Source organism: Wyeomyia smithii, chromosome 2, assembly GCF_029784165.1.
Source record: "Wyeomyia smithii strain HCP4-BCI-WySm-NY-G18 chromosome 2, ASM2978416v1, whole genome shotgun sequence".
In the NCBI taxonomy this organism is placed as follows: Eukaryota; Metazoa; Arthropoda; class Insecta; order Diptera; family Culicidae; genus Wyeomyia; species Wyeomyia smithii.
This window is the reverse complement of record NC_073695.1, coordinates 149,936,420-150,008,508: the sequence shown is the minus strand read 5'-3', so window position 1 is coordinate 150,008,508 and position 72,089 is coordinate 149,936,420. Positions and strand designations below refer to the sequence as shown.

At 38.3% G+C, this 72,089-nt stretch overlaps 2 protein-coding genes and 1 long non-coding RNA gene across 5 annotated transcripts; all 3 read right to left on the bottom strand.

Annotated features, from left to right (window-relative positions):
• Positions 1-19,086: 19,086 nt before the first annotated feature.
• LOC129720067 (uncharacterized protein K02A2.6-like) lies at positions 19,087-24,390 on the bottom strand. Its single transcript, XM_055671477.1, has 4 exons — positions 24,136-24,390; positions 23,029-24,007; positions 19,252-19,539; positions 19,087-19,202 (listed from the first exon to the last, which is right to left on the bottom strand). Exons 1-4 carry the CDS (start codon positions 24,388-24,390, stop codon positions 19,087-19,089), a joined length of 1,638 nt encoding a protein of 545 aa, XP_055527452.1.
• Positions 24,391-24,395: 5 nt separating this feature from the next.
• Positions 24,396-26,226, bottom strand: LOC129720066 (uncharacterized protein K02A2.6-like). The gene is made up of 2 exons (XM_055671476.1): positions 25,436-26,226; positions 24,396-25,392 (listed from the first exon to the last, which is right to left on the bottom strand). The coding sequence occupies exons 1-2, from the start codon at positions 26,224-26,226 to the stop codon at positions 24,396-24,398; spliced, it is 1,788 nt and encodes a 595-aa protein (XP_055527451.1).
• Positions 26,227-35,010: 8,784 nt separating this feature from the next.
• Positions 35,011-52,157, bottom strand: LOC129720755 (uncharacterized). Of its 3 annotated transcripts, XR_008727274.1 has the most exons (4): positions 52,043-52,157; positions 50,978-51,958; positions 35,582-35,645; positions 35,011-35,468 (listed from the first exon to the last, which is right to left on the bottom strand). It is a non-coding gene; the product is annotated as an uncharacterized LOC129720755 (long non-coding RNA). The 3 variants fall into 3 exon arrangements; XR_008727273.1 differs by having other exon boundaries at positions 50,161-52,156; XR_008727272.1 differs by having other exon boundaries at positions 50,978-52,156.
• Between the last annotated feature and the right edge of the window lie 19,932 nt (positions 52,158-72,089).

Sequence of the window (72,089 nt, the reverse complement as noted above, 5' to 3'; positions counted from 1 at the left end):
CTATACCGAACATTTAAAATATAACATTCACACACACATACATACAAATAACATTAAATTCTTTAAAATACATGATGCGATTTTGTTTTTGATCGTGGTATATTTGTACTCATATACTGCGTATGAATATTAAGATTGTTTATGTAAACTTTAGTCAGTAGATTTTAAATAACTTATAATTAAATGTTGTTCCTTATACATTAATTCGCATGAGTGAAAATGAAATTATTTAACGCAGTTGATATTACTGATCGTTTCTGAGAGGCATCCAATGAATGGGCAAATACCAATCAATATGGGTTTTTGAAACCTGGATTATACCCAGTGGCCAGAATCCGACCTCAAACCCAATTTTTAAACCAGATGATGCCTGATTGCCTGATAATCGTAAAATCATAAAATCCATCATAAAATTGCCGAGCTGCCTGATCTGGATATTTCGATGGCGACAGTTCCCGATCAACAGCCTAAAGTGACCAAATATCATCCAATACGATTTGGGGAAGCGGTATGATACCCTGAGGCTAGAAATCATCATCAAACGCCATTTTAAATTACTAGACAGTAGCTTCCGGTTTCTCGAAACCAGTCTAAAAGGGACAAACATTACGCAATGTAAGTTTTTCAGTACTCGGGATGATGCTCAGAGGCCAGGAATCAACTTTATACTTCATTTTGACTGCGACTTCCGGTTTCTGGAAAACATCCTTCAATTGCCAAACATAATCCAACAAAGGTATATCCACTCTTTGAATTTTAGAAAATTGATGTTGTATTTGAAGGAATAATTGGAGCATAGTATTTGAAATTTGACGTAATATTTGTACTGAGTAAATTGTTTTTCTTTCATAATAACTCTTAATTTCGAACTTTGATCAAAGTAGCTGGTTTTAAACAGCCTTTGGGTTTTGATTCTTTTTAAGTTTGAGGAACAACCTGTTCGTTTGACACCTGTTTTCTTTAAATAAGTCGTGTAATCTTTGAGAGAACAGATTTTCAATATTTTTACAATTTAACACATAATGGTAACAAAAGTTCGATTACACTGGTCAACACAATTGGGGCCCCGAAGGTCAAACTAAGAAAAGATGAAAAATTATAGCTTTTCTTGTGATTTTTTTTCTTTCTAGGGCAACTATTGTAAGCTTTAGAGCAGCATTTATTTTCGATTTTGTCAACCAGTGTTATAATCAAATGAAATTCGCTATGTGCACGGTACGATGCTGCCATCTAGATTAGTTTGGTCGATTAGTGAAAAAACATAAACAAACCCAGAAATCATATGGGTTTTTATTCTCGCAAAGCAATTTGATTATAAAAAGTGTGTTTCGTGAAAAATCTTCAGTGAAGTGATGATAATTAGGAATAATGCTAATAAAAACCAGCATTTACATTATCTTTTAACGGTCGGGTCGATAAGCATTGTAAGAAAATTTCGCGATTTAATGAGTTTGTCTTTCCGAGAGGTTAGTAAGGACGTTTTGTTGGAAAGATTTTCAGTTCAAAAATGAAAAGATTCGAGAAAATTACATAAATGTGATGTGTCAGCTGAACTCAGGATATTTCTCTTAAATACTTTTATATGAAAGTATTTTAATATAATTTGGAAGATGAACGCTGCTGATGAAAACTGCTGCAGCAGAGATTGCCTATTTGAACAATCGAGTAGCCGAACGGTATGCTGTGTACCAGGATGTAAACAGCGTTATGGACGGGGAGTCTCCTTTCATTTAATGCCTCAGAAAAAGTTAGATCGGTCACGTTGGAATTTATGTTATTATCACGTTGGAATTTATGTTAGTAATTTTATTTTATGTTATTATTTAGTTTGCAGTTCTCACTTCAGTATCGAAAATTTCATACATCCTGGTATGTAACTCGCTATCAAATAATGTTGAATAGTCAATTAACGTTAAAATTATCAATTCAAACTATAGATATCAACCGCCGTACTGAAAGGATGATCCTGAAACCGTCCGCTGTGCCAGACATTAATCTACCGTTACCGCCGCAAAACCCAAGGAAAAAAAAACTAGCGGAAGATCGCGCTACCCGTGCTAAGAAGCGCGCATCACAGAAAGCTGACTCCGAAGCTGAAACTTCCGGTGAAATTTCTACGACGAAAATTGAACATGAGAGCTTATCCTCTCAAGAAAAAAAAAAGAATAAAGTGTGCAAGTAGACACAATGGATATGGACAGATTGTTCCTTGGTCGACGTCGTGAGATGTCTGTTCGATTCAAAACCGATAGGGAATTGAGCTCTTGGACTGGTTTGAGCTCTTTTGCTATGTTGGAAGCCATAAAAATGCAGTTGAAACGTTGAAATGCCGTGAAAAAAGTTCCCATTCCACGGTGACATTGGAAGAGTGCATACTGATCTTGTTTGTTAAGATTAAAACAAATTTGTCAATTGCTTGCATGAGTGAACTTTTTAATCTGACGTACCGGACCGTTTCTATCATATTTCTCTGCAGCAGCTTGCAGGAAGCATACGGGGTGAGTAAACTTTGATCGACGATTACTCGAAATAATGTTTTTGGCGCTTGATTCGGTCTGGTCGCACGCCGACCATTTTATCGAACGATTAGATGGCTTAGAGTCATTTGTGAACCGCTGATACCGTGGCCTAGACAAAACCAAATAAAAGCCAACATGCCTCATTACTTCCGTCCATAATATGAAGATGTGTCAGCTGTTTTGGATTGCACAGAAATTGCGATTAAAAAATCCAGTTGCTTGCACTGCCGAATAAATTCGTATTCGCATTAAAAAAGTCATGTGACTGTGGAGTTTTTGATTGCTGTAACACCAGGAGTGACTGTTTCCTTTGTCAGTCGAGGCTATGCAGGAAACTGTTCCGACAAACCGGTAGTTATCGAAGAAGGATTGTTGGACAAGTTTTTACCGGGCGAAGCAATCATGACGGACAAAGGATTTCTTATTGATAACGAATGTAAGGAAAAAGGACTGAAACTTGTTAGACCACCGTTTCTCCACACTCCACAATTGAGCCACGTGGATGCCAAGGAAAACTTTTTTTTTTATTCTCGCTTATTTTTCGTCGGTCTAGTTCCGCCACTGTTGTGGCCAATCACCGACGCCCAGGGAGGCGACTCCACACCCAGGACCCTAACTCACGACCCGTTTATTAACGGACCGGCGCCAACGGCTTTACTTCCTCATGCGATGGAAGGCGTGATCCCAGAGATTTTTCGCCTCAGAAAATCTCCCAGTGTCGGCTAGGATTGAATCTAGACCAGTTGGGTTGGTTGTGAGTGGATCACGCCACCTTACAACCATCGACACCTATGTCGGCGGTGGGATTCGAACCCAGGCGTCGAGCGTGGTTGGCGGAGACGTTACCAACCACACTAGGCCCCCGCTCAAGGAAAACTTATCTTTAGCAGCAACAGTAGTCCACGTTGAGCGAGCAGTTCAACGTATAAAACTGTTTCGTTTTTCTCAAGAGAAAATTGATACACGTTTCTTCCTCGTTCTTGATGATTTCTGTAAGTAACCCAATTTTGTCTAATCACAGGGCATATATCAAGATGGCTTGACAAGATATTTTTTTTAAATTCTTTTATCACCAATATTTAGTGATTAATTTGTGAGTTCGAAATCCAATTTGTGGTAATTTGTGGTTAAGTGGTTTCCGAAAGTTTTCAAAAATCTGAGTCAAGCCATCTTTAAACATGATTTTTCTTCAAATGAATCGTACAACGATGATATATACATCAATCGAAAGCTTTCAATTTGTGGTTCACGAAAATGTACTTTTTGTAGGTATATTTCATAGTAAAATATTGAAAAACAATCATTTTAATGTTTCGACATTGTTTATCTCCTGTTGTTCACACCGACCGTCAGTGGCGCTGGCAGATGATAGTACTGATCTCTACCAACCGTAGCGCTGACTGACATCGTGGTACCACTGACATCGTGGTACCACTGACATTGCGGTACCACTGACAACACTGAAACAGCAAAACATGACAAAAGGTGACGGTAGAGCCGGTAGAGATAATTTTTTATTGTGATAATTTTGAAAACACCATTCACATGGTAATATACGTAATATATCTTCATGATGAAATGTAAGTACTGCACAGTATACTTTTTATTGAAATGGTCGTAAAAAATCATGGTTTTTTAATTCCGTTGCAGTTGTTTCATCCATTCGAAAGCTGCTTGGCGAACAGCTACTGTTCAAGGATTTTCCTGTTGTTAACGTTACTATTCCCGTAGTGAAGTATTACGTTGTATGTTCGCTGTTTGTGGAAGTTAAGAAAATGAAAATTTAAGTGAAAATTGGAACTGAAATGCAGCTAGCAGTTCGATCTGAAAGCGCGATTCAAACAATAACCAGTAGCAGCGCTGATGGAACAGCACAGGCTAGCAACTTACAAAAAATGTTTCGGAAAGTGCAGCAATGAAAAGCGGGCTCTGGAAATTTGGCTTTGCGATCTGCCAACCCAACATTAATATAAGTGACGAGTGGAGTAAAGTTTATAGAAAGCCAAGTGTTTTTAGGTTTAGTTGGCAATGTAATAATTTGCAAGACAGTAAAAAGCATAACACATAACAGTGCAATAAAATTACTCGATTGTGGTTAGCAGAACGAATTAGGAACGACAGTTGCAGGTAGTGCAGCAATCTTTCTATGTTTTAGGTGTCGAATAGCTGGCCGTAGTAGTGAAAACGCTAGGCAGTTTGCCTCAAAATATGTTGTATCACTTTTCAATTGAGGATTGTTATAATATAGTAGTTATCACCCCATTACTTTTAAACATTTCATATTTATGTTCAAGAAACATCACTGACCCTCGAACAATATTATTTTCGTTATTTTTTTTCTTAATTTTTTATACACTGGATGGGATGATTGTCTTGCTATAGGCGTGTAAGTGGATCGTCAGGTATTTGTTGATAATCAGTCGAATTAAATCAGAGCGGTGGCTAACGCATACACCCACGAAATGGTTTTCAACATGATTCATGCTACAATTCACAATTAAATCGTAGTATCTGGCGATGTCAAAATCTACTTTCCCATTTGTCAATATCTCTACTATTTGTCTAACTATTCGGCAAATCGTGTGTATACCTTCACTAGCATTGCCAACAATAGAGTCGCAAACTAGAATCTCTAGACATTTTCCGCATTTCATGCTCTTTACGACAATCTTTTGAACACGCAACGCTTTCTGTCTCATAACAGCAATTGCAATTGTTCTATAACCACGTTGTGGTGTTGACAAGTATCTCTGTTTATTTTCCATATTGTGAGTATGGGGTGGTACAATAATATTTAAATGACATAGGGTGTCTCTAATACAACATCTTCCCTTTTCCGAAAAGCCTTAAATTTCCGTACATTAATTGTTAGGAAAAGTTTTAAATTAACTAATCCAAAAACCTTGAAGGTTCAATAATTTCTCGTTTTGGTCGACCCGAGGACGACGGAACAATATTCTCTACGTCTTTTGAGTTTCGCCTTGACCGAGCTGTTGGTGTTGTCGGTGAGTCTCTTTCCTCGTAACTGAGATCGGACACTTCTGTGCCCAAAGACGAATGCTGCTTCTGGTACCCCGGTACTGGCTGGTCCATCACGTTGGTTGCTCCATAGTCATGTCGTTCGAACACATATTTCTCCGAATTTGCTGCTGCTTTGTTACCCATATTGCTTCTCGTGAATGACGCTTTGTTTACTTGCTGCTGCTGTTCTTGGTGTAGCTTCTCTTCTCGTTCTTGATTTAGCCGACGCTGCCTTTGCAACTCTACTTGCTCGTCTAACTGCACTTGTCTGCCTGGCTTCACGTGTACTGCACTCCTGCGATAAACTGCACCATCCTTCGTTTGCACTTCATATGATTGGTCCTCAAGTCGCCGTAGTAATACTGCTTTCTCCCAGGTAGATTGAAGGTCCGGCCTACGTTGTACCAGTACATCAGATCCAACACTCAAATTTGGCAACTTTTTTGCGTTTTTATCGTAGCTGACTTTGGTGACCGCTCTCTTGTGCCTAATATTTTCCTCCACCTGTGGCGCTTTCGGTGGCTTTAAGCGATTAGTAATGACCGGCACTACACTGCGAGTATTTCTTGAATATAATTTTTGGTTCGGGCTGGATCCTATCGCATTCGGCGTGTTGCGATGCTGTTGTAGAGCTCTCCAAAAATCAGTTCCATTTTTTGCACATTCCCTGTACAGCTGTTTCATGGATTTTATTGCAGATTCCGACTTACCATTTCCTTGGGCATGGTACGGAGACGAAGTCACGTGAACAAAATCCCATTTACGTGCAAAACTAGTTCATTCGTTGTTATCAAACTGTGGTCCGTTGTCTGTGACCACCACTTCAGGACTTCCATGTCGTGCGAAATTGCGTTTGCAAGCGGTTACGATGGTTCTCGTTTTTCCATCATTTAAAAAGTCTATTTCAACGAAGTCCGAGTAGCTGTCCGCTGTGACCATCAGTGTCAACTTTTTGTCACCTGTTTTATTTCGCCGAGGTCGATATTGACTCGCTGAAATGGATATGAAGATGACCCCTTGACAAGTTGACAAATCGCTTTTCATTGTCCAGTATGCATACATTTCATCATCCAAATCAGTTTTACTTTCCGGCCATCCTTCGATGAGCAGCTGCATCAGTTTACTTAATGTCAAATCTTTTCTGGTTTCCGTAGCAATTTCACCGAAACGTTCGTCCGATATGTTGATGAATTCGACCGTATTGATACCTGCGATCTCTCGAAATGCTGTCTCTACTTTTTCTCCTTGCAATCTATCTAGGCCTGTACCTGCTGTTGCTGTGCGAGAAAGCAAATCTGCTATGTGCATATCACTGCCCTTCCTGTAGCGCAGAAGAATGTCATATCGCTGTAACGTCATTCGCATTTTCTGTAGACGGAGTGGTGCATCTGTTATTGGTTTTTTAAAAATATCTTCCAAAGGCTTATGGTCTGATTCTACTACTACCGACCTACCTGCAACGTATTGGTCGAATCTCTTGCACGCGAATACGATGGCTAAGCATTCACGTTCAATAGGAGCATAGTTGCTTTCTGTTTTATTGAGTGTGCGAGAAGCGTAAGCTACCGGTCGCCCCTCTTGAAGAAGAACACATCCAACGCCGAACATGCTCGCATCACATTGTGTCACTAGTGACTCTGCTGGATCGTAATAGCGCAATATTGGTGCTTCTGTAGCCAACTGCTTAATAAGCCGAATGGAATCTGCTGCTTTCCGGTCCCAGACGTATTCTACCGCGTCGCGCGTAAGCTTTCGAAGTGGTGCACTTACTTCAGCCAGTCTAGGCAAAAATCGTCCCTGATATGTGACAAGTCCCAAAAATGTCAGGAGTTCTTTCTTGTTCTTTGGAGGTTGAATATCCAGAACAGCTGAAATTTTGCTAGGATCCGGTTGGACTCCCTTGTCCGTTAAAATATGTCCAAAAAACGGTACTGATGTTAACGCCACTTTTGCTTTTGCTCGATTCAGTTTTAGCCCTCTATCCCTGCATCTTTGAAGAACGTCCTGTATATTTCGATTGTGGTCAAGCATTGCCTCTTCCATCGTGTCTTCACATCCGAATACCACTACATCATCAGCTAAGCAGCGTACTCCTCGAAGACCAGAAATAATCTGCTGTTGAGCCTTTTGAAAAACTTCGGGCGCGCATGAGATTCCAAATGGCATTCGTTTCCAACGATATACACCCATAGGTGCCCAAAAAGCTGTCAAATCCGAGCTATGCTCGTCTAGTTCTAAATGCCAGAAACCGTTCTTGGCGTCGAGTACGGTGAAAATCTTCGCGTTAGCGAATTCCGGAAGGAGTTCTTCTATGGTAGGGGTTTGATGGTTAACACGTTTCACTGCTCAGTTTAGCTCTGCCGGATCCAAACACAATCTCAGCTTGTCACCCCTCTTCACTAACACTAGATTGCTCAGCCACTCCATGTGCCTGTTTACTGGCTCGACTATTCCTCTTTTTGACGTAGAATTACGTCTTACGGCAACATACACAGGGGACCAGTTTCATTACAGGGATCCAATTTCAAAAACCAAAAACATCGGGAGCGTCACAAAAATTGTCCATTTTCAACCGTTTTAAGCTCAGTCTGTTTGCAACCGATTTTCGTCATTTTTGCAGTAATCGATTGGAAAATCAACCAAGCACCCGTCCAAATGCAGAAAGTTGTAATCTGATTGTTCGAACGATTGTACTACTGAAAATTGTCAAGCCTTGTCAAAACGAAAATGTCGACCTCTGATTGGTCGCACAATGCTTCCTTCCCTAACAAGGTCGACAGAATATGCCTAGTTGACTAAGAATGCGCGCTTTGTGTTTTATGTATAATTCATTCCATGATTGTGCCGATACCACACGGACGTTGGTTGCTGATCGTGAAGAAGAAAGAAAAGCCGGGTTTCAATTTCTGGCTGATCGCGCTGGGCGCGTTGATACTTAAGTTGATACGTGCGAAAAAAATCTTTGTCAGAGCGGATATCGCGCGCTATCTGGACCATGAAGCATTTATGCGATAATTGAATGAAATTTGCAACTGCAGCAACCAGTCTTTTTCAAGGCTACTAAATATATTTGGAAGAGCATAATGAATGGTTATTACTAAATTGCAACTTTGATTGCAGTTTGATGCTGCTGCAATTGCGCAGCAGTGTGATGTATATTGATTCATTAACACTGTGCATCACAAGCGGTATATGCGAAACAAATCCGATTCCAAACAGAAAAGTTCAGCAAGTTCTGCTCACGGCGCTGAGTCCGTTTTAGAAAATTCATAACACTACATTAACAAATATGCAACGTCTTGAAGAAGACGATTGTTGCTTGACATCACAGCATGATTGCGACCCTTATATCCGATACGAGAACGGGAACATCTTCTTCCTTCAAGCCGTGCACCACACGGTACATGTTATATTGTTGCCTTTATAAGGCAACAATAGGTTGACAAGGTTGCTCGCCAGCGCAGAGGACAGCTATGCTCAAAACGACGTGCGGAGATTCTATAGAACTGTCAACAGAGTCAGAAGCAGGAATTTCCCGGTGCCGGTCATGTGTAATGACAAGGACGGCAACCTGCTTACTGATAAACCGACGGTTGCAGCCAGGTGGAAGGAGCATTTTCAGGCGCTATTGAACGGTGAGGAGCCGGATGAGCAGAGCAGGAACAGAATGACGATTATGAGTGACGAACAAGCTGTGGAGCCACCAACACAGGAGGAGGTGAAAAAGGCGATTAGTGAGCTGAAAAACGGCAAGGCCGCTGGGAAGGACGGTATCCCGGCCGAACTTCTAAAAGCGGGAAGCGAGCGGCTGTACTATGCGATCCACCAGATAATACTAAGGATCTGGATAGATGAACAAATGCCGAACGACTGGTTGGAAGGCCTCATATGCCCTATCTATAAGAAGGACCATCGATTGGATTGTGGCAACTATCGAGGGATAACGTTGCTCAACTCCGCATATAAAGTGCTCTCCCGTATCATGTTCTTCAGATTGAGACCGTTAACGGAATCCTTTGTTGGCGAATACCAGGCTGGTTTTCGACAAGGGCGTTCCACGACGGATCAAATCTTCACCATGCGACAGATCCTCGATAAGTTCCGGGAGTACAACTTACCGACTCACCATCTGTTTGTGGACTTCAGGGCGGCATACGACTCAGTGAAAAGAAACGAGCTGTGGCAGATCATGCTGGAACACGGTTTCCCTACGAAACTGATAAAGCTGAGTCGTATGACACTGGAGGGATCAAAATCATGCGTGCGGATAGCTGGCGAGACATCAGCCGCGTAAGGCATCATCGGTATCAACCGTAAGGCCGTGGAGGAGGCCTTCGTACCTTCTAAGAGAGAAGCAGCGAGATTGGGACTTGTCATTAACTCTGCCAAAACGAAGTACATGGTAGCTGGCAGAGAGCGTGGGAGTCCCCGTGGTGTTGGTGCTGAGGTGGAGATAGATGGGGAACGATTTGAAGTGGTTGACGAATTCGTTTATCTTGGTACGCTTGTGACATGTGACAACGATATGAGCCGTGAAGTGAAACGACGAGTTGCAGCTGCGAACAGGGCTTTCTACGGTCTGCGTAACCAGCTAAGGTCCCGTAGTTTGCAAACTCGCACAAAACTAGCGCTGTATAGGACGCTGATACTCCCGGTGGCCCTTTACGGACATGAAGCATGGACGCTGAAGGAAGCTGATCGACGAGTGCTCGGAGTTTTTGAGCGTAAAGTTCTGCGATCGATACTTGGCGGTAAACTGGAAGATGTAGTGTGGCGCAGACGCATGAATCACGAGTTGTACCAGGTATACAAACATGCTGATATAGTGAAGGTAATACAGCTGGGCAGGCTTCAGTGGGTTGGACATGTAGCCAGGATGCCTGACGAGAGAGCCGCCAAAACTATCTTCAGTAGAGAACCAGGAAGAGGCCGTCGACTCCGTGGTAGGCCTCGCACGCGATGGATGTGCGCGGTGGAAGAAGATGCACGATCTGCTGGTGTACGGGGAGACTGGAGAACGGCTGCCCAAGACAGAAGAAGCTGGACATCTCTTGACAAGAGGAATGTAACAATTTACTTGGAGCAGCAAACGTACGGCGGTCTGAACGTTGCGGCAGGTGTAATAGTAGAACGTTTGTTGTAATCCTCCAACCGGGAAGAAACCGAAAATGTTTCTCCTTACAACGAGGTTTGACCTGTTGTGACAAATTTCCTGGCTCCTTTGTCGCTTGTCTCTGGTGCCATCTCAATGATGACACATTTGTTGGCAGGTACACAGTTGACGATGAAATAATGCACTTTCACGCTCTAATTTCGCTTATATACCGTCAAACTGTGAGCAGCGTAGCCCATCCTCTTTTTTACGAACGTAGTAGAATGATATAACTGGAAATATTTTTTTCAGTTATCCCATTCCACAACGTGCGTAAAAAATCTTTGTCAGAGCGGATATCGCGCGCTATCTGGACCAGTGCTGTTAAAAGTCATTTTTTCCAGCAAAATTCTTCGAAAATTACAGCCAATCATTGTCAATTTTCACTTCCAATGATCGCAGCACTCTTTCAGATACACTAGATTTTCGTCCTAGTAACGTGCTATTTTATTCAGATGAAATAGATCGCGCGCATCGTTCACGGTTACGGAATAAAATTTGACGACAAATCCAACCAAATGATCTTCACTTCAAAGCGAAAAAGAAAAACAAACAGTCCACTCAACCAAAATAAACCTCACCGAAACACTTTTTCACTGACACTGACCGATGCCTTGACAATCTTCGTTAACTGATAAACTGATTTTGATTGCTTCCATCGCATGAAATATAATGAGGTGTTTTGACAGTTTACTTCCATGCAAAAAGCGGGAAGGGAGAACTTTGAAAGGATTGTAAAAAAATAACGTTTATGGATGCTTTTTTTCACTTTCACTCAAGAGTGTCAACAAATATCAACCCTGATCTGGACCATGAAGCATTTATGCGATAAATGAATGAAATTTGCAACTGCAGCAACCAGTCTTTTTCAAGGCTGTTAAATATATTTGGAAGAGCATAATGAATGGTTATTACTAAATTGCAACTTTGATTGCAGTTTGATGCTGCTGCAATTGCGCAGCAGTGTGATGTATATTACGATTCATTAACACTGTGCATCACAAGCGGTACATGCGAAACAAATCCGTAAATGTCAATTTACTGAGTTTCCATCATTACAAACCAGTCACTTCTTACAGCATCTCGATCATACTCATGGTTCATAACAATTTACAGAAGGGGCATCTTTGCCGATTGAGGATTCCGGCCTTTCTCTGGTTAAACTTCGTCTTCTTACAGCATCATGAAATACAAACAATCTTCATATTCATATACTTGACCAAGGATTCCGACGATACCTTCGGAAAATTAAAATTCTTTCTGCTTTGTTTATTTTAAACATTTAACAAGGCTGAAATTATTAACTGTTACTGCACAGTTCAATTGTCTGGAAAGTACAACTAATATCAAACATTTATGAATTGATTATACGATTTTTTTATGTTTCTTTCAACAGAGTCGACTTGAGCACATCGATTAGTACGTTTTCGACGTAGAATTATGTCTTACGGCAACATATATAGGGGTACAAATTGTAAAACCGAAAGCATCGAGAGCGTCACGAATATTGCCCACTTTCAAAAGTTATGAACTCAGCTAGTTTCCAACGGATTCCGTTTATTTTTAAAGCAAGAATTATATACGAAACAAATACGGAAAAATATATCGCTTCACACCATTAAAATGATTAACCCTAATCGAGTGTATTTCCAAAGCTATTGCAAAAATTTATTGCCCTAAGACAGGCTTTCGTAATTCTACGTTAACCTTGCGGTTAAGTACATTGACTCTAGCACCTGTATCCACTTGTATATCCAATGGTTTTGTCGCTCCAGTACTATCCACTATTTTCAGTTGCACCATAATCTTGCCTGCATCCATCATGTTGTCGTCGTCAATCTTCGCAATGTCGACAAACTTGCATTCCTCCTCGTCATCCGAGCTTTCCGTATTTTCAGTATTATCTGCTATTTGCCTGACATTCCTTGTTCTGGATTTCATCTTCGCAGTCTTCCCTCGACAAACTCGTCTGAAGTGATTAAACTTCCCACATTCATGACACTTCTTGCCAAATGCTGGACACTTGTTTTTGTCTTTCTGGTGCTTTGTTCCACAATATTTACAGTTGTTCATCATTCTCTTGGTAGTTGTCAACTTAAAAGTATCCTTCGGAGGTTCACTCCCTGCTGTCATACGTTCATATTTCTTGGCAAACTCTTCAATTTGCTGATGCTCTTTGATTTTCTTCACCATATCATCTACCGAAATATCACCGGCTTTAAGTAACTCCTTTCTAACCTGGTGGTCTCGAACTCCCGCAACCAGGCGATCTTTTAGCAATTCCCCCTGCTGATCTGCTGCGTATCCACTGGCCAACGCTTTATTTTTCAACCGTTTCACGAACTCTTCCACTGTTTCTTGTTTATTCTGACACATAGTGTTGAATTCTGCTCTCTCCATACGCTTGTCCCGCTGTGGAACCAAGTGCTGCTCTATCCGTGTCAAGATTGTATCCGGTATGGCCCGTTCCGCTGCCGTCAGCTGCAATTCCTCTACCAGCATAACAGCCTCTACTCCAATTATTGCCATCAACGTAGCAATTTGTTGTGCGGCCGATTTACTCGAAAGGTCTGTCGCTACTGTATAGTAGTTCCACTGTAGCCTGAATATTTTAATAGCTTCGCTATCTTCTTCCAACTTCAGCGGAGCTGGAACCGGAATGTTCGCCATTTTGTCGCAAAATTTTCCAATTATTCCGCACATTTACACTGATTCTTCACGCGATAACTTAACCACTGTCCGCCGAACTTTGTCCCGGCCGCGCATAAAGATAATTCTGTAGGTATTGTATTTAAAAATGCCCACTTATGACTCCATGTTCTATAACCACGTTGTGGTGTTGACAAGTATCTCTGTTTATTTTCCATATTGTGAGTATGGGGTGGTACAATAATATTTAAATGACATAGGGTGTTTCTAATACAACAGCAATAGTATCATCGACAATATTATACAGTAAGGAAGGGTCTAATAATTTTTCCTTGATGGCACAATTCAAATCTTTGTCTGGAACACTGCTGGCAAGACTAAATTTCGGAATCTTCGAATCTAGGTTTGAATTACTCGTTCGCAACGCTAGAATGTGAGTGTCGTCAAGAACAGTACAGTTCATTTTCGACGATCCTATAACACTGATATTAGTAAGCAGTTTTTTAAACGCAGCTTTGAATTGAACAACATTTGGGTTATTGTTCGATTCACCCATGGCTCTTATAGCAGCAAAATATGTTTCTACATGATCTTGTGAAAAACGGTAGGTAGGTATGAATTCCAGGAGACCCTTCTTTTCTACATATTCCAGATATAACTCGCAGAAGCTTTGGATGTTGACAACCATTCCCAAAAATCCTGTTTTGTAAATGAAGTTGTATACCGATTCTCCATTGGTCAAACGACGCTAGTTCGAACTCATCGAAATTTCCCTTGCACCATGGTTTCTTAAACCCGCTTTCGGAGGCATCCTTGCTGTTGATCAAATCGAAGAGATCATTAACTAGGGATATGAATTCAATCGTTGGACCTACTCCTGCAAATCTATCATCATTGCGCATGAGCTCTAGTGCGTCCGCTATAGATTGGCTTAAAACTTGCACCGCTAAAAGAACCTTCATCTTCTGACTTGAAAAGTTTATATGATCGTACGATAACTTTTTCACGATAGCTTTCCCAGTGGCACACTGGATCTCGAAGAGTTCTTTTAAATATTTCCACTTTACCACAACTTTAATAGTTTGGAGCGATTCCTGTGAGGCAAAATGGTTGCGTGTAAGCTTTAGCATGTGGCAAGCGTCCATGATGACGTATACAGTAACTGTTTGCTAACTGGGTGCTGTTTAACTGGGCTGCTTTTTAACTGGGCGTTTGCTAACTGGGCTATATCCCAGTTAAAAAGCAGATGAACGTTAAAAATCAGCGTTTGGCATATTGCTGTCAAAACGAGATAGGGGCACATGAATATAGTCACTGTATACTTTACTAGTCTGGCGGACTGGATTTCGGGAACCAGTGTGAACTGTCAAAACGGGAACCAGTCGATAGTGCGTCGATTTTCGCATTTGAAGTATTGTAATCGTGCCGTAAAAAGATACAGTATAAATTAGACTCAATAATTGGACTTTTTGTGACAATTGCTATTTTTTTGAGAATACTTATTGTGATTAATTAATGATATCACAATAATGTTAAATTTATACATGTGAGAAAATCACAAGGAATATTTTCTTTCGTCGCATCAATAACGTGTTCTTTTTATAATTAATTGTTTATTGATAACATTATATTGCCATAGGTTTGCTGTCCTGTCGCTTTTCACGCTGTACTATTGTACGGGAAATGCTCAATCGAAACAAAATGATTTTTTTTATAATTTTCTCTTTCAACGAATAAATGAATTATCAGGTAACTCGCAAAATTTTAGCCATTTTCCTCTAATCTCCGCATTCTTTGGAAACCGGAGTAAACTTGTTTTTTTGTCCTTCGCCAATTGCACTTCATTTTCACATCAAATGTTTACTTTCAAAGAAGTCATTTGCAACATGAATTATATCCAGTGGTGTCAGGATTTTAATGTGAAAAAATGGGTTGCCAGTTGCATGGTTCCCCACTCCGCCAGACTAGTAAAATACAGTGACTATACACATGAATAGTGAATTGAGATTGATTTTTTCAGTTCAATGGATTTTGGTTGTCATCACACATGCGATACACTAGATATTTATCTATTCGTTTCCAGGTCAAATAAATGTTTTATGAAAAGAATATGTTTCCAGGCAACGGTTAGTGCATATGAAGCACACGCAAGGCTAATAATTTATTTTTTCTCATTTTCTTTCCATCAATCAGGATTTTTAGTGAATTTGTTCAAAACATTTTCCAATTTTCGCTGAGAGTTTTACCTAGCGCCATTACATTGAAATCCCCCTCGATATTTGACGACATTTGAAATGTCAGCCCACTTAGCGAGCGACATTCGTTAACTGGGCTAAGCCCTCAGCCCAGTTAGCGAACGAACAGTGTATTATCGATAAGCATCGATAAGTTTCCCATCACTAGTCCTACCGAGCACTGTCTCAACCTGCGGTCAACGTTAGTTAGAACACTCGGCCCGATGATGAGGGTAAAAACTCTGCTCTTAGCTAGCGAAAGCGACCATCGCTTGCCTAAAAAATTCGTCCTTGGCCAGGGAGACTACGGTCTAAAAAGTTTTCGAAAAATTGGGCTCTATAAAGTTCTATCCGTTCACATTAATATCACACGTTTGTTCCGGGGAAGAATTGCGAGCTTGTTTACTCCAACCACACTGGTAGGGTACTGTTCGGGGGCTTCCAATCATTCACACTGAATATTTCGAGCTTTTGACATCCCTATACCGAGTAACAGTGAATGACAATGAACTCATGTCCTGGGCTCAAATTAATTTGTGCCCGCTGTCAGCAGTAAGATAAAGATGTATGAAAAGAAGCGGTGATATGCTATCTCGTTTACACATATGTTGAGATGTTAGCCCTTGAAACACGGCACGATGCCAAAGGGGTGGAATATTTGAAATCAGTGCCAAAATGCAATTCTCAGTAGTAGAAAGTAGTGGTTCGGATCAGCGTCGGCGATAATCTTCATGCGTTCCTTTAGAGAATCCGGATCGGCAGGATTGACAGTGGCTGGTTACCATATGCTGCAGTCCGGGCTGGTGTACAGTCTGAAGTTGCGAGCTAACTGAAAATGCGACTGCTTTATACACTGCTGTCTTACAAATTCTGCTAATTCATTCCTTCCAATGCTAGGGATCCAATGAGAAGGCAATTCTTTTCAATTTAACTTTTTTGAGCCACGTTCTCTGTTATCTTATCAGCTTCAGGTGATCACCGTAATTTGTTGGATAAAAAAGCGACGAAAACATATGGCTCACTTCTGAATATTTTTTGTACGGTAAACAAAACTTGAAAGGCTTGATTTTTCCGGGGGTATGACATTCAATGAATATCCTGTATCCAATATTTTAATGCAACATGGCGTCATCTGTTTACTAAGCAAGTTGTGTTTGTCAACATTGAGAAAAATTATTACAAGTTTAAAATGCGTTGCTTCATTTCAACGCATTTTAAATAAAAATGCGTTGCTTCATTTCAAGGTGGTCCCCGTGGTTCTGTGGTTAGCGATGTCGGTCGGCTAGCTCTCCCACACGGTTGTGATATCGGGTTCGATTCCCGATCAGGTCGAGGATCTTTTCGAGCGGGAAATTTTCTCGACTTAGCACTGGGGCACGGTGTATCGTTGTACTTATCCTACACATGCAAAATGTGCCAAAAACAATATCGATAACGAATTCTCTCAACTAATCTAGTTGATCGAGACCGCTATTAGCCCCCCAGGCTAGCGTGCGATATTGTTTTTTGCTTCATTTCAAATTGTTTAAGTGATTTACATAGATCTGTACTACATGGAGGTGTTTCGGCACACCGGTATGATTATAAAACCTATAGCGTTTTTTAAATACATTATCAAATATCTGATATTTTTAACAGATTCCCACGAGATGCAAATGAATTTCGTACGTGGTGCGACGTTATTTCTTCTTTTTCTCCAGGTTTTGAAGAAATCAAGCGAGAAAATGCACGAATCTGCGCCTTACATTTTTCACCATGGGATTACCAGCTTGTGAACAGTAAGCGCATGTTGAAGCTTGATTCGGTGCCTAGCATTTTCCAAGTGAAAAACGACAGCGATATAAATACCAAACGGATTCCGTTCGTTCAACTTCAGAATATGGACTCCGTGCGAGAAACTCCTTTGCGTATTCAAAGCCCCATTGATTTATCCAGTTCTGGCGGTCGTACGAAGTCTCATGACAGAAGTCCCCTTTCCCCCGATTCGATTCCTTTGATGCAGAATAGTAGCACTGGCGCCGAGGTTATTGACGCCGTAGAATTATATCCAGTGTCCTCCAATGCACCTACAGATAAGTCTAAACGGAAAGAAATCAACATGCTGAACGGAATTCTGGCTCTCCTTTATAAATTTAACGCCCCACGGAATCAAGGGACGGTGGATGACTAGAACTCTAGCCACAAAAACCTCCGTATCTCATTAGAGTAAATAACGCTAACTAAAAGTTAAGAATAGTTTTATTCAAGTTCATAATATAATTAAGTTATCATAGTGTTAAATTAGTATACTAATGTACTTTGAAACCTTTGAACTTTATCCATGCGAAGTTTAATGAGTATTTCTCTTCTTCTTGGAAATGATGAGTTTAATGCAATAGTTTTAGAATTAGTTGCAATAGTTTTAAAATTCCTAATAAACATAGAGTATTGTTTTGTATAGATTTTTTCAAATTTTTATTTTCTATCAATTTCTAAAAGCATACGCCACACAGAACATCAAGCTCAGATTACTTCACAGCATAATGCAATACGAGCACTTCCAAAATTGCAAAAGCAATTGAAGAAAAGCCGAACGAGATGTAATCGACTCTAAATGAAAAATTTCCAGCTCAGACAGAAGATAAAAAGTTTTGAGCAATTAGTTAATGAATTGAAGCAACGTAATCTTCTTTCTACAAATGGTCAATTGGTTTTAGATGTAAGCATATGAATAATAAGATAACATTGGATTGATTAGATTATTAACATTAATTTACCGTTAATATAGAATTTAAGAAATACTGATGAGCTTAAAAACGAGCTTCAACGTGGCTCGAAGAACACCGTATATTCGGAGGCGATGAGGAATTTCGCGACTACGCTACATTTCTATAGTGCTAAGGCATACCGATTTATCAGAAAAACCTTCAAAAATAACCTGCCAAGCGAGGCTATCGATGGGGAACCTGGTGTGACAGGAGAATCTCTTACAATATGTTGTGTTTTCAGTTAAATAAACACTACATTTACTGTAACAAAATATCCTTTATTTGGTTTGCTCTTATGTAGTTCGCATCTCATTGGAAACTAACTCGTGTTCGAGTCCAACGCACTGGTGTCAGTGTTGCTATCTCCCAAGAATTAATGAACAGGGTTGCTACAGCTACAGGGGTGGTAGTATCTCCCCCTTCAAGACTAACAATGTAATCCTCCAGGTGCTTTGGAAGATGACGGGTTCTGGTTGGTCTAGAATTATGTACTTCTGCTGGCTGTAATGTTTGGCTGCACTCTGCTAAGTCAGCTTCTGCTTCGTAGAACTCATCACTAACAGAACTGTCACTTTGATGGTCAATCGTCTGCTGTATTGTTGGTTGCTTAAGTTGAAACTCATCCACCAAAATTTCCAATGGGGTTGGCGTTGATAACGGTTTAACAGTTTCATTGAATCTAGGTCGAAGTTAGTTTACGTGTGAACGAATCAGTTTTCTCCTACCCGATTGGTTATCGAGGAGAATGTTGTAAATTACTCCACCTATGGCTTCAACAACAGTTCCTGGTATCCAATTCCATTTCTCTGCGTTGGAGTAGAGTTTCGCGTATGCCGCGCATCCAGCGGTATATTTAGAAACATGTTTTTCGGATGTACTTCTGAACACAGGTGGTCGCAGGAGATCGAGAGTTGTTCGCATAGACCTACCCAGCATTTCTTCCGCAGTAGACTTGCCAGCCAGTGTTGCACTGGATGTGGAACGGTATACCTGTAGGAACGTTTGAAGAGCTTCTACTGATGGAACTCCTTCTCCTTCTACGATTTTGAGTAGCAACCGCTTCATCGTGTCCACGAACCTCTCTGCCTGCCCATTTGATTGCGGGTGATACGGCGCAGTGCGAATGTGGATAATGCCGTTTTGATCACACCATTTTTTGAACTCACTGCTGCAAAATTGCGTTCCGTTGTCGGTGATAATGGTTTCTGGCAGACTTCCTGTGCACGTGCTTTTTTCTCAAGCGACGAGAGAAATCTTTCTCTCGCTCGTAGAATTTCCATGTATGTGCGACGAGACGAGACAACGTCACATGCGATTTGCAGGTTGGTCTTTCGCTTCTCTTTCGGTTCGGATTGCGATGCGCAAGCGATGTTTCGTCGCACTACGAATTGAGCGAGACGCCTGTACTGTACATACATGATACAGCTCGTGCGCCAGAGCTCATGAGACTTTCTCGTGTACCAGGCTCAAAGTAATACTTATTTTGTTCTGTTCTGTTAGGGAAAGTCAATTTTATTCGATTTAATGGAACTTTGCACTCGTGTTTGACTTGGCAAACTGTGTATTTTTTTAAACTTTTTGGGCCAGAGTGAATTGTTAATGAACTCTAGATCTTGATTAGCAAAAAATAAAGTTAAATAGTAAATTTTTTTCAAAGCAACCCACAGTGGTCTAAAATCGAAAAACCGTGATCGTTTTAGATTCGACTGTGCAATATTGATTGTATGTACCCAGTGTCTTCAGCAAGTTTATTCCATATAACAAGGCCTTTCTTTTGGTATTTTCGGTTGTTTTATCAATCCCCCTAGAAGTTAGATATAAAAACTATTTTTTCTAATTTTCAAAGTACCAGATTGCTTTCTTCAGCAAAGTTGTAGGAAAATATATAAGAAAAAAAATTGCTGTACACTGTAATCTTCTAACTGTACGTCTGATATGACAAAGTAGAGTTTTACGAGGAACACTCCTCAAAATTAATTTTTCGGTCATAACTTTTTCTGTAATCGTCGAAACAATTTAAAATGTTCTAAGATTTTGTTCATTCTGCTAAAGCTTGCATTTTTGTAGAATATATTGGTTTGCTATTTTTATTTGTTGTAAAGATATTTCTAGTTTTTTTTGCTGAAAATAACCATATTTTGAGTCCATATTTCTGCGGAGGTTGCAGATGGTAGCAAACCAGACAGTATGCATTTGAAAGTTTGTCAAAAGAAATGTATTACTCATAAGAGTTCAACTGTTTCTAGTTGTATCCAACCGAGTACTGAATGAAAGGAAAACACCCCTCAAAATTAGTTTTTTGTCCATAACTTTTTCTGTAATGTTTCAAAGATTCTAAGATGTTCTAAGATTTTGTTCATTCTGTTAAACCTTATAAACAAATGCTTTGACAACAAAATCTAGTCGAACATTTTGATTGAAAATGTTTACTAAAACCTCTTAAAATCATAAACATTATTTTTTTCTTGGAAAATTACATCTGGTTTTCTTCCGTTTTTAAATCATTTTTAATAAATACTTCAAATAGTTAAATATTGGGGATAAAATTTTGAGTCATGAATTAAAAAGTCCCTGCTGTGCTTAAAGATGCTTTGAAGCACCATTTCAAATTTAACTTTTTTCTTCAAAATGCAATATTTTACACTCACTTTAATTGGTCTACAAAGTATTTCGCTTAAATTAACCCGAAAGTATTTTTAAATCATGTGAACGGAAAAGGGTTACAAAATCGGATTTCTCAGTTCTTTTTTTCTCAAAATAAGTTATTTAGATAGAAATTTTAGTCCAAAAAGTGCGATGCCCGCCTCCACCCAAAATCATGAGAGCATGAATGGTTTGCAAAATGTTTAATTTGATTTTTTTTATAAAACTTTACCTTCAATAAAAAAATTTACATTTCATTTCACCATTTCGAAATTCTTCGAAAAGAAAATGAGAAAAAAATTACCTCTTAATTTTTGTTTGTCAATTAAGATAAGATGTTTGTTTATAACTTATTTTGACCAAAAAAGGTTTTTTTGCGGCGTATTTTTTTTAAGCATTATTAGTTCCCTGCAATTCATTCTCAGACAGTTTATTTTGTACAACTGAAGGATTCTGAGCTACAATGCTTTGAATCAAACATATACCAAAATACTTATGTTCTTTTGAAAAAATTCTCTTGAGTCTGAAAAAATTGCCCGCCCGCGAAAAATATTCAGTTTGTTAAGTCAGGTACGTGTGCTGAGATTCAGCCAAATAAAAAATGGTAGATATTCGATGATGGTTGGACATTTGGCATGATAACACTCAGGACTCAAATTGACGCAGACTATCTTTCTAGGATTAACATCCCGCATTTGACGAATCGAACGTTGAAATGGTTGAAATTCATTCATAAATTCCATGTTGCACATTATAAAACATATATTTACTAGATAATATAACACCGTAGCATTGAATTGCATTTTCGTCTCCGGTATCGAAAGCATCATGTATCAGCGACATGATTCGAGCAACGCGTCTCCCACAGTTACTCAAAGATTTGTGTCTTCGATACAGTATGAGCCCTCAGACACTTCTGGAGGTGCATTAGTTGGAAAATTTCATAAAACAATGTTACTAAGATTATTACAAAAGTTCACATCGTAGCCTAAGGTAATATTCCCCTAACAGCAAAAAAAGATTACTATAAATACGAGTATATATAGTCGCACTAGAGTTAATGTGGCTTTAGAATCATATATCTGATTTGCAATATCTACACCTTATTTGAAGATTCTATCCAACACCTTTACCCCCAACTTCTATTGAAAAATATAAAATTGATTATATTCGTTTAGTGGTTCTGTTATTTTTAACTCCCGAAAGGCTTGTACTCGAATTAAAAATCACATCTAATCTTATAAGTACAAAACTGAATATGATTTTCTTTGGAATGGTTTCTATTATATAATAGTCAATGACATCTCAAACGACGACAGAAGCTCACAGCATCTCCATGATAACCAACATAACACTCTGCATTCAATATATTTGTTTCAGTTAAAAATACCATGCATTTTTATACCGTTCGCAAAGAAAATAATAATAAATAAATATGGAAACAAAACGTTCTTCATTATTGTTAACAAAAGTCGGATTAATCAACATATGAATTGATAAACAAATGAATTAGTTTACACACCATTCATTATTCAAACGGTGCTCTGACGCAAGCTCCTACAACACCGTAAATAATAAATCACATAAAATCTCCTGCCTTCATCCCTCTGGAGTCTGGGCAAAATCAATTTCTTCCTTGCGCCATCAGCGCAAAGCAATATGTGAAACTAGCTCGTGAGACGAGCTCACGAGAACTTGCGCGCAAGCTGTCTCGTGTGCGCAACGCCCATGCACCGCGCTCGTTACGTTGAGAGACGAGATATCTTCGTGTACGTCGCAAAAGAAATTCCATGCGACGAGACATGGCTCGTACGTATTGCAAGTTCTCTCGCTCGCATGTGACGCACAGCACAAAACGACTGAATGAGAAAAGAGACTTGTAGCGCAAAGCGCATTGTCTCTTTTTTGTACGAGCGAGATGTCAGGAAGTCTGGTTTCTGGAATCCCAAATCTGGCAAAAGTTTCTTGAAGAAATCTGATTGTTATGGCTGATGTTGTCGATCGTGTTTGAAATATCTCAGGCCACTTCGAATACGAGTCTACTATAACCAAGTAGTACATACCGTCTAGCGGACCCGCATGATCCAAGTGGATTCTTTTCCATGGCCCATCTGCACGTGGCCACGGTTGAGGTTGAAAATGTGGTGGCGACTTGGCTGCACTGGCACAGATGTCACACCGGCGAACAAGATCCTGAATGTCGTTGTCTATGTTTGGCCAATACACCACACTGCGAGCGATGGCTTTCATTTTTTCTATGCCCTGATGACCGCGATGAAGCTGTTTTAAAATTTGTTGGCTGTAGAACTTCGGTACAACTACACGTTCTTCCATCATGATACATCCGTTCACAACTGACAAAGATTCACGGCGAGCATGGAAAACTGTTAATTTCGGATCGTTTATCTTGCGAGGCCAGCCATTTTCTATTAACTGCACCACCTGTTGGAGAACTGCATCTCTTTTGGTAGCTGCGCAGACCATTTTGAAGTTTACTGGCAAGGATGTGAAACACTCTTCAAGACCTGCATGAATCTCTTCTTCCAGACTGACGGTTGCGACGACATACTCTTCCTCAGGTTTCATGTGATTGCTAATTAGCCAAGAGAGCACATCTGCATACCCAAAGTTATCGGTTGGAACATATTCGACGTTGAAATCGAAACCCAGCAGCGATAGAGCCCACCGCTGCAGGCGATTGGCTGTATGTAGTGGGATTCCCTTTTTCGATCCAAATACCTTCAACAATGGCTGATGGTCCGTCTGCAATGTAAACTGTGACCCAGTAACATGCGACGAAACTTCGTTACCGCGAAGACAAGAGCTAACGCCTCTTTTTCTTTCTGGCTGTAGTTCTGTTCGGTGCTTGTAAGCATGCGCAATTGCTTTCAACTGACCGTTGGAAAAACGGTGCATGATTACTGCACCTATGCCAGTTTTCGAAGCGTCTCCTGCAACTATCAACTCTAGTGACGGGTTGTAGTGCGTAAGTAATAAGTCCGACTGCAACACTTTCTTAATAGTATCGAAAGCTTCCTGGCACTGTGCATTCCACAAAAACTTCGTGTCTTTTTTCAAAAGATTGTCGAGTGGCTGCCTGATTCGATGGATTCTCGGACGAACTTCCCATAAAAATTAGCAGCTCCTAGAAATGATCTGAGTTCACTGACATCAGTCGGTCGTGGCATTCTGACGATTGAGGCCACTTTGTCTGGGTCAGGTTTGATGCCGTCGGCGTTGATGACGAAGCCCAAGTATCGAATTTCAGATTTGTAGAAATTACATTTTTCTAGTCGTAAATGAAACCCGTACTTTTGAATACGACGAAACAACTTCTCCAGAATACAATCGTGCTGCTTTCTGTCAACGCTGTAGATAATAAAATCATCTAGAAAGCAATCTACACCTTCTAGACCGGCGATCATTTTGCTCATAAGTTGTTGAAAGCACCCGGAGCCGATTTCACTCCCGGGGCCAAGCGGTTAAATTTAAAAAGACCACGATGTGAATTTATCGTCAACATTTCCTTTGAGTCATCGTCTACCTCAACCTGAAGATAGGCGTCAGACAAATCGATAATGCTGAAAATTTTATTTCCTGACAATTTCGAAAAAATCTCATCGGGTGACGGTAGCGGATAGTGATGCGGTTCGAGCACTGCATTCCGCCCCGTGGAATAATCCGCGCATACTCGAATTTTGCCTTCCGGCTTCCTGACCGAAACAATTGGTGCTGCCCAGTCGGAGTAGTCCACTGGCGTTATAATGTGTAGCCGCTGAAGTCGAGCGAGCTCTTCATCGACTTTGGAAACAGCGTGAAATGGTACCGGTCGTTTTGGCCTGAACACCGGTCGCGCATTGGCCTTCAAATAAAGCTTGATTTTTGCCTTCGTGCAATGACCCAAAGATTCACTAAAAACCTTCGGAAAACGTGTAAGGTACCAGTTTACGTCATTTTTTGAGCCGGAACGATTCACCTGATTGCAAATGTTGGTTAACGGTTTCGCCCAGAGGTTAAATGCGTTTATGAAATCTAACCCAAGTAGATTTAGTCCATCCACTGACGTGACGTAGCAGGTTCCATTACGTTGCTCACCGCTGATTTGCATTGAACAGGTAAACTCTCCCAGAAGCGATAACTGTTCACCAGACGCTGTGTGTGCTTTGTTTTTAGTTTGCGAAAAAACAGGGGATCCACACCTCTTCCAAGCATGCTCACAAATGATAGTAATATCCGAGCCACTGTCGAGTTGAAGATTCACTGTGTGACCGTTGATCCGAGTTGTCACATACTTCCGCTCATTGCGCACTTGGTTGACCGAATGGATGCTGTTTGATTGGTTCTGTTTCTGTTTGTCTGCTTTCTTATTTCGCTTTTTGTTTTGCTTACTTTGGTTCGAATGCGGTGGCTGGGACGGCTGTGACTGTCTGTTTTCATCAGGCGTTTTGGCAGTTCTGTTGAAACAGTTACAGTATCCTTCTTTGTGTCCCTTGGATCGCTTGGACATTCGAAGCAGAGTGTTTTTCCTCTAGCGCCGTGTCGTGCTTGAGATTAGACAGCCGCTGACATTCCGTGATTAGCACTTTGAGGTTGCTATCCCTTCCAGCTTCCGACTCTAGTTTGGATAGAAGACGCATTCTTATTTCCGCCTCCTTCGGAGATTGCATACCGCAGACAAAAATCAATGCTTTGAACTGATCGTTTGAGAGGTTAGCTAGGTCAAAATCTTCACATTGACGATTCACGATTCCAGCGAAGGTGACGAAATCATCAGCATCGCTTTTAACCAGACGGAAACTTTCGTAGCGCTCACTGAAAAGAGATTTCTTCTGACCGAATATCACTTTCAGTTTCTGGACTACCTCTTCGAAGGTAAAATCCCGTGGGTGTTTTGGTAGGAGATAATTAGTAAATTTCTCATGAACATGGACGATTAAACTGCGCAATAATAGGCGTATTTTTGCTGCGTCATCTAGCTCTCTACCATCCGCACTGAAGAGTTCCTCGTATTTATTGAACCACCGGTCAAATGTCATACCAGCTGCTGGATCATAGGAAGATTCCTCGATTGTCGACGACAGTGATTCGACAATCTGTTCAACACTTCGTTTGTTTGTTGCCGGTGCCGCCTGCTGCATTAAAAAGCGAAAAAAGAGAAGAAGTAACAGCCGTGAATTTTGATCCGCCATTTGCTTCAGCAACTCTTGTGTGAGAGCTTCTGCGAACCCGGAAAAATCGTCGTTTCCACCACCTTCTGCCATTCTTGTACCGGTATTATTAATCAGAATTCTTCAGTGGCACTTCTCGTCGCCAATATGTTGTGTTTTCAGTTAAATAAACACTACATTTACTGTAACAAAATATCCTTTATTTGGTTTGCTCTTATGTAGTTCGCATCTCATTAAAAACTAACTCGTGTTCGAGTCCAACGCACTGGTGTCAGTGTTGCTATCTCCCAAGAATTAATGAACAGGGTTGCTACAGCTACAGGGGTGGTAGCACAATACTAGCTACCAAGGCAGAAGAGATGAGAGCCCAGGGGAGAACGCTCCTAGTAAGCCTCACCATGGACGAAATTGCTATAAGAAGGCAAGTGGCATGAAATCCCCATAAGCGTAAATGGGATGGAGTAATCGAACACCCATTCGTCGTTAACGGTGACAAACTCAAACCGGCCAAGGAAGCTCTTGTGTTTGTTGTAACAGCAATTGAGGAAACATGGGAAATCCCTGTTGGTTATTTTTTCATCAATGGACTCAATTCTTCGGAAAAGAAACGTATAGTCGAATACGTTCTGTCTGCCTTACAGGAAGTGGAGACCAACGTTATCGGACTTACGTTTGATGGAACTTACACAAACATTGCAACGGCAAATGCTTTGGGTTGCAATCTAGTGATTAACAACAATCCACTGGTTACGAGTTTCAAGCATCCTACAGCATCACATCAAGTATGTATACGTCATCATGGACGCTTGCCACATGCTAAAGCTTACACGCAACCATTTTGCCTCACAGGAATCTTTCCAAACTATTAATGGTGTGGTAAAGTGGAAAATTTAAAAGAACTCTTCGAGATCCAGTGTGCCACTGGAAAAGCTATCGTGAAAAAGTTATCGTACGATCATATAAACTTTTCAAGTCGATGAGCATATATCAAGATGGCTTGACAAGATATTTTTTTTAAATTCTTTTATCACCAATATTTAGTAATACAATTTGTGGTAATTTGTGGTTAAGTGGTTTCCGAATAATTTTCAAAAAAACTGAGTCAAGCCATCTTGAAACATGATTTTTCTTCAAATGAATCGTACAACGATGATATATACATCAATCGAAAGCTTTCAATTTGAGGTTCACGAAAATGTACTTTTTGTAGGTATATTTCATAGTAAAATATTGAAAAACAATCATTTTAATGTTTCGACATTGTTTATCTCCTGTTGTTCACACCGACCGTCAGTGGCGCTGGCAGATGATAGTACTGATCTCTACCAACCGTAGCGCTGACTGACATCGTGGTACCACTGACATTGCGGCACCACTGACAACACTGAAACAGCAAAACATGACAAAAGGTGACGGTAGAGCCGGTAGAGATAATTTTTTTGAAATAGAATACTTCTCTCAGGAAGTTCGGTGACATAGGGATGTGAAATGAGAATCTGAAACCGAAAAAAGTGAAAAATATGTCCAATTTCAAATGCTAATAAATCGGTTAGTATCTGATGGATTTCCTTCGTTCTTGCAGCAATAGATTGGAAAATCTTCTAAGATTCTTCCCAAAAGAAGATAATTGTAATTTTGATATTCACACTATTGTACTATTGAAAATAGTCAAGCCTTGTCAAACGGAAAAATTCGACCTCTGATTGGTCGTTATATGATTGCTTCCCAAGCACGGTCGACAGAATCATATACCTTGCAATTGAAAACATGCTATTTGGACTGTATAAGAGCCTGTTTCAGCCGAAGCCGCTCATAATGGTTCTGGACAGCGACAACAGCAGTCGTCCTTCCTTAGCAGCAGCATTAGCCCTGTGGTTGGTCATCACGTCTCAGGAGCAGCGCGGTTCTCCCAGCTGCCAAGTTGCAACATGATGCAACAGCGAGCAAACGAAATCGCTTGATGTTACAAACCGCAATAAGATACGGGTTAAAACCGTTGCGTGTGTGAGAGCACCATCGGTGTTTATTCGCTGGATACAAAAATCAAATGCGAATTGTGGAATAATTCGTCTAAAGAACATTAGGAAATGGTAAAACTAAACTGGAAGGCGTGGTCTATTACGTAGCACCCTTCGGCTATAAAAGAATGTTTCTGGGAAAACTGGCTACATTCATTAGTCGGAAGGTGAGCTGGATGGACCTCCACAACGTTGCCAGCAGGAGCAGCAGATATCAGCACTCTGCAGTAACAGACAATATCAGCGGGTTGCGCCTGTGGCTGCCTTCAAATTAAACAAATCACTTGCCCTGTGGTTGGTCACCACCTCTCAGGCCTCTGCCAGGCTGAACGCCAACGCAAGCGATCGGGCGAGATTTTTGCCGTACATCAGCTGGCACTTCCTCTAATGGAAAAGTTGGATCATTTTGTTCAGAAGAATATTGCTGTCGGTAATATTACAGAGATGCGTTTGTATTATATCCGATATGGAATTGAACAATTGTTCTTCTGAGGACAAATAAAACACTCAATTTGAAGAGTTAAAAGCTTTGGGTGCCAGTAGCAGTATGTAACAGCCTCAGCGGTAGGTGCAGCTGGTACTTCCATGAGGCCGATGTTATAAGGAAGTAAATGGAAGCGGCACGGCGAAACAGTTCGAGTGTGCTTAGACGCGCGTCATTTTTCGTTGTGGATATTATTCCCCACATGAAACGACGCGCTTTCGTACGACAGCGGCGGTGTTAGGGGCAATTCACATACCACGTGGACAGCTTTGGGTGAGGGTGGTTGGCTAATGTCCACGGTCCATACATTATATGGGCTGTTGTCCACGGAGGGGGAGCGGGGGGGGGGTCAAAATCGTTAAAAATCTGTACACGTGGTATGTGGATTGCCTCCTTAGCGGTTGATGCATTTGCCAACACTTACTCCAGTAAAGCCGTGTCTAATTTTCTATGTGAAAACACCTTTCAATTGTGTTGGCCGTGCGCATTAGGCCTCTACCAGACTAAGGCCGTTTACATCTGGCGCGTTCTGCGTTGCGGAGACGGTTCGCCTTGCCGCGAGTTAATGTACAGCTCTACTTACCGCTGTACATTAATCCACGGCAAGGCGAACCGTCTCCGCAACGCAGAACGCGCCAGTATGTAAACGGCCTAAACGCGAAAAGCGGCGCGAACCGATTCGCCGGCCGTAGGTTAATGTACAGCCGGTAAGTAGAGCTATGTAAAAGTATTCTACTTCAACCTTGCGGTCGTGGCTTTGCACACAACCCTCCTGTGATTTTTATTGTGATAATTTTGAAAACACCATTTACATGGTAATATACGTAATATATCTTCAGGATGAAATGTAAGTACTGCACAGTATACTTTTTATTCAAATGGTCGTAAAAAATCATGGTTTTTTGATTTCGTTGCAGTTGTTTCATCCATTCGAAAGGATTTTCCTGCTGTTAACGTTACTATTCCCGTAGTTAAGTATTACGTTGTATGTTTGCTGTTTGTGGAAGTTAAGAAAATGAAAATTTAAGTGAAAATTGGAACTGAAATGCAGCTAGCAGTTCGATCTGAGAGCGCGATTCAAACAATAACCAGCAGCAGCGCTGATGGAACAGCACAGGCTAGCAACTTACAAAAAATGTTTCGGAAAGTGCAGCAATGAAAAGCGGGCTCTGGAAATTTGGCTTTGCGATCTGCCAACCCAAAATTAATATAAGTGACGAGTGTAGTAAAGTTTATAGAAAGCTAAGTGTTTTTAGGTTTAGTTGGCAATGTAATAATTTGCAAGACAGTAAAAAGCATAACACATAACAGTGCAATAAAATTACTCGATTGTTGGCAGAACGAATTAGGAACGGCAGTTGCAGGTAGTGCAGCAATCTTTCTATGTTTTAGGTGTCGAATAGCTGGCCGTAGTAGTGAAAACGCTAGGCAGTTTGCCTCAAAATATGTTGTATCACTTTTCAATTGAGGATTGTTATAATATAGTAGTTATCACCCCATTACTTTTAAACATTTTATATTTATGTTCAAGAAACATCACTGACCCTCGAACAATATTATTTTCGTTTATTTTTTTCTTAATTTTTTATACACTTTGGATGGGATGATTGTCTTGCTATAGGCGTGTAAGTAGATCGTCAGGTATTTGTTGATAATCAGTCGAATTAAATCAGAGCGGTGGCTAACGCATACACCCACGAAATGATTTTCAACATGATTTACTTTCCCATTTGTCAATATCTCTACTATTTGTCTAACTATTCGGCAAATCGTGTGTATACCTTCACTAGCATTGCCAACAATAGAGTCGCAAACTAGAATCTCTAGACATTTTTCGCATTTCATGCTCTTTACGACAATCTTTTGAACACGCAACGCTTCCTGTCTCATAACAGCAGTTGCAATAGTATCATCGACAATATTATACAGTAAGGAAGGGTCTAATAACTTTTCCTTGATGGCACAATTCAAATCTTTGTCTGGAACACTGCTGGCAAGACTACATTTCGGAATCTTCGAATCTAGGTTTGAATTACTCGTTCGCAACGCTAGAATGTGAGTGTCGTCAAGAACAGTACAGTTCATTTTCGACGATCCGATAACACTGTTATTAGAAAGCAGTTTTTTAAACGCAGCTTTGAATTGAACAACATTTGGGTTATTGTTCGATTCACCCATGGCTCTTATAGCAGCAAAATATGTTTCTACATGATCTTGTGAAAAACGGTAGGTAGGTATGAATTCCAGGAGACCCTTCTTTTCTACATATTCCAGATATAACTCGCAGAAGCTTTGGATGTTGACAACCATTCCCAAAAATCCTGTTTTGTAAATGAAGTTGTATACCGATTCTCCATTGGTCAAACGAATGCTAAGCATATAGCGCTTGGCGTATTCTAACGCTAGTTCGAACTCATCAAAATTTCCCTTGCACCGCATATATCAAGATGGCTTGACAAAATAATTTTTTTTGATTCTTTTATCACCAATATTTAGTGGTTAATTTGTGAGTTCGAAATCCAATTTGTGGTAATTTGTGGTTAAGTGGTTTCCGAGAAATTTTCAAAAAACTGAGTCAAGCCATCTTTAAACATGATTTTGCTTCAAATGAATCGGACAACGATGATATATACATTAATCAAAAGCTCTCAATTTGTGGTTCATGAAAATGTAATTTTTAAAGTCGTAATTACTAGTGTTTGTACAGAAATTTGTGTTTTATTGTTCACAGAGTTTTATGTTTTGTTTATTTGTTGTTGACAATGTACTTGTTGTTGTTGTTGAAATGTACTTTCAAAGTGAAGCAATCCAAATTCGACGGATTATTTTTCAGAACCAGTAAGTATTTTTCATCACCTAGGTTCTGAGAAATGTTTCGGAAATATTTAAACAAATGTTCAAATAAGCTGCCGGGATCCAGCTTAATGTTGCTCTTCTGTTATTTTTCCATGCATGTGTGCTAACTTATGAGCAAAGTATTAAAGAAGATGTCTGCTGTCTGCGGGTCTGTTAAGCTACTAGTGGCACCATCGGGAAAAACGTGCTGTTTTGCAAACGGAGGATTTGTCATGATTTTGAAAAATTTGTAAAATCAACTTTAACCATTTTTGAATGAAAAAAAAAAACTGTATAAAATCAACATGCATTGAACCCGAAAGGATGTTGTTAAAATTGATTTGGTTTATTCAGAAAATAAAAACAAAATTGATTTGAAGCACTGAAATCAATAAGAATATGCTTAAACAAGTATTAAAAGCACATAAAAGTTGGTACACGGTGCAGAACAATAACAATATCGCACGCTTAGCTTTGGGGCTAATAGCGGTCTCGATCAACTAAGATTAGTTGAGAGAATTCGTTATCGATATTGTTTTTGGCACATTTTGCATGTGTAGGATAAGTACAACGATACACCGTGCCCCAGTGCTGAGTCAAGAAATTTCCAGCTCGAAAAGTTCCTCGACCTGATCGGGAATCGAACCCGATATCACAACCGTGTGGGAGAGCTAGCCGACCGACATCGCTAACCACAGAGCCACGGGGACCACAGTGCAGAAAGTAAGAATAAATCTTAGGCGTTGAAAATAATAATTACACATATAAAAATTATCAAATGTTTTTCAGAAATCTAAAATATACTGTCCATTGAGAGAAATTAAAAAAGTCAGAGCATTAACATCAACAGCAGAAGCAAAACATTCAACTAAGGAAATTCTTAATATTCATCTGGACGTTAATAGACAGGAATGCATAAAATTATAAAGGCGGTGAGAAAAATGAAAACGAATTGATTGAAATAGAGATTTTAGGAAACTACAATTTTTATCAAATTTTAATGAATAAGTAAGCTACCACTGTGGTTGTAAAATTAATTGAGCAAAATCGTGCCGAATGATTTGGAAATTCGCAACAATTTTATCGACCATATTTGAATGAATATTTAATTTGAAAGACCTTCCAGTTGGTCTCGAAGTACGATGCTGGCCTAACAAGCCAGTCGTCGTAGGTTCGAGTCCCGGCTCGGGAGAGACTGTTAGTGTCAGTAGGATCGTAGCGTTGGCCCCGCAATTGTCCTGTAGGGGAACAACGGGCAACACGGACAGGGCGAGTAAGATGGACCGTTGCTCATTTCTATATAAACCATTGAAATTAGCACAAATCAGTAATGCCAGTTACATACCAACAGGGTCCTGGGAGCAGAGCCGTAGCTACTCCGTTTTGCGTGGGGAGGCAGAGAATTTTTGTTAAAAAAAAACGTCATTTTTTTGTGGAGTAAGCAGTTTAAAACCGTTATGTGCTCGACAAAAAAGGACCTTTACGCGTCCAACGGAGTACCCGGGTACTCACAAATTAAAATTCTTATACCGTTTGCAGTTTTCGTCCCATTTCGATTATTTTAGCACCTAAAGATTCAGAAGCTCATTTATTTTCAAATAAGCGTCGGGGGTGTCCCGTAAGAATTATCTTATTGCGGTTTTCCGGGTTTATATTCCGAAAAAAAAACGAAACTTCGAATGTGCGTATAATTTAAATAAAGCAGAGATATTAACCTTATTAAAGAAAAAAGAATCTGCAAATTTTAATAAGTTTGCAAACTTAAATGAGCAGGTTTACATTGTGTAATTGAGTTTCAGGGGACCAATTGTTTACGCAGGTTCAGCTACTTTTACTCTAACTGAGTAAGAGCCTCGTAGATTTGCTTTGTATTCATATCGAGCTTGTATTCAAATACCCAGCCGTAAAAATACTCACCTCAATCGATGAGTAATGGAAGATATACAGTAGGGCGCCAGTGAAATGTATGAAAAAAGGTCATTCGAATATCGTTTAGCAGTGGGGTTCGACAGTCCCCATGCAAATTTCAGCTAAATCGGCCTTTGGGAACACGTCCCTCAAAGCGATCAATGTTTCAACTTTCTGACTGATGAAATGCACAGGTTAAACGTTCATGAAATCGTCGATATCGAATTTTTTTATGCCAAATGTCTAAAAAATGCATGAAACGTCAAGATCTGGTGTACCTTATCGAAAAAAAAATTTTTTTGGATGACTTTTTTCGAGTAGACGAAACTTTTGAGCCCTATCGTTAAACGAAATTCGAAAAATTGATTTTCATTGGCACCATAATACACAGGTAACGGCTAGGTATTTGTATTCGAGCTCGGCGTGAAAACCGCTATTGATTAGCGTAACTGTGTATCTATTGGTTCAAGGAGTAAATGTAGTCATGAAGGTAGAGACTTAAAATAACTGAAAATATGACTGAACCCACAACTTCCAAACTGTGTATCTTACAATTAATTTTTTCAAATGTCTTGAGGGTGCGACCATGTGCGATCGAAGAACAGAAGAGAGTTTATAAAAGTTCTACTCTAAAGCCACAAATGCATTGAAGTAATTACAGCGTTATAAATCCAGCTTCGAGAGTCGCCGATTGATGTCAACCAACGATACTGAGAAAATCAATTCGCGAAGAAATACTGAGAGAATGGAGCGATTCAACCGTCAGCCCGAATTCTAAATTTTACGATAGGCTTTGTTTGATCAGTGTTTACCATCAGACCAGGTAGAGTGTGGAATGCCTAGTTCAAAGTCCGGTCAGACTACAATTTTTATAGTCTGATTTTATTTCGGACTGAACCGGAACAGAGTTGTCCGGGCCAGGGAACGGTCTGGGTTATGCTTCCGAAATATGGAAATGGGCCAAAATATATTGAACTGAATATGAACATGCATCACAAGATCATATTGCAGGAAGTTAGGATACTGGCTCACCGAAAGATTGAAAAATTTATCTATTTTGGTATATTCGCTTGACCAAAAAATTGACTGATACCGTTAACATTAAAAAAACTGGTGACTATTCAATAATGCTTAATGCTAATATTTCAGATTTTTCTTTTGGATTTTTTCACCTAGTATCAATCACCTACATGAGAAAATTGCGTGGTGGGGCAATACAAACGCGTGGGGGGGCTAAGACCCCCCTAGCCCCCCCGGTTCCTACGGGCCTGCTTGGGAGTTTCGAGATATTATGTAGATTGAAACAATAGTTAGTTATTTGAGAAATAATCAAAATAAGCTCACCCTCAACAGCAAAGCAATGTGATGTAGTTTTGGCCGTGTCGAATTCAAGCTTCTGCTTCGGTAAAACTTCAGAAAAATATAGTTTTCAATGACATTGGAATAATTGAGCATATTTGAGACACGTGGGTGAAGATAGCTTAGTGAAAATATTATTTTTTTGGAAATCACATCGATCCAAAAAATATTTGCCTCTTGGGCAAGACGGTCAGATGTTGTGTTAGCAAAATGGGTAGTCTAAGAAAACGACAATAGCACAATTTATCATTTTTTTTATTCATTATTCTCAGCATGCGATATGAGACCTAAAGTCATTAACTCTCATTTGAAACAAAAATCATCATTAAAAACATTGTTAAAAGCTGTAAATATATTACATGTAAATGATGTGAATGATTCCATCGGCGCAGCCGACGGTAAGCTTCAAACACGTGCTTTTTTGCGCAGCGCGTCGTCCCGTATAGAAAAGAAATTTGCTATAGTCTTCCATAGGTCTGTCTTACCAGCACAGCCGGTCCGTTTCATATGCACGTTGTGAAATAGTGGTTTTTCGAGACTGTTTTTATTTTGGTGGAAACTAATATAAAATCACTCTAAAAAGGAAAAGTTTGCATTATTTAATGAAAAGCACTAGTCAATGTCGAAAATTATGAATATCGTTGGTTGAAATGTTGTGTTTTGAGCAGAATAATGAATGATTTCCTTAGGGTGACCGTCTTGCCCGTTGTTCTCCTACATCAAACAGTTGGCTGCGAAGTATATGTATAATAAACAGAAGGCAAAATTCCGTTGAAACCGTTGTATGTACAGAAAACCTGTAGTACTAGAGAATTGCTAATGCCTTGTAAAAAATGATATTTACCATATTCCCTACACGCACCATCAGTATAGCAGTGACAAATACCGCAAACAGCCAACCCCACTAGCTGCCAGCAGCGTCAACAACAAATAAACAAAACGTAGAACTACGTGAACAATAAAACATAAATTTCTGTGCAAACACTAGTAATTATGACCTTAAGATTACATTTTCGCGAACCACAAATTGAGAGCTTTCGATTGATGTATATATCATCGTTGTCCGATTCATTTGAAGCAAAATCATGTTTCAAGATGGCTTGACTCAGTTTTTTGAAAATTTTTCGGAAACCACTTAACCACAAACTACCACAAATTGGATTTCGAACTCACAAATTAATTTGATAAAAGAATCAAAAAAAATATTTTGCCGAGCCATCTTGATATATGCCATTTTGGTTTAATTTTTTGGAGCACGACTCATTTTTGAGAATCGTGTGGGTTCGAATGTAAAACCGCAGAACATTTGCTCTGCCAATGCAGTGCATTAATACAGCGCAGAACAAGAGCCTTTGGAAAAGGAACTATGGAGCCTTTCGAGGTCTGGTCTGCAAATCCTAATGAGGTAATACATTTCATGCGAAATTCAGTGCCAAATTGGGAGAAAGGGTGCGATATGACAAGGACGATCACTCCTATCAATAGTGATATGTATGCCACAAGTACCTAGTCTAAAGAAGAGGCATACCACAAAAGATCAACACAATGGTCGCAGTGGTCCAAATCTTACAAAAAAAAAAAACCAGCCCGCTCATCTGATAATAATATTGATCAAATCGGTCGTGTAGTGTTTGAAATAATGAAGTTTCGTGATTTTCACATTTCGGTACATTACAGACGAAGTTACAGTTCGATTACAATAAAACTCAATAGGGGGTCATGAGGCAGCTAGACAATCGACACTAATTTTGTGGAAATCAGTCAGCCATCTCTGAGAAAAGTGAGTGAGTCCAAGCAGTCTTCGGAAAATGTTCCTTTTCATAGCTGGATTTCACATTTTAAAACATAACAGGCAAAGTAATAGTCCGATTGCAAAACAAATTACTAGAATCTTATTGGGCAACTAGATCACATTTCATTTGACACTGATTTTATGAAAATCGGTCCAGCCATCTCTGAGAAACATGAGAGAGTTTAAATAGTCTTCAAAACACGTTCTTTTCATAACTTTTGAACCACAAGTTCAATCTTTATAAAATTCAAAAGTTATTGTTATTTTAGGTAGTCCGTTTATTTGAAACCAATTTCGTTCAAATCGGTTGTATAGTTTTTGAGATAATGATGTTTCATGATCTTTACATTTTGATACATAACCTCGAAACTAAAAATCCGATTACAAAAAAATTAAATAGGGTATTGTGGGACAACAAGACCTTTCATTTGCATTTAATTTCATAGAAATCGGTCCAGCCATCTCTGAGAAAAGTGAGTGAGAATAAAAATCTGCACATACACACACACACACATACACACACATACAGAAAATGCTCAGCTCGTCGAGCTGAGTCGAGTGATATAAACTATTCGGCCCTCTGGAGCACTTTTATACTTTCGGTTTTGCAAGTAATTGCTATACCTTTCTAGGAGAAAGGCAAAAACTTACAAATCAAACAAAATTCAATTACAGCTTTTACGTGTGTGTTTATCACAGTGCAAGTGAAAATAAATCTGAAAACTTAAATTAATCCACCTAGCGGTAAGACCCAGCCTTTCTCATTCGAACTTATTATTTGTTAAAATAAATTTACAAAAACACTTTAAAAAATACACTGTAGAAAATACACAAAAAATACAAATGTAGAATAAAACAGACTTATGGAACGTCGTACATGCAGCGTGAAATGCTAGTCCAGCTTCTACTCGTGAAAACCTGGTGGTAAACATACCACGAAGATCGAATATGGTTTTACAAAACAAAGGGCAAGCCACAAAATAACGAAAGTGAGTTTTGTAACGCAAAAGGTCACTTTGCAAACGATATGTAGAGAAATAAAGCTAATTTGGATTGTTTTGTATATAAGTTATGAAACAGCGGACCCACCAACAGCAACAACAAAGGAAATCATCAGCCACAACGTCACATCGATCGAAGCCATCGATCAACGCACCCACTGAAGATGATGACGAATGGAATTCGGCATAGTAACCACCCGGCACAGCGACGGAAGCGACCAACGTGTACGAGCAACGTGGAGGACCCATCGAACGATGTCGTCTTTTGCTGAGTATAGAATTTTATTTCAGATATTTGGGTAGCGTGTTGTACCAAAAAAAAAGTATAGCCATTGTAAGGGGATATTACTGGTGTGACGTCACACCCGGCGCAGCATTACCTAATGCTCCGTCACGAGTCGTATAATAAAAGTTCAATTTTGTTCCCAGGAGGGCTCAGCCTTCTGCTATGCTTTAGTTAGGCGAAACATTTGGTTCCCTTGACAGAGGACCGCGAACGGCTCTGCCAACACACTATGTATCAACAGATTATGCCATAGGTGGCAAAGAACTTCGCGCAGCCTTCTACTGTGCCACAGTCATGTAAACTCAAATAGAATAAACATTTTGTTATAAACAAAACATAAGTCGCCGGTTCAACGGTGTTGATGCTCTCGCATGCGTTCTACCGTACATGCGGTACTAGATTATAAGTTAAGAGCTTAAGGCTTTTTCGCCTCGAACAGTAATCGGGCGCGGACGCGTTTGCTTTGCAATTAACTTCTATAGTATACATTTTTTTTTTGTTTTTTTTCACACCTTGACAACGTCGCGTGTTTTTGCTGACCATCCGTGTCGTAACTCTTCCGCTTAGTGTATTAACGTAAATAACCATGCCGTGCGGTGTACATTCGTGCAGCATAAACGACGACCGCTTTCTTTGGAAGTGCGGGTTATGCAGTAGAACTTACCATGCTGCGTGTATCGGCGTACAACGACACCGCGAACTTTTCATCACATCTTATATGGCGCCATTGTGTACGGAATGTCAAGAAATTCTCCGGAAGGAAGCTGACGTACGGAAGCTGCTTTATCAACAGGAGCAGCTTGTGGAGGCAATACATCGACAGACGGACGCCAATCATCGAATTGCCGCGGATATGAAAAAATTCTGCTTAGTGTCAGAATTTCTCGACAGTATTGAGCACCTGCTTAATGATGTCAAAGAAACTTTGTCAGCGATTAACAAAAGCAATCAAAACATGTGCAGTGCGGTCGGGCAGCACATAAAGTCGTGTAACAATAAATTGCACACGACATTGACCGGCATCAGCGAGTCGTTTTCAACGATGCCACAAAAAATACATAAATATTTTGACGAACGGCTCTCAAGCCTGACTTGCAATTTTATTAGTTCAATCGCAGAGGCTGAGTCATTGAAACCTCATGCAAATAACGACTCAAAACTTACTGAAATACTCGAGGAGGTGAAATTTGTCTCAGGGACTGTCTCCAATCTTCAGGTGACCAACACATGCAGTGAAAACCCTCAAGAAAATCTTCAGGAAGAACTAGCTGAAAAATCTTTCTACCCGAAAGCGGACCATACATCTCCAGGATGGAGATTTCTGGGTAACAAATAGCAATGGAAGCAGGACTGGTCCACTTATGATGCTAAGCATCGGTCTCGAAGACTACAAGAAAAAGCTGCCGAAAAAGCCAAAAGAAACCGTAAAAAAAGAAAACAACAAATCACTCATACCAGTAAACAAAACAACCAGCACAGCGGTACGCAAAACTATCAACGCATCAACGCATCAGACAAAGAATTACTAGCCACAGCAAAAGTTCAATTCGCTGGGCCACCCTCATCAACCGACCATCCGATAGCTGCACTTTCTTCTCCAAAACTCATCAACTTCAGGAAAGGAGAAACTATCAACCCGTATCGATCTGAAAAAGGTACAACACAGAGCACTACTTCACAGTCAGAACCGGAAAATACTGCTCCGCTGCTAGATCCTATGCGTCCACCGATTGTCAGACTAACGGAGCAATCCGCTGCTGGTGACAAACGCTATCTTAAAGCACGGCTGCGTGATCACAAAATTATGGATACGGTACGAACTTTCCTTGCTTTCCTGCATGATCAGCCAATAACGGTATGCATTCGAGAAATCACCAAAATTAGTGCATCGGTGGTGCTGGCAGCTGAAGGACTACCAACGACATCGCTATCCAGTGAACGAACACACCGCCTACAACAACTAAGGGAAAGCACCGACAAATTTTACAAACCGAGTTTTCGGAAATAACGACCCCTTTCGATGAGAAAGAAGAAGACTTACAGGTAACACATACCAACCCTCAAACATCGTCAACCACCATATCCCCAAAAATTTCTTCACCAACACAAAATGCGACTGAAATTTTTGTTTATTGTCAAAATTTCAATCGCATGAAAGGCCTAGCCAAAATGAAACAAATTTACAACAATCTTTTAGGCTTATCTTTTTCAGTCATATTGGCGACTGAAACAAACTGGGATGAAAGTGTCAAAAGTAAAGAAATTTTTGGAAATATGTTTAATGTATTCAGTAATGACAGGAATCTTCAAGAATCCGAAAAGAAGTCAGGCGGAGGAGTCCTCATAGCGGTCTCTGTGAATTTTAATTCAGAAACTGTTGCTGCACCTAAATTCAATGAATTCGAGCACATTTGGATAAAATCGCACAGAGCAGGTAAAACACACGTATTCGCCTCTGTGTACTTTCCTCCACATAACGCTAATAAAATTACGTATGAAAAGTTTTTTAATTGCGCAGAAAAAATTTTATCTGAACTACCTCCAGGAGTGAAAGTTCACATCTATGGGGACTTCAATCAAAACACCGCTGACTTCATCTTGGACCCTGAAAACGAAAGCATCCTACTCCCAGTCGTTGGAGATAACATCATTTTGCACTTCATGTTTGACGAAATTGCTAAACTAGGTTTGGACCAGATTAACCATGTAAGAAACCGTGAAAATTGCTATTTGGACCTAGTCTTAACGAATATCCATGAAGATTTCTGTGTGACCGAATCAGTTAACCCACTGTGGAAAAACGAAAAGTTTCTTTATTTTTACATAAATATCAAAGACCCAACGACTGTGAGTATGAGGAAGTCCTTGATTTCAAACTCGCGAACTATGCAAATATTGAAAACAAATTAAACTGTGTCAATTGGCAACAAATTTTTAGAGATGAAGGAAAAGTCGAATCATCTGTTAGCGTCTTTTCCAAATTCTGTACAACATCATCTCTCAAGAGATTCCATTGGAGAAAAAATGACGCCACGCTAACACTAAACATCCAGTCTGGTTTAACAAACAAATAAAAAATTTAAAAAACCGCAAACAAAAAGCCCACAAAATTTTCAAAAAACACAATGGCAGTGAAAATCTAACAATTTACTTGGAAATATGTGATCAACTGAACTTTGCAATCAGTGATGCATTTGAAGAATTCAATGCAAAAACTGAACTAGAAATTAAGTCTTGTCCAAAGAACTTCTTCAATTACGTCAAAACAAAACTAAAATCAGACAATTTTCCATCAATAATGCAACTCGATGAACATGTTGGTGATAACTCGGAGAAAAAGTGCAATCTCTTTGCAAATTTTTTCCAGGAAATCTATACCACATTTTCCGAAGAAAATCGCGACCGCGATTATTTTGCATTTTATCCAGAATATCCAAGAAACGTTGGTGTCAACCAACTTCAGAAACAGGATGTTTTGCAGGGTCTGAGAAATTTAGACCCTTCCAAAGGACCTGGACCTGACGGAATACCTCCAGCACTCATGAAAAATCTTTCGAAGGAACTTACATCTCCTTTGTTCTGGCTGTTCAATATGTCGTTGGAAACTGGAGTCTTCCCAAATATATGGAAAAGCTCATTTTTAGTGCCTATTTTCAAATCTGGGCGTAAATCTGACATACGTAATTATCGTGGAATCGCTATTATCTCTTGCATTCCTAAACTCTTTGAGGCAATTGTCAATGAAAAGATATTTGCTCAAGTCAAAAATCGAATAACTGACAAACAACACGGCTTCTTGAAAGGCCGCTCTACATCCACAAATTTACTTGAATTCGTAGATTACTCATTGAATGCAATGGATAATGGGAACCATGTTGAAGCTCTTTATACAGACTTTAGCAAAACATTTGATCGTATTGACATACCAATACTACTTTTTAAACTGCAAAAAAAATGGAATTGAGTCTGGTCTCCTGAAGTGGCTTGAATCATATTTAACAAACAGGCAACAAATAATAAAATTTAATGGAAAAAAGTCAAATCCCATTCAAGTGAGGTCAATACTGGAATTCTGTACTGTACTGTAGCTGTAGAACGGCGAGAGTACGCGATGGCTTCATTTGTAAACGATATCGTTTCGCAGAACGTTGACTCAGCAGTACTACTTTCTAAATTGAACTTTTATGCACCCATTCGACAACTTCGACACCGTAGTTTATTTGTTCTTAACCATCATCGTACGGAATACGCAAAAAATGGACCTATAAATAGTATGATTAATTCTTATAATCAACACAGCGAAGCCATTGACTTTACGATGTCCCGGTATAAACTGAAACAGTATTTCAAGTCCTTGAGGCTGAGGACACAAAATAAATTTGTTTTATGTTCATGTATAGTTTAGAATTTATTGTAACCAGTCTACATATATGATTGACGAAATAAATAAATAAATAAAATGGTAAACAGAGAGTGGAGAAAGCCTCTCACTCTGAGTTACCTGCAGGGTATATTTAAGCAGTGATGTACAGAATAAAAGTTAATTATTATCATCAGCTCTAATTTGGTGAATTAATTCCGCGCCAATTGCGCGTACAGGGATACCTAGAAGAAGAAGTCCCTGGTAGGATATACCCTACACTGGTTATTATTATAACGATAATTCTTACTACCACGCTAACTTTCCTGTACATAAGGTATTTAACGAAATGGTCGGCGTGCGACCAGACCGAGCCAAGCGCCAAACACATTGTTTTGAGTAATTAGCATTTGAAGTTTGACCACCCATAAATTAATCGTGTTTGAACATATCATTAATTCAATGCTAACACGTAATGAATAAGGCTAAATGAATGTCCTCTTATCATAAATACACGAAAAATAGCAATAATTGATAAAATAATTGGATTTTATTTTTGACACCTATGCACTCAGTTCACTCTGGTCGAACAAAAATTTTAAAAAATGGTCTTCAGTTCGGTCTGGTCAAACCTATTTACTACAACATGTCAACTTGACTATTAAACAAGCTAATTTTTCTTACTAGTCGAACGTAATACATAAATATCAACGCTGCTTCATCTGTCAGTCCAATCTGTATCAAAAATTATACAGTTGATAGACAAGCAAAGCTTCATTTCTGTAGCTCTATTTCCTGGTGCCAAAGTGTTAAGATAGTATCAATATGAGATACTCTGGTATTTTGAAGCGGGTATTGTCTAACTTTATTGATTTACCGTATATTAACCCAGTCCTGACGTTTGTCATAAGAAAAAATCTAATGTTATTTGAAAAATATAAAATGAAAATAAAATGCACTTGGTTCGGTCTGGCTCAACAAGATCTTGAAAAAAAGTGCCCATTGAAACGAAATTCGGCTCTACGAAAACCACCTGGCTGTTTATTTATCTAATTCTGATAACAGTCGTATTAACGAGCTGTCCGAAACGGAGAAATCATTTACTGGTTAAAATAAATCGCAAAGTTTGCTTTTAAATCACAAACAATCAGTTTCTTTAGATGCCATGTCTGTGTTTACGGTTCACTCTGGTCGAACACAATATTGTTCTTTTACAAAGTGCTACAGAGATTTTTTATTATAACACCCCTATGAACTGTTCAAATGATTTCATTCTTTAATGGAACATAGATTATCAGTTTGCACATCCACTGGTGCTAATAACTCAATTTTAAAGAAAATGTCGCTTGGCTCGGTCTGGTCGCACGCCGACCAAATATAACTAAAAAAAAAGAAACGTTTCGATAAAAATCGAAATATGGATCAACCAGCAATAAGTGCAGAAGTTCTACTAGAGCAAGTGAGAGAACTCAAGAAAAATCAAGAAGAATTAATTCGAACGGTCAGGATCTTGAAAGACAAGGCCAATGATCCATTTTTAAATTTTACAACGCCTGATCCAATCAGGAATATTCCTAATTTCAACGGAAATATGAAAGAAGTGTTAGCTTGGGTTCAAGACGCCAAGCAAACTTTAGCATTGTTCGGCCAAGATAAAAACGACATATGTTACGGGCAAATAATTCGTAGCATTAAAAATAAAATAACGGGAGATGCGAGAGAGATATTGATAGCTTCTGGAAACCCAACAACCTGGGAAGAAATAAAAGAAGTGTTAACTAACGCATACGGAGATCGCAGAGACTTAACGAGTCACATTCGATCGCTTTTTTATATTCGACAAGGGAAAATCTGACAGAATACTACAACAAAATTAGAACCATAGACACAGCAATAAAATCATCTGTAGCAAGTATGGACGATTACAAGGCACATACGAAGGTCATCAACTCTTTCGTTAGTCTGATTACGCTAACCCGATTTGTAGACGGGCTAAATGAAGACATTTCGGATCGGAAAGTGAATAACCCGACATCTTCTTCTTCAAAACAACTGACTGGGGAGCGAAGCAAAATTAAACCGAATAACTTTAACAATAATTCACGTTATAGCGATCGGACACCATCAGGCAAATTTAAAAACAAACTACAAACGGAAGACGACGCATCTATGAGAACACACGTCTCAAAAATTCAGGTAAATTACCATACACAACAAGGGAAAGAAACCGTAACTGACACAGAGTATGAACCAGAATACGATCCTCCAAACGAAACAACAGAAAACCCTAGACTCGACTCTGACGATGACGATTACCTGTTTTCTGACGAAATAAATTTTCATCTGACCCAAGAAAAAAATCAAAAGACGTAATGAAAAGATCCAGTTTTATACCCTACGTTTCAATTCAAACAACGAAAGGCGAGCTTAAGTTTTTAGTCGACCCAAGCGCGAACAAAAACTACATTTCGCCAACACACGTAAATATCGAAATTTGTAAAGACGAATCAATATCAACGGTAAATAACATGGCAGGTAAACATACAATCAACAAATCGGCTTCGATAGTTATTTTTCGCATCAAATTATAAATAAAATTTCATATATTCAAATTCCACGAATACCTTGACGGCCTCATCGGCTATGAATCATTGCGAGACCTTAAAGCAACCCTGAATATCGCGAATAACACCTTGAAAATAGGAAGAAAATTAATTATTATGAAAAAAATGTTTCCAGACGAGCACAAATTAAATCTCACAGAACAAAACTTACAGTTTATTCAGTTGCCTGTGTGGAAAAAAGGATCCTTCTTAATAGACCGATAATTGAATACGAAGCACTTCACAATCCTTCCTGGACTATGCGAAGCATCAAAAGGAAAAGCCATATCAGCAATACACAAAATTAGCAACGAGAAAGAGACTGATGAATTAGAATTTGGACAAGACTACTACGAAATTGAAAAGATACCATCAAAAAACAATCAATGCAAATACGACACAAGGGCCAACAACCTGAACCAAAGAGAAAAATCTGCACTTAGTGATGTTATTTCTAAAAATAGAGAAATTTTATACTGCGAAAAAGACAACCTAACCTTCACACACAGAATAAAACACAAAATTCGGACGACAGACAACATAGCAATCCACACCAAATCCCACAAATACCCCAATGTCTACGAAGACGTAGTGAGGCAACAAGTAGATAAACTACTCAAAAACGGTATTGTTAGCGAATCTATCTCTCCATATACGTCTTTCGTATGGATAGTGCCTAAGAAGTCAGACGCTGGCTTTATCAAAGTTTTATAGCGCTTAATACAGCCGAAACAGCGCTATAAAGCTTTGATAAAACCAGTTTTGTTACCTGGGAGCCCCAAAGCAACTTAGACTGGAAATACATTATCGTAAGCTGAACGAAAAAAAAACGATCAGCGACAGATATCCTATACCAGAGATAACAGACATATTAGATAAACTGGGCAGAACGGGCTACTTCTCTACAATCGATCTAGTATCAGGGTTCCATCAAATCATAGAGAAGACGGTGTTTTCGATAAATTCAGGAAAATATGAATTTACACGGATGTCATTCAGGTTGAATAACGCACCTGCGACTTTTCAACGCGTTATGGATTGTGTGCTGAGAGAGGAAATAGGAATGTTGTCTCGTCTATATGGACGACATAATAAAATTTTCACCATCTCTAGAGCAACACAAAATTGATCTAGACAAAGTTTTGAATAAATTAAGGGAAGCCAACCTGAAAATACAACTCGATAAATGCGAGTTTTTCAGAAAGGAAGTGCAATTTTTGGGACACACAGTCTTGGAAGACGGTGTTAGACCAAACCAGGACAAAGTCGTCACCATTAAAAATTGGCCAATACCAGAAACAAAAAGAGAGGTTAGACAATTTTTGGGAATCTTGGGATATTATCGACGATTCATCAAGGACTTTGCCAGGCTGGTTAAACCACTTACCTCACTGCTCAGAAAAGAGAACGCTTTCGAAATCACTCCGGAAATAAAAATATGCTTCGAAAAATGCAAGCAGATTCTTATGAGAGACCCCGTACTTATTCACCCGGATTTCTCAAAGGAATTCATCTTGACCACAGACGCGAGCGATTTTGCCATAGGTGCCGTTCTTTCTCAAGGAACCATTGGAAAGGACCGTCCAATCGCCTATGCCTCTAGGACGTTGAATAGAACTGAAGAGAACTATTCAACCACCGAAAAGGAGTTTTTGGCCATGTACTGGGCAGTTAAACACTTTGAACACTATTTGTGGGGAAGAAAATTTAAACTAGTTACAGATACAGATCATCAGCCTCTCACCTACTCACTTTCAAAAACAAACAAGCGCATTTTCAGAGGAAAACTAGAACTGGAGGGCTACGACTATGACTTAATATATAAACCAGGTAAAAATAATGTAGTCGCAGACGCCATATCAAGGATCAAAATAGAAGACGTAAACGTCAATTTCCAAAATTAAAACAGTGAGGAGGAAGGAGAAAGCGACCTAGCTACAGTATACTCTGCAGATTCAAGCGATAACTATTATATTTGGTGCACGGAAAAACCGTTAACCATGTTCAAAAACCAAATTATTTTTTAAAATATCGCGCATTGATTAAGCAGTGTCCGAAGAAGTATTTCCCAAACGCCGACGAACAACTGTTGTAAAACCAGCTTACACAGAAATTGATATAGTGAATATTTTCAAAAAATATCTTAACTTCAGAAGGATAAATTGCTTACGAGTACCATTAGAATTAAGGCAACTAATCCAAAAAACTTACAAAAAACACTTCGAAGCTAATGAAACGTACAAGATTTTCATTTCAGAAGTTCTTTTAGAAGACGTGAAAGTGGACTCGGAACAGGTAAAACTGATAAAAGCAACACACGACTTCGCACACAGAGGCATCAAAGAGAATAAGGCACAAATTCTCCAACAATATTATTTTCCGCAACTCGAACGCAAGGTTAAAATTTACATAGATAGTTGTGACATCTGCAAAAAAAGCAAGTATGACAGAAAACCACCACAACTAGTTCAAAAGAGTGTTTTTGGCCAAAAACCATTCGAGCGAGTTCACATAGACGTGTTTTTCATGAAAGGGCTAAAATGGTTGACAATAGTAGATTTCTTTTCAAAATTCGCCAATGTAATTCCTTTGGAAACAAGAAATATAGCCGACATGAAACAGGCAATTAGGGAACACATAAGAACGTTCGGTAGGCCAGAAACTATTGTTAGCGACCAAGAACCCTCGTTCATATCTTTAGACTTCGTTGGGATTCACAGGCAAACGGGATTGTCGAAAGATTCCACTCTACCCTGATCGAACTATACAGAACATTAAAAACAAAATATCCCAACAAACCCATCACAGACATGATGAACATAATAACAGACGTCTACAATAACACAATTCATTCAGTGACGGAAAAGAAACCAAGAGACTTAATTTTCAATTCCTCGACAAGCACGGGCATAGAGGAAGCACAAAAGGCAGCAGAAAATCTCCAATCAGCTGTTAGAATACAACTCCAGTGATCCGAACAAAAATATGAAGAAAAATTTATGAACAAACAGGAACCCCCCGAAGTAGTTACAAACGAGACGAAATATGAAAAGATCACACAAAGACAGACAAAAGATCGAGACTCTTTCAAAACAGTCAAAGTAAAAGGGAACAATACGATGACCTTCAAAGACACTAATAATATTAAAATTCATAAATATCGACTAAAGAATTAACCTGAGACAACCTTTTTCTCATTTAGACTCTTTCTAAACGAATCTTTATCATATAGAAAAAATAGCCTCATCATTTAAAATTAAAGATCATTTGTACGAAACATTAAAAAGAAAAATCATTAGCGCTAGGGAAAAGCTATAAAGTCTACAACCACACAGACAAAGAAGAGGATTGATAAATGGTCTAGGAACAGTTATAAAGTACATCGCAGGAAACCCAGCCCAGGAAGACCTACAAATCATACAACACAGCATAGGAGAACTGCAAACACGAAGTAATGACCTTACCAATAACCAAATGAAACAAATCAAAATTAACAAAAGTTTTCAGAACAGAATTAACAATGTAACAAATACAATAAGGAAAATAAGCCTTCAAATGTCAATAATTAACAACACATTAAGACAGCGGTTCACAACCTGGGGTACACGTACCCCCAGGGGTACGCGAAAGCCTCTAGGGGGTACGCGAAAATAAAATCAGTAATGGCAGAAAAAGCAATTTTTCTTTATTATACTTCATTTGTTTTACAATATTGCTTCTAAAACAGGACTGTAGCAATTAAACAAACTAGTTTAATTTGAAACCTGAACTAGACTTCCACAACATTATTCACCATTACTCTCTCCCACGCTGCGAGAACAAACCGAACCAGGGCGTACAATTGATTTGAAAAATATCGCCAAGGGGTACGTGGACAAAAAAAGGTTGAGAACCGCTGCATTAAGAAACGACGCTACCTTAGAACAGACAAACCTAATGTTTAGCACAGATCTTTTAATCCATGCTTTAGAAGATATTGAAGAACAAAATGAGTTATCCAAAGAAAATTTGATTAGCAAAAATATATTGTCACTAGTGGACAAAAGTTTCGTCTTTCAGAAGCTAGGAAGACAGAACTTGAATTTAAAGGTCTTATATCAATTTTTTTTGTTCATCTCAGGAAGTATAGCAATCAGCAAAGACAATATCGCCATCCTAATAAAGATCCCGATATTAGACAACAGCCGATATGAACTGCTAGAAATCCAAGCCATCAGAAGAAACCAAACGAGAATAAAAACAGACGTACAGTGGGTAGCGAAAAACCAAAACAAGATAATACCGCAGCAATACAGATGCAAGATCTGCGACAATTCACCTCCGCTAGAAGACGAATGCATCTATAAAATCCAAACACACCAGAAACCAAAATGCACAATAACCAGAACGGATCAGCCGACTCGTATAAAGGAAATCAGGAGAGGTATAATATTCATTAACACAGAAACAAATTTAAAAGTTTTCAGCTCCTGCGACGACTCAATAATATCAGAGCCGACCGTGATCGAAACGGAGAACTGCCCTATAAATATCCTTAACTATACGTTTCATAGCGAGGAACAATTTACGCCAAAACAAGAGTACCTTGTGCCAACCTACAACAAACAGCCAGAAACAATCAACGACATCTCTAGCGAACCAAAGGAGCTTTAAACCGATAACTTGAAGTTCCTGGAACAAGTACAATCAACCACTCAGTTATACCAGAGAACGACTTTAGTTGGAGGTACAGCTATCGTCGCAATAATAATCATTATAAGTTTTCTCTTCCCAGGAATCATTATTAGGAAAAAGAAAACCAAACAGGACAAGGACATCAACAAAATACCTCCAGATGATATCAGACACGAGGAAGAAGCGGCAACCGTAGATCAACGGAAGTTGGAATACCCGTCCAGCTGACAGCATTCAGCTCTCTCAGAGGTTAACCGAGGACGGTCAACAATCTTAGGAGTGAGGAGTTATGAAACAGCGGACCCACCAACAGCAACAACAAAGGAAATCATCAGCCACAACGCCACATCGATCGAAGCCATCGATCAACGCACCAACCGAAAATGATGTCGAATGGATTTCGGCATAGTAACCACCCGGCACAGCGACGGAAGCAACCAACGTGTACGAACAACGTGGAGGACCCATCGAACGATGTCGTCTTTTGCAGAGTATAGAATTTTATTCCAGACTTTTAAGTAGCGATAGGCTAGAATTAACAAACGGAGTTCAGTTCTTTGATGTGTATCGTAGTGAACGGATTAAAAAGTGTTTAAAAGCTAAATAAAGTTTTTTTTTATTCAAGCCTCGGAATATCACGGCTTATCTTATATATTTCAATAGTGTACATATTTATTTTTTTCGCCACTCTAAAAACACTAACTCACGCAAAAAATTCTCGGAATCACCGACAAAGGAATTTCTCCAGTTATTTTTCCGTTCTTCTTTTAAAAAGAGTGTCTGCAGATCGTAATGACGTAACATAACATCATACAACAATTAAAATCACTACGCGAATATGAAAAATTATCCAACACTGCTAGTGTATTCATTATTTTCTCCATGACTGTATTTATACTAAACTTATTTGATACCGCGTACAAATAATCTTGCGAATCGGGTAAAAATAATCGGCGTACTTTTGGTTTTTCAGGGCAAAATAAGCACTAACAACTACGCTCTACGAGAGGCCTCATAGTACTAAGTGTAAATTAAATAATTTGCGAATCGGGTAAAAATAATCGGCGTTATTGTAAATTATCCCGTTTAAAAAAACGCATAAAAACAACCCGCGTCAAAAGCGACTCCAGTGTATTAGAAACAAATAACCTTCAACAGTTTACAGTTGACCAAAAGATTCAACATGAACCAGGTTAAGTTAAGCAATAGAAGCTGTTAAAAGAAGGTCCGAGAAAATGGACGTAAATCTATCCCAAAAACAATTTTCAAACTGACGGCAAACTATTCTTAAAAACGAGGTGTATTCAATCATTATCATTATCTTCTTCCGAAGGGGATGAATGCATCAGGTATTCAATCATAAAGTATTTTTCCCCAAATAAGTAAGTTATAAATATATATGGATCGGATTTATCTAAATTTCTGATCAAACTGTTGATATTATTAGAAAATCATCATTTGTTAAAATCATTGAAAAAAATCTTAAGCTTATTGAAGAAAAAAGTTCAGAAAAAATGTTTTTACCGTACAATCTAATGATTAAAAGGTTGAAAGTAATCAAAACTTTTTTGCAAACTGTTTTTCTGTGAACTCTTCAGTTCATATTTTAGCCTGTTTCCTTTTCTTTTGTTTCCATAAATTAAAAATACTTTACACCTATGTAATTAGATTTAATAAACATTATTATTTTTTCGAAAACTTGAAACATTTCATGAAAATGAAAAACTTCTTCTAGAATACCCTAGCTATTAATATCCTAGTATATAATCTCGCAGCTAAAGGCAAACGTATACAAAATTGAAATTAAACTTTTGGTTTTTCAGGGCAAAATAAGCACTAACAACTACGCTCTACGAGAGGCCTCATAGTACTAAGTGTAAATTAAATAATTTGCGAATCGGGTAAAAATAATCGGCGTTATTGTAAATTATCCCGTTTAAAAAAACGCATAAAAACAACCCGCGTCAAAAGCGACTCCAGTGTATTAGAAACAAATAACCTTCAACAGTTTACAGTTGACCAAAAGATTCAACATGAACCAGGTTAAGTTAAGCAATAGAAGCTGTTGAAAGAAGGTCCGAGAAAATGGACGTAAATCTATCCCAAAAACAATTTTCAGACTGACGGCAAACTATTCTTAAAAACGAGGTGTATTCAATCATTATCATTATTTTCTTCCGAAGGGGATGAATGCATCAGGTATTTAATTATAAAGTATTTTTCCCCAAATAAGTTAGTTATAGTATATATGGATCGGATTTATCTAAATTTCTGATCAAACTGTTGATATTATTAGAAAATCATCATTTGTTAAAATCATTGAAAAAAATCTTAAGCTTATTGAAGAAAAAAGTTCAGAAAAAATGTTTTTACCGTACAATCTAATGATTAAAAGGTTGAAAGTAATCAAAACTTTTTTGCAAACTGTTTTTCTGTGAACTCTTCAGTTCATATTTTAGCCTGTTTCCTTATCTTTTGTTTCCATAAATTAAAAATGCTTTACACCTATGTAATTAGATTTAATAAACATTATTATTTTTTCGAAAACTTGAAACATTTCATGAAAATGAAAAACTTCTTCTAGAATACCCTAGCTATTAATATCCTAGTATATAATCTCGCAGCTAAAGGCAAACGTATACAAAATTGAAATTAAACTTTTGGTTTTTCAGGGCAAAATAAGCACTAACAACTACGCTCTACGAGAGGCCTCATAGTACTAAGTGTAAATTAAATAAGAAACTCGCAATCGCTAAATATGCAATTTGGCTTATACTCTCTCTTACACGATCTCCCTCTCTCTCTCTCTCTCTCTCTCTCTCTCTCTCTCTTACTCTTATTCTCTTAGTTTCATCATTTGAAAGAACGTAGCTTGTATATAACAGCTGCGACAAAACCTAGACCTACGCAAGAGTGATCATGTTGAGAATGGTTGAGTCTGCCGATTTCATTAGTTTCTGTACAATTCATAAGAAAGTAAAGGGCATTCTATTGAAAGGAGAAATACACCATGTGAACAGCTGAAGCGAAATAGCTGGCGAAAACGTTTCTCCTGTCTATCACAGTATATAACTGGTGCGTGAACTTTATTTACATATGCACTGTGTATTGGTGTTCGGCTACAAAGCCCAGTACCCCTGTGGTGTTGTGCATATTGCATTTCGTACAAGTACATGGAGGATACTACAGTAAAACAGAGAAAATAGTTTTCTATAACAATAAACTTTTACACAATATTTATAAGCGTTGGATATCTCGACGTACGATGAAAAGGCGTTCCCAAGAATAAGCTGTAGTAACGTTATTCTTTATTATGTTATTCATGTACAATCATAGCGTATGAAAACAGCACCTCTGTTTCACTCTTACTGCTTCTGATAGAATTGAGATCGCTTCAAATTTTTAATGTTAATGCAATTTGATACAGATTTAAACATAAAGCACATATCTTTGGACAAGGAATAGCACAAACTTAACGATATGATTGCTTATTTCCTTTTGCTAATTTTTATATATTCGAATTTTCGTTCTTATTTTTTTATTTCATTCAAGGTGTTCAGCACAATAACGGCTATTTACTCCTACTTTTAATCAGAGTATAAATGTATAAAATCACAACTAATTAAATCTAGATTTTTGGCAATTACAGAATCGAGATGCATTATTAAACATATCTTATATACTAAATTTGTGAGTACAAGCCAGTTGCTTTCAAATAATCAAATAATTTTTTTAATAGTAATACCAAATTCCTCTCTTTGTGAATCAAATTGTTTACAATGGTATAAGAAGTGATCTACTGTTAGCAAACACTGTCAGGTTCTGCATTCTGGAGGTGTGTCTTTTTTGAATAAGTGTTTATGAGTCATATTACAGTGTCCAATTCTTAGTCTAGAAAGAATTACGGATTCCTTTCCAATTTTTACAAAGGATGATTTCCAAACGGAAACAGTATCTTTAACGGCTCTTAACTTGTTATTCTGAATGCCAGACCATTCCTTCTGCCACATTTGAAAGATTTATCTTTTAACCAGTGCGTTTAAATCATGAAACGGAACTTTTCCCGTAACCTGATAATTGTCGACGCTCTTCTTAGCTAAATCATCTACAATTTCATTACCGCCAATTCCTCTATGACTAGGAACCCATACGAATGTTATTGATTTCCCATCATTTTGTAAATTATTTTGGTAATTTTGAGTTTCTTGAACTATTGAATTTCTAGAAAATATATTTTCAATGCTTTGAAGTGAGCTCATCGAGTAACTGCAGATCACAAATTTTAAGTCGTTCGTTTGAATTGTTTTCAATGTCTCTAAAATTGCTTTTAATTCAGCCGAAAAAATCGAATAAGGGCTTGGAAGATGAACTTGGATAGAATATTTTTTACTATAACTTGCGAATCCGGTACATCCGTTACATCCCGTCCGTGAATATGTAAAGATGATTGGTGTATTTTTTTTTAAAGTTCTAAATATTCAAATTTTAGTATTTGGACATTGCAATTTAATTTGGTTGTGTAATGAAGCGAGTAATATATCCTTGCTTTCCGAGCAGTCCATGGTGGGAATGAATGATATCCTCTAAACATAGGATTCCCTAATTGAATTCCTGTTTCTTCAAGTAATTTTTCACTTCAGAATCGAAAAACAAATACACTTTGCCGTTGAAGCTGAAGTTTCATATGCATTAATAGGATGATTTTCAATAGATGCTATTCTGGTTCTAATGTTCAACATTTGCATTTTTCTTCTCAAATGTAAATGTTGTACACTAGCTTCTGCTAATATGCTGACGGTAGGGCTTGTTCTGAAAGCTCCGGTGGCTAGTCGTGTGCAGAGGTGATTGAGGGAGTCTAACTGTTTCAGTAATTGTTTTCATCCTGTGGAGTAAATCACTGATCCGTAGTCTATTTTTGATACCACTAAGGTTTTGTGTAGCATAACTGATGTCTTTTGATCTGAACCCCATGTGGAATTAGATAGAGTACGAATCAAACGAATTGCTCTCGAAGATTTGGCTTAAAGTGTTTTGATGTGATAGATCCAAGTCAGTCGACGATCGAATATCATGCCCACAAATTTGTGTTTTTCGACTAATTTTTTCTGATGTCCTTGTAAATGCAAGGTTGGGTTGATGTTACAATTCCTTATTTTGCAGAAGTGGATTGCTTTAGTTTTTTTGAACCCAGTTCTGGCACGCCAATTGGTTAGATTATCAAGTAATGATTGGAGCTCTGATTCAATATTTTGCAGTTTTTTACCTTTAGAGTAAGCGGCGAAATTATTAGCAAAGGAAAATTTTGCATTTTTTTTAGGATGTACGTTATTTATTGAGTTTATGACCACCAGGAAAAGCGTTACACTTAGTACTGACCCTTGTGGGATACCATTTTTACTGTCAAAATACGATGAATAGGTGTTACCAACGCAAACTCTGAATCGACGATTTTTCATAAAATCTACTATATAAAAATGGAATTCCGTAACGCTTGATCTTATTGATATAATTTCCTCAGTCTCTGAGGTGTACAGTAATCATCATCAATTTGAATCGTTCTAAATCAAAAATAATAGGCAGTGACATGTAGGTTTTTTAACATGAAAATATTCGCTGATGTTCAGTAAAGACATTTGAGAAAAAATAATAGGTATCTAATTACTAAAACTTGAGATATTATTCACAAAACAACGTAAAACATGCAAAACTATGACTTTCTGTGCTAAATTTGCCTCTAAATTAAAATTCAAAGCGATGACATATGATTTTTTTTCACTAAAATGTTTGTTATTGCCCAAGAAAAACATTTGAGAAAAAAAAATTAGTATCTGATCACTAAAACTTAAGAGATTATTCACAAAACCACGTAAAACATGCAAAATTATGACTTTTTATACTTAATTCGTCTCCAAATCAAAATTCAAAGCGATGACATGTGATTCTTTTTTCAATAAAATGTTCTTTGATGTTTAAGAAAGACATTTGAGAAAAAATAACAGGTATCTGATTGCTAAAACTCGAGATATTATTCACAAAACTACGTGAAACATGCAAAATCATGACTTTGATGCTGAATTTGGTTATGAAGCAGTGACCTGTGATTTTAACTATGATAAAATATTCGTTGTGTTTAAGAAAGATATTTTAGGGAAAAATAATAGGTATCTGATTATTTGAAATTTAAATATTTTCCATAAAACCATATGAAAAATGCAAAACCATAATTTTTTAGGCTCAATTTGTCTCTAAATCAGAGTTCAAAGCGATGACACGTGATATTTTTCAATAAAATGTTCGTTGATATTCAGAAATGACATTCAAGATAAAAAAAATAGTTATCTGATAACTGAAAATAGAGATATTATCCACAAAACTAAGTAAAACATGCAATATCATGAATATTTTGGCTCAATCTGTCTCTAAATCTTAATTCGTAGCTATGATATATGATTTTTTTCAATTAAAATGGTTGTTTATGTTCAGGAAAGACTTTTGAGTAAAAATAACAGATTTTTGATTACTGAAAATTGAGATATTATTCACAACACTACGTTTAACAAGCAATATCATGAATATTTAAACTCAATTTGCCTCTAAATCGAAATTCAAAGCTATGATATGTACACTAAAGTCGCTTTTTACGCGGGGGATACGTGCCGCGTAAAAAAAACCGCGTAAGTCCTGGGATCCGCAAAAAAACCACGTAAATTCCAGAATTCGCGTAAAAAACCTGCGGTAATTCTGCAATCCGAGTGAAGAGAAACCGAAATCCGTACAAGAAAAAAAAACCGCGTAAATTCCGGAATCCGCGTAAAAAAACCGCGTAAATTCCGGAATCCGCGTAAAAATAACGCTTAAATTCCGGAATCCGCATAAAAAAACCGCGTAAATCCTGGAATCCGCATAAAAAAGCCACGTAAAAAAACCCGCGTAAAAAAACGCGTAAAAGGCGACTTTAGTGTAATTGTTCTTTATTGAAATGTTTGTTAATATTAATAGGTATCTTATTGCTAAAAGTTGAGATATTACATTAAAAATTACGTACGTTTGAAGATGATTTTCTGCATACAGAAAACAAATTAAAATACTCTTTTTAAAATTTATATATATTCTACATATATCTACATATTTTGACTCTTTGAGCATGAGCTCAATTCGCCTGTAAATTAATTTTTTTTTTCAATAAAATTTTCGTTGTTCCTTCAACATCTGCAAATATCGGTATAATCACAGATTCACTCCAAAGAGTGGGAAAACTTTGATTTGAAAATATCTCATTGTATGTATCTGGTAGAAAAGATTTCGATTTGAGAGTCAGATTTTTCAGCATATCATAGGTGATATCGTCTGGCCGGGGAGACGAACCTTTAAAGCTTTTGATAGCGAACTCCAATTCTGCGTATGAAAATTTGTCATTTAAAGGAGATGAGAAATCAAGAAAGTCTATACAATCAGAGGCCTCAGCTATTGCTTTGAATTGCAAAAAGTTCGAAGAATAGTTATTTGAACTTGAAACGAAAGAAAAGCATTTTCCAAGTTCTTTTGCAATTTGTTGTGGGTCAGTTATCAAGTTATCGTTCACTTTCAAAGCTGCTATATTTGAAAGCTTTGCTTTTCCTTCTATTTTTTGGACGGTTTTCCAAATTCGTTTACATGGTGTGCGTAAATCAATAGAAGCAACACAAGATTTTCAAGACGATAATTGAGACTGTCTAATAATTCTACGAGCTTTGGCTTTAGCGAGTGAGTAAGCAATTTTGTTTTCATCGTTCAGATTCGATTGAATTTCCGGAGAGCATTTTTGCGGTTTTTTATGGCAGTCGCAATATTTTGATTCCACCATGGAGCCTTGTATCGTTTGACATAAGAAGACGTTTTCGGTATTGAAGTGGTTGCAGCATTTATGACTGCGGCAGTAAAAAGTTCCATTCTTTCTGTTTCAGTAGAGAGATTTTCCGATTCAAGATTGAGTGACAAATAATTTCGGTATAATTCCCAATCTGCGGCAGAACTCATCCAATGTGGCCTTCGTTGAATTGATAGGCTTCTAGATAAAGACTCGATGACCAACGGAAAATGGTCACTCGAACATAAATCCGAGTGTACTTTCCAATCAAACTGCAAACTAATGCTGGGGCTTGCTAGGGACAACTCAATAGCAAAATAGCTGTTGGTTGCCTGACAGAAGTGGGTGTATGATCCGTCATTCAAAATGTTCAAGTTCATAGATTCTATTACAGCTTCGACAACATTTCCTTTGGTGTTGTGAGAAGAACAACTCCAAGATGCACTGTAGGCATTGAAATCGCCTGTAATGAGCAATGGAGTAGGTAACTGGTCTATCAGGTTTTCTAAATTGGTTTTCGAAATGTTCGAATTAGGAGGTAAATAAAGACTACAAACTGTGAATTGGAAAGGAAAATGCACACGTGCTGCAACTGCTTGTAGCTCGGTATTTAAATTAATTTGTATTCTTTCGTCAATGCACAAAGCGGTACCTCCAGAGGCTCTAAAATGAAAATTATCAATGGAATAGTAAAATTTGTAATTTTTTTAAACTAGGTTTTCTACTGTGGTCGAAATGAGTTTCTTCTGAACTTATAATTTCTGGGCAGTAATGATTAACTAGTAGCTTAAGTTCGTTAAATTTGTCATAAAATCCGTTACAGTTCCATTGCAAAACTTTAAAACCCATGACAAATTATTGAGAAAGAAAGCGATCGGGATATTTCAGTTGTTTTCTAAATTGATACTGTCATGATTTTATATGGTTTCCTCTTCACTATTATCAATTTGATCTAAAAGAATTGAATTTGTAATGGCTTGGGATAGTGTAGAGAGAGTGGGCGATTCTAGTGAATTTGTTAAGTTTGGGAATGAATCTTCAGTATTGTTTGTATCCATTGTGCTTATTCGGTTTACTGGTGTACTTACTGAGTGTTCAGAGGAAAGTACACGGGGGTTCTCATAACCTATAAAATGAGAACTTTGCTGTTGTGATTCAGTCGTCGTTGTCTTTGCTGTGTTGACCGTAATCGATAATGCGTTATTGTTCGGGCTTCTGTAGGATGTTCGGTAGTCTGTCGATTTATCAGCGAGAAGTGGTTGATGGTTTTGATTGTGTTCAGAGTTGGAGAGCTTTGATGTGGTAGATGACTGTATAAGGCTGTTGCTTGCTTGTGTCCGTGCGACCTGGACAAAACTTCGTGTTAAGATAGGAGATTGAGGAACCTGTTGTCTTCTTTTCTTACGCGCTTCCATCATCGAGACTCGTTCGATGACACGAATTCGTTGGATCTCTTTCTCGTCTATGTAGATTTCACATGATTGATCTAGAGCTGAGTGGTTTTGCCTTTCTCCTAGAAAGGTATAGCAATCACTGGAAAAACCAAAGGTATAAAAGTGCTCCAAAGGGTCGAATCACGTATATCAATCGACTTAGTTTGACGAGCTGAGCATTTTCTGTATGTGTGTGTGTATGTGTGTGTGTGTATGTAACGCTCTCCCAATCACACTCGATTTTCTCAGAGATGGCTGGACCGATCTTCATGAAATTTATTGCAAATGAGAGGTCTAGTTGCCCCATAAGACCCTATTGAATTTCATTGCAATCGGATTTTTAGTTTAGAGGTTACGTTCAAAAATGTGAAATCCATGAAACATCAATATCTCAGAAACTACTCAACCGATTTTAACAAAATTGGTTTAAAATGAGCGAACTACTTAAAAAACCCTTAACTTTTGAGTTTCATGAAGATGGAACGTGTGGTTCAGAAGTTATTCAAAGAAACGTGTTCTGGAGAGTTTTTAATCTCACTCATGTTTCTCAGAGATGGCTGAACGGATTTCCACAAAATCAGTGTCATTTGGAAGGTCTAATTACCCATAAAGACTTATTGATTTTTTTTTTGCAATCGGACTATTACTTTGCCTGTTATGTTTGAAAATGTGAAATCAAGCTTTGAAAAGAAACATATACCGAAGACTACTTAAACTCACTCACTTTTCTCAGAGATGGCTGGACCGATTTCAATAAAATTTTAAGCAAATGAAAGTTCTAGTTGCCCTATAAGACCCTATTTAATTTCATTGTAATTGGATTTTTATTTTAGAGGTTATGTTTAAAAATGTAAAAATCACGAATCATCAATATATCAGAAACCACACAACCGATTTCAAAAAAATTGGTATCAAATGAACGGGCTATCTTAAAAACCCTTAACTTTTGAATTTTATATAGATTGAACGTGTGGTTCAAAAGTTATGAAAAGTAACGTCTTCTGAATACTGTTTAATTTCACTCATGTGTCTCAGAGATGGCTGGACCTATTAACACAAAATCAGTGTCATATGAAAGGTCTAGTTACCCCAGAAGACCCTATTGATTTTTTTTGCAATCGGAATATTTCTTTGCCTGTTATGTTTAAAAATGTGAAATCTAGCTATGAAAAGAAACATATTTCGAAGAATACATAAACTCACTCACTTTTCTCAGAGATGGCTGAACCGATTTTCACGAAATTAGTGTCCAATAAATGTGTTTTCACTCTTTAGGTTCTAAAATATTGATGTTATAATCTTTACATATAAAAATGCAGTCAAGTCTGTCTGTCTGTCTGATCCATATAGGCCCGAAAACTACCGGACCGATCGACGTGAAAATTTGTATGTAGGGGTTTTTGGTCCCGATAAAGGTTCCTATGATAGTTTGAAACCCCTCCCTCTTCTGGAATGGCGACTTCCGGTGTGGGAAAAACAGCGGCAAATGACCATATACCACCCAATATGGGTATTTCCGGAACCGTAATGATGCACTGGAGCCACAAATCGACTTTAGACAACATTTTGAATTGTAAGATGGCAACTTCCGGTTTCTGGAAAACAGTCTGAAATGGACGATTACCAATAAATATTAGTATTTCTGGAACCAGAGAGATGCACAGAAGCTAAAAATTGATCACAGACACAATCTTGAATTTTAAGATGGTGACTTCCGGTGTCTGGCAAACAGCCGGAAATGACCAAATACCATTCAATATGAATGTTTTCGGAACCAGAATTACGCCCAGATGACAGAAATTGAGTTCACAGGCAATTTTGAAGTCCAAAATGACGACTTTCGGCTTCTGAAAAACAGTCCAAAGTGAACAAATATCACCCAATATGAGTTTTTCTTTAACCAGTATCCCAAATACCATTTTTTTTCCAAGATGGCGACTACCGGTTTGTGAAAAACAGCCTAAAATAAACAAATACTATCCAATATGAGTATCTCTGGAACCAGAATGATGCAAGGAACTAACAATTGACCTCAGGCACCATTTTGAATTGCTAAATGGCAACTTATAGGCAACAGTCGGAAATGACCGAATAATACTCAATATGGATATTTCCGTAAAGGTGATGATGCATAGAAACCAAACATTGACCCTGGACACTATTTTGAATTTGAAGACAACCACTTTTAGTTTCTGGAAAACAACCAAAAATACCTCTCAATATGGGTATTTCCGGTGTCAGATTGATGCCAGAAAGTCTGCTGATAATGACAGAATACCACCCAATATGAATATATTCAGAATTAAGGCGATGTATAGAAGCCAAAAGACGAGGATGTTGTCATTTCGATAAAACCAATCATTTCAAACGATTTGTTATTTGACTTTGATCATATCCTATGGCCGATTCGTCGTGCATTTGCAGACTAAAAACAAACCGCAAGGAATTAATGAACTTGGAACGTTCAAATAGTACGACACCACATTTAAATTATGTTGAGGCCACATATATCGATCAAAGCAGGTATAGTTTTGAATAGTCTTTGAATTTTTCTTCTTTCCATAACTTTTGAGCCACATATCAAATTGTTATGAAGTTTGTTATTTGTAAGTTTGAGGGATGACTCGTTCGTATGACACTAGTTATGTTCAAATAAGTCATGTAATCTTTGAGATACTAGACTTTCGTTGTTTTAATAACAATTTAATACATAACGGTTGCTTAAGTTCGATTATAATCAAATGAAATGGGAACGTGTAGGGCAGCCAAACTTTGAAACCACGTGTTCAATCATAATTCATCAGGTAACCCTTAACTAGCCCGCTCATCTGATAATAATAATCAAATCGGTTGTGTAGTTTCTGAGATAATGAAGTTTTGTGATTTTCACAAGTCGGCACATTACAAATGAAGTTACTGTTCGATCACAGTAAAATTCAATAGGGTCTTCTGAGGCAGCTAGACCATTCATTTGACACTAATTTTGTGGAAATCGGGTCAGCCATCTCTGAGAAAAGTGAGTGATTCCAAGTAGTCTTCGGAATATGTTCCTTTGCATAGCTGGATTTCACATTTTTGAACATAACAGGCAAAGTAATAGTCCGATTGCAAAACAAATCAATAGGGTCTTATGGGGAAATTAGACCTTCCATTTGACACTGATTTTATGAAAATCGGTACAGCCATCTCTGAGAAACATGAGTGAGATTAAACAGTCTTCAGAACACGTTTCTTTTCATAACTTTTGAACTACAAGTACAATCTTTATGAAATTCAAAACTTAAGGGTTTCTAGGTAGCCCGTTCTTTTGAGACCAATTTTGTTCAAATCGGTTGCGTAGTTTCTGAGATATTGATGTTTCATGATTTTTACATTTTTAAACATAACCTCTTAACTAAAAATCCGATTGCAATGAAATTCAATTGGGTCTTATGGGGCAACAGGACCTTTCATTAGCAATTAATTTCATGAAAATCGGTCCAGCCATCTCTGAGAAAAGTGAGTGAGAATGAAAATCTGCACATACACACACACACACACACACACCCATACACACACACATACAGAAAATGCTCAGCTCGTCAAGCTGAGTCGAGTAATATATGCCATTCGGCCCTTTGGAGCACTTTTATACTTTCGGTTTTGCAAGTGATTGCTATACCTTCCTAGGAGAAAGGCAAAAAGATGAAGGAAATCGGTTCAGTAGTTTTCCCACAATCAGGATCACGGCAAAGTCATTTTTCGGAAAACACTATTCCGGGATAATCGCGTGTAAAGTATCAAGTTTAGCTCATGCGGCCGTGGCGAGGCGCGCTGCAAATCGCTCTAACTTTCTTCCTATTGCTCAGATCTTTATGAAAATTTGTGAAAATGTTCTCAAGATGTTGTATAATAATGCAATAAATTTTTTTCCGGTTTTTTGAAAACCAAAAAGGTATATAACCCCTTAATGTTGATCGCATTTGTGTGCTACCTCGACAGAGCATATTGAGGCATTTTTCTGATAACACAATTGAAAGCTGTTTTTACACTGAAAATTTGACGGCCCATATGCTTTGAAAGCCAGCATTCCAAAACGTTTGTGTGTTGTCGAAATACGGGAAGAAGTGCCGGCTTATGTACTTATTACTGATGCTGCTCGCTACTACACAAAGGCAGCTGTCACTAGAGGAAGTGCCGCTGCACCACCTGGCTCAATAGTTGCTTATCATACCAGGCTTGACAATTGTTAAGGTTTGATTATTTATTTATTTATTTATTCATTTATTTATTTATTGTTGTTGCATCATCTGACACATTGGTGGTCTTAATGATAATATAGATTACTAACTGAATGCTGATTAATATTTACAAACGATAAGAGACACCTTAAAAACAATTAAAGCACGCTTTAAAAACAATTGAACCTGTCGTCTACGAAGAATTTGTTTGAATGTTTTTACCGAGATATTAAAATCGAATGAAGCTGCTACGACGTTGAAGCTAGCTGACATGAAACGAATGGGGTCGTGTTGCCCATATGATGCAGTGCGATGCGGTAGCGAAAGAAAGTTTCTCCGCCTTAAAGACCTTTCCGGAGCATACTGATTTAACTGCAGCAGAATTTTCGGGGCGTCGATTTCACCGGTTAAAATTTTGAAGACAAACACAGCCTGTGTATCGAAACGTCTTTGCTGCAGTGTTTCCATGCCCAAAAGCTGGCAGCGATCCGAGTACGCCGGTAGTTGCTGCGGGTCTCGCCACGGAAGAAAACGTAAAGCGTACCGTACAAATTTCCTTTGCACGGATTCAATTCTTGCAATCCAGTTTGAGTTGAATGGACACTACACTACGGAGTTTGTTTTAAGAATAGATCGCACCAGAGAGAAGAGTGGATCATGAAAATCCGAGACTACCTTGAAAAAAAAAACCGAGTTGTCGGTTCGCCTTTGCTATGATCTCATTATAGTGTGGCCTGTAGGACAGGGTTGAATCGTAACACTCAAATCTCGGACCTGGTTAACCCTTGTCAGAGTTTGACCAAGCCTAGTATAGCTGAACATTTCTGGAACATTTTTCCTATGAAACGAAATTACACAGCATTTCAGGATACTAACTGTCAGCAGGTTAATGGAGCACCACTTTAGAAAAACGTCGACTAGTTGCTGGAGTTCGAGACAGACTGCAGTATTTCTTATTGTCTTGAATGACTTGACATCGTCTTCAAAAAACATTAGACAATTTTCTGGCAACACTAAAGATACCTCATTTATGTACAAGGCAAAGGGCAGTGGTCCGAAATTTCTGCCCTGCGGAACACCTGATACATTTGAAAAATGAACAGAATGTTGTGATCTAATCTTCACGTAGAGTGTACGATTTACCAAATAGGACCTCAGCCATTGCACCAGAGCGGGGGTCATCCCAAGTTTCTCAGCCTTAGGTCGACGCAGTCAAATGCTGCTTTTAAGTCAGTATAAACCGCATCAATTTGGGCTCCTTCGGTCATATTCTGTAGGTACGTTGCAGTGAATTGAACAAGGTTAGTAGCGGCAGAACGTTTTGGATAAAAACCATGCTGATCGATCGAGATATAGTGTTTACAGCTAGCTCACTTTTTTTGTTCACCGGAAACATGGTGGATATTTTTCAACTGGTTGGGAAAACACATCGTCGAAGCGACAAGTTAAGTAGTAAACATAGTGGGCGTACGAACCCAGCTTTACATTTTTTCAGGACGCAAGAAGGAATGCCATCAGGCCCAGGAGCGAAAGAGAGATTCATTTTGTCGATTGCAGCTTCCACTTGGCGGTTAGTTATTATGAATGAGCTAAAGTCAAAGACGTCTCTGGGGATACCATCTAAAGCTGAGCCTATCTCTGCAGCTAGAGCCGTAGAGCTATGAAAAATCTGTTGAAAGTGTTGACCAAATAAGGCGCACTTCTCAGATGCCGTTTTAACTTGCTGATCGCCTGAAAACATATTTTTTGGTAGGCCTTCTTCTTTCCTTTTGCTGTTGACGAACGACCAAAAACGCCATGGATTTCGTCTTAGACTGTTCTGCATGCACATAGTATATCGTCTGTACAGGTAGCGATTATAAATGCGATAAGAATTACTACTAGATTAAACTCCTCAGTGCTTGAAAAGGGATCGAAATTTGATTGTGACTGCGATGAATGCACATGCTTTTTTCGTTTGATTTGAACGGCAGAAACGATCGGTTGAACGAAAAAAAGTTTTTCTCTTTCTCTCGTGTGACGATTTTTTTTCTAACGATAGCGACCGCAGTTTCGGAGAAGCCGATTTTAAAACTCTCTCGCTCGATCATTTACAATGTATGTTGAACGGAGCAAAGTAGAGTATGATAGGGAGCATGTGGCGTGTTTTATTTTCGTTCCTCTCGTTCTTGACTGGTTCTTGACTGGCTGTCTGAACGGTCAAAAAACGGTCGACGAATGCATTTTTCGCTGTATCGGATGGGAGATGGGATTGAGGCACTGCTTACAGATGCATGTTATTTTTTGGTGGAGAAGTTTGTTGTTGATGTTTAGCGATTGTTGCTTGAGGACAAATGAGGTGGAGATATAGTTTGAATATTTCTTCATGCGAAATGCTGAAGTCCGTCGTAGTTATACGTCGCAAAGCGCCGACAGGCACATGTAGTGTTTTTACTTCTGCCAACGCGGCTAGCATTATACCATATGTTGCGTTGCGCACGGCTGTAATTTATATTTTTCCGAAGCTTATTCAGATTTTTGCTTCGCTTATATCATTGGCCCAACGGATAGGCCGATATATACTCTATTCTTTTTATATCCATCATTATCAGTAGGCTAATTTTCCAGTCAATTTTTTTTCTGATTCGTTATGCATAAATAGTGGAAAATGTCAATCCTTATTCCCTGACAAATCACGCTCTACAATTGAGTTGATAGTTTTGTGATGTATTGGTTGATAACCGTCTTATAAACTGTGTTTTTTTTAGATGCAAAAAATTAAATAAAGGTAGATTGTAAATCAGCAGAAACATTAGAGGTCACCTAGATTGAATTGTTGAAACTAGTTCAATTTCAGTTGTGCGTTGTTAGTTGTTTCTGGTACCCAGGAGCGGATTAAGGCGAAGGCGAAGCAGACGGACTTCAAAATTGATGTTTGTTACACGAAGAGGATCATCAACAATGTATGGAGAACACTATTAATGTATAACGAAAAAGAATTCCCCGCATACAAATTGACTTGAAAAATTAGCCTCCTGATAACTATCGCATTTAAAAGTATCTATCTGTTAGGCCGATGATATACAGGTCGGACTCGATTATATAGAGACTCGATTATATATTCACTCGATTATACGTTTTTGGCATGTTCCGTTTTTGGCACGTTCCGTTTTTGGCACGTTCCGTTTTTGGCACGTTCCGTTTTTGGCACGTTCCGTTTTTGGCACGTTCCGTTTTTGGCACGTTCCGATTTTGGCAACTTTTGTTTCCTTTTTTGGCAACAAAATTTTTTTTCTAATTCTTTCTAATCTTTTACTGATTGGCGGCTCAAAACTAATCCTCATAGTTCTCTACTAGTGTAAATACATACAATATATATGACACGTTTTTGACAAATCGACTCAGAGGCTGGCAATGTTCTTTTAGAATTCAATGAACATTTGTGAGTGGGTAGGCCTTACTACACTAGAAAACTTTGCATACTTTTTTTATTGAAAATTCATCCAGACTATCATTTAAAAAGGTCCGAAGTTTGAACCTCTTTTCCATATATCGATATATCTAAATAATGAAAAACCAAAAAATGATTTGAAAAAAAAAGGTCATCTCAGATTTTTTTAGACACTAGTTTTTTAGATAGACAATGCAAGAGTGTGAAAAATGTTTAAGAAAAACGCATGCAATTTTTTGTAAATAAAAGATAATTCCCATGTTTTTTTCTTGTTTATATGAATAATAAAAATTTTGTCTCCAACTTCAGAAACCTAAATTACTTAACAAAATGTAGAACAAGACAAAGAAAGTACTGTTTTTCGAAAAAAAAATTCATTAAAAAAGTAAGCTATAAAATATTTGTTCCAACCAAATTTCCTCAATTTCGAAAAAACAACATTGATGCGAAACATTGCGAACGTTGAATCACGAAAAAATAAAAAAATATTTCTTCACAATTTATTTGGTTAATAATATTTCTTAAGATAAAGATAATCGACTAGCTTTACTCAAAATTTTATAACAAATTATCAATGATGGCCTTTAGAGCGATTTTAATTTTTTGAAGATAAAAATGCTACAAGAACAAACAGCACTGTTTTTCCACGTTGTTATCTTTCTACATATTTTGGACGCTGTTTCGTGGAACATTCTGTTTAATTCATTAGGTTATAAATTACTTGAAGAGATTGAATAATAACAAAAGTTTTTTCACAAAGCTACCTCTCTCAACCGTAATTGAGCACTTCACTCAATAATACCCAATGACTCTTCAGCAATAGGACAAGAAGAAGAAGAATATATGGGACAAATCCTTCGTTGCACCTTAAGTGATCAGTTGAATTTTCACTCGTGAGACAAAATTAAAGACACTTTAGGGTGAATGTAATGTCTAACTAATATTTAAATGTTGTTTACCAATATTCAAAATGATAAAAAAGCAAAAATATGCTCAGAAAAAAAATGTTTCGTTTTTGGCACTGTTCCATTTTTGGCAACTGAAAATCGAGAAGCGTGTTGCCAAAAATGGAACCTACCTGTATATGATTCTATTATATATAATTTCAAACTCGATTATACTGCCTTTCCAAGCATAGTTGTCCCAGCGTGCATAAGGTTTGTGTAGAACATGGGACTACTATGATTGGAACGGCAGAAAAAAATAGAAAAAAATAAAAAATAATTTAAAAACTTTGAATTTTTCTTAAGAATTTGAAAGTTAAAAGGAATTACAATACCTCAACAGAATTACCCTAATAAAAATAATTTTAAAAATAAAAAAAGAAACTAAAATATTTAGAAAAAAATAAATAGTTTGAAAACTTTCAAAAATTTGAGAAATTAAAAACAAACGAGTTGACAAATCAATATATAGTAGAGTCTAACGGAAACTGATAATTATTTCTTTTGATTTTCTAAATCACTCTGCTAAGACGCTCGGTATCGATTTTCCAAATTTGTGTTTGGGGGGATGAGTCAAAAATAAAATTCTTCCTATTTATTCGAAAATAATAAAACATTCATGTAAAATGAATAAAAAACATTTTTTCTCTGATTCGATTATATATAAAATTCGATTATATATCGTCGGCTTCGTGCAACACTGGCACAACTCAAAATTTAGCATTTTTGAGTTTTTGATGGCAAACGATGCCAAAAACTGTTAAGTTTCATCACACGAAATTCCATTTCGAAAATCACAAAAATTCCAGAGTTATGAGTTGAAGTGCCTTTGCTGCACAAATCGAAATTTCTCCGTAAAGTTAGTAAAAATAAGGTTTTAACTTGGACAACGTGCTCATAATATGTACATACTAGACCTAAAGGTGTTACATAAGAATTAGTAATCTTAAACTTCAAAGTTTTCTTGAAAATCGAAGAATAAATTTTCGACAATTTGAATTTCAAATTTTCAAACGCGTTTTTTCTCGAAACTATGTTTTTTGAGTTGTGCCAGTGTTGCACGAAAACGAAGATATAGTGGAAAAAATCGGAGACTATATATAATCGAGTCCGACCTGTACTTAGCGATGCGAAAATCTAAATTAGCTTCGGACAAAGTACACCACCGCCGCGACGCAAGCTACGCAACATAAAGTGCTTGCCGCGTTGGCCGATGTAACTACACTACTCATGTCCAAACGCGATGCTTTGATTTCCATGGATGCTTTGTGAGATGTATGAAGAATTAATCAAACAGTTTCAACACCTTACTTTCCCATAATCGCTAAACATTAACAACAACAACAACAACAACAAAAACAAGCGTCTCCAGCCACCAAAACGCTGTAACAGAATATACGCATCAGAAGCATGCAGGTTGTATGATACAGCGACTGCCGATCAAATGAATTTTTTTCCGGTCGTTCATTGCCACTAAAAATCAATGGATACTGAACAAAAGGAAAATGCGAAAAATTCGTCATAAAGTAGTGCGAACAGGATTGCGAGGATTCTACACTAGAGAGGAAAAGAGATGATCGTAATGCCCGTTCGTTTTATTTTGCAATCGGAAAACGAAATTGAACGCGATAGCTCGGAGAGACGAACGGTGTACGAAATCTCGCACAAATCGGATAAGATGAAATTGAATGACTAATATTTTTGTGTTCGGTAGAAAAAAGGATTGATCAGAGCACTACTCCTGTTTCATTGACTGGTTTCGCATTTTGCAATACTTGCGCAGTGCCGACGACCGCTGTCGTTTAAGCTGCCGCAAGCGAGTGTTGGACCATGGAGTTTTTGGTACCGGCCGACGAGGAGGGACACAGTGAACGAGTGTGTTCTTGATCGTGTCGTTAAAATAACTGATTGCATCATCGAAAGAAGGCCCGCTTTCCAAAAACTGCCAATCAATTTGGGAGATCAAATTGCTTAAAGTGTCGAAGTCTGCTCTGCGGAAATCTAAACTTTGTTCGGTTGCACAATCCTCGAATTTAACGGGTAACATTTGCTGGACAGCGCAGGGTGGTTGGAGTCTAGGGGTACTAACGGCTCATCTGCCTCAGAAAGTTTACACAGGGTGTACGAGAGTATCACTAACCACCCGGGCATACAACCCTGGATCGCAGCTTGATCCACTGCACAACTTCACACTACCCAATGATACTCTCTCCTAGCGAGCGGCTGGCTGATAGCGACGGGCGAGAAGGCTGGCGGGAACTCGGCACATACTGGCAGCTTACGTGCTGATCTATTGTCATCATCACTTGAATCCGAAAGATAGCAGACGGCCACGATAAGAGCGTGAGTGGCACTCTCATACTATCACTGGCATGGGAGCTGGGCAACTTCACAAGGAGAAGCCGGAGATTGGAGTTAAAAGGTCCAGAACACAATCAAATCTGGTCAGTTCGGGAGCAGATTGTCGCCAAGAAAAGACGCTGGCTATGGTTGAGGTTTGACGCTGGCTAACGCGTCACAATTAATATTATTTGTTTATTAGTCGTTTAATATAAGTAATTTGCGTAAGAATAAATGTTTAATTATTTAAACTCTGTTTGAATATCCGCCGCCTTTTATTTCGGCTACGGTAATCGCGAATGGTGCTATAATTGAGTGGCCATAGAAGATAGTGTGCTGGTAATTTGGCCCAGAGAGCCTTCCAATTTTCCTCCGCTTATGCATCGGTCGATGTAGGACTGGACTGCCTCACTGCTATCGAAGCCATCCGGATGGATAGCAGCCAGTAATCCTACACAGGGTATCATTATTAGTCAGAGCCAAATCTAGTAGACGGTCATTACTATTAGTCACATAATTCATTCGCGATAGATGGTGTAGGCTGAATCCATCCAACAAGGCAGAGCTCCCAATTGAGATTTGCAATTGGATATAGTCAATGACTGGCATGTAATTATTCATACGGCTCCAAACTAATCCAGACTGGTTGCAGTCACCAAAAAGCAGGACGAGATCGTCTCGGTTTAAAGAGGACAAAACAGATCCAATGGATTGGACATGATTTTCAATGGCAGTAACATCAGCTTTGCGGTCAGGAGGCAAATAGATAACACTGACACTGACTTTGTGAAGCGGCATTGAGACTATAATCCACAGCTTTTTGAGTGTATCACAAACGGGAGCAGGGCCAATATAGCTACAAAAGCGGTTAAAGACAGCAATCAAAACTCCTTCACCACGCGTCTTGATGCTATTTTTTTTCGATTGCGGTCGCAACGATAAACGATAAGGGCGCTGCCAAAAAGGTGCACTGAGCGATTGTTGTCGTCTAGCCACGTTTCAGTCAAAACAATGACGTCATACTCACATTCTGTAACGGCCACCCATGAGTTACATTCTAAAAGGGCGTATGCCTTTTGGCATAGGTTTTATTCGAAGCATTGTAGTCCAGAAACCGTTGGTTGTATAGAAAAACTGTCTGAGAATGAGTTGTAGCGAATCGAAAATTCATCATAAAAAAATATCCACTGTACAAAAAAAATTTTTTGACCAAAATAAATAAAAAATAAACATAAAATTTCAATTTAAAAAAAAAGAGTTGAATTTTTTTATTTTTTTTAAAAGAAACTTGACGTTAATTCGCAACTTAAAAAAAAAATCACAAGAAGGTTGTATGCAAAGCCACGACTGCAAGGTTGAAGTAGAATACTTTTACAAGAAAGATAACCCGGCTGCTTGCGTGTCAGTCATTTTTTCTAGTAAATAAACGTTGACCGTTCATTGGCAGTATTGTAATTTCTTTTTGTTTGATATTTTGAATGAAGTTCATTGAATATTTTTAAATTTTTTGCGAATGAGAAGTGAAGTGCTGCCGAATTATAATATGCACATTTAATACATCATTAAACGAGAACGGAACAAAGGCTACGGTTATGCAGAACGCGAATGACGGCGCGATGCGAATGCGATTCGCCTTACCGTCTCTTACCCGAGAATAATAAAACACTTCCAAGAAATGTTGCACTAGTTGAAATAAAAAGACAATTTCCACGTGTTGTAACGTGCTGTAGCACGAAATCTATGTCTGTGATAGGGAACCTTCACGTTCACGAGGCATGACTGGAGAAACGCGTCTGATAATGCGGTAAAATTTTTAATGTCTTTTTGTGCAAATTATTGTACTCAGACAAAAACCTGTTTTGAATTGGATGAATTTTTAGTGAATAAACGTTAACGGTTTGTTATTCAAAGTTGGTCATGCTGATCGCAGCCTTTTCGCTGCCCCTACAGTGGGGGGTTTACTAAATAAAGTAAAAGTAAAAATTAGACAACTACAACAGAATTTGATTGCATCCCGCACAGAATGTCTGCTTGTGTTGATGCCAGAAAATTATTAACCTTCAATTATTTGTTTATTTGCCTTGAAAAAAGTATTTTGAGGTTCAAAATCGGTTGCTGATTACAACTTTTGAGCTGCCATAACATTGGGGGAATTAAGATACACGGACAACATGCACTGTGGAAGCTATTTCACATTCAGTAAATTAGACGGGTGTGACAGATTTAAATTGCTAGGATGTAACACAGAATGCTTGCTTGCGTTGACAAAAATTATTAACTTTCAATGACTTGTTTATTTGCCTTGAAAAAGGCATTTTGATTTCCAAAATTGGATTTCCTGATGGCAATCTTCATGTTGCCCCAACAGTGGGGGAATAATGGCAGTCTGGCGACACACACTGAGAAGAACCGCGCTGCTTCTG

Excerpts from the sequence above, each read along its gene's own strand:
- LOC129720066 (XM_055671476.1), bottom strand. The coding sequence starts at position 26,226 with ATGGCAGAAGGTGGTGGAAACGACGATTTTTCCGGGTTCGCAGAAGCT. Across the intron at positions 25,393-25,435 it reads GGGACACAAAGAAGGATACT|ACAGTCACAGCCGTCCCAGC; the intron begins GTAACTGTTTCA and ends TGATGAAAACAG.
- LOC129720067 (XM_055671477.1), bottom strand. The coding sequence starts at position 24,390 with ATGATCGCCGGTCTAGAAGGTGTAGATTGCTTTCTAGATGATTTTATT. Across the intron at positions 24,008-24,135 it reads GAATGCCACGACCGACTGAT|TGCCAGGAAGCTTTCGATAC; the intron begins GTCAGTGAACTC and ends TGGAATGCACAG. Across the intron at positions 19,540-23,028 it reads TCATGCGGGTCCGCTAGACG|GAAGTCTGCCAGAAACCATT; the intron begins GTATGTACTACT and ends GCACGTGCACAG.